We start from the raw sequence: 70,908 nt of genomic DNA, 5'->3' as shown, positions 1-70,908 counted from the left end.
TGCCACAAAGAAGAGGGTGTCAAACTATTCTCCAAAGCACCTGAGGGTAGAAGAAGAAGCAATGGGTGGAAACTAATCAAGGAGAGAAGCAACTTAGAACTGAGGAGAAATTTCCTGACAGTGAGAACAATTAATCAGTGGAGCAGAAGTTGCCTCCAGAAGATGTGAATGCCCCAACACTGGAAGGCTTTAAGAAGATGTTGGATAGCTATTTGTCTGAAACGGTATAGGGTTTCCTGCCTAGGCAGGGGGTTGGACTAGAAGACCTCCAAGGTCCCTTCCAACTCTGCTATTGTATTGTATTCTAAATATAAAGGTACACCAGGACAGTAGAGGTAGCCCTCGACTTAAGACCACAATGGAGGCCACCTGGGAGTTAAGTGGACCTGCTTTTCCCTATATGATGAAGGTCGTAGAATAGAATAGATCTTTATTACAGTCAAAGACCAGCAATAGGATATATATATATATATATATATATATATATATATATATATATATATATATATATATATATATATATATATATATATATATATATATATATATATATATATATATATATATATATATATATATATATATATATATATATATATATATATATATATATATCCTATTGCTGGTCTTTGACTGTATATATATATAAAAATACTGCCGTTAAAAGTGGATAATAACATCCCTGTTAAGAAAATACATGTTCTCAAACTGTTCGCAGTTTACGTGGGGGAGAAGCCGTTAAGTATGTGAGTAAATATAACGATCCCGAAATCGTGAAGAGATATCTCCAAATAATTGGTACAAGAGGACAGCTGTAATTCTGTCCCTTTTTTTTCCCCTTGCGGGAAGTGGCAGCAACACAGAATTTTGCCACTGCATGCGGGGCGTAGACGGGTTTGAGTCCCGGAGGAGGAAGCCTACATAAAAGCCCTCCCTGGCAATCTCTCTAGTAAGGGGGAGGATATAGGCTGACCTATGAACTCTGTATAGCTCACAGGGCAATCAAACGTTGGAGATGATCTGGCTGCGACATCGGTCACCCCGTTGATCGCCAGGGTTGACGACGGTCGTAAAAGGGGATCGCGTGCAGGGGTGGGCTTCAAAAATTTTAGCAAGGGTTTTTTTTTCTTGCTTAGTTGCTGAGTGGGCGTGGCCATGGTGGGCGTGGCCTAGTTGGGTTCCCGCACCACAGCTTTGGGGGTGTTTTTGCCCTCCCTAGGCTCCGGAGGTGTTTCTTGAGCCTCCGGGAGAGTAAAAACAGCCTCCCAGGATACCGGAGGCTGGAAACGGGCGCATTTCTAGCCTTCCGGAACTTCCGGGAGGCCTGTTTTTCCCCCTCCCGAGCTTCCCGTACCCACCTGACTCTTGGGGCGGGGTGGGCGTGTCCAGCCAGGGGTGGGATTTGCGGGTTCGCCAAACTGGGCAGATCCTTAGTTAGATGATCGCCCGAACCCGCAACAGCCCACATTCTGATCAGATGACCCCGGGCCCTTGCCTCCGTCATAAAATAGATGCCACATACTTGCCACACGTCTGAATTTTGATCCCGTGACCCCGGGGACACTGTGACGGTCATTAAGCCACGTCACTTTTCTCAGGGTGGTCGCGATGCTGACACCGTCGTAAAGATGAACCCGTTGCCAAGCCTCCGAATCTAGGTCAGGTGACTACAGGGTCGCTGCGATGTTGTAAGTGTGAAAAACGGCCATTACGTCCCTTTTTTTCCAGCACCGTTGTAAGTTTCAACAGTCCCTAAATGACCTGTTGTAAGTCGAGGACTACCTGTATATACATTGGACTCTAGCCTTCAGATTAGCAGTTACAGGTAGTCCTCGACTTACGCCCGCAATGGAGTCCCAAATTTCGGTTGCTGAGCAAGACAGTTGTGAGGTGAGTTTTGCTCCCTTTTACGACTCTGTTGCCTCTGTTGTTAAGTGAATCACTGCAGTTGTTCAGTTAGTAACGTGCTGTGAAGAGAATCCGGCTTCCGCCATTGACTTTGCTGGTCAGAAGGTCGCAAAAGGGGATCACACGACCCCGGAACAGTGCAACCGTCGTAAACATGAATCAGTTGCCAAGCGATTTTGTGCCCGTGACCATGGGGATGCTGCAGCGGTCATAAGTGTGAAAATGGTCACGAGTCACTTTTTTCAGTGCCGTTGTAACTTCCAACAGTCACTAAGCGAACTGTTGTAACTCAAGGACTACCCCGTACTTCCATTTTTTTTTCCTATAGGTTTTGCTATAGAATAAAAAATACAGTGATGAATGGAGAGGAATAATCTAAGACTGGGACAATTTTAAAACGTGTGGAGAAAGGTTGAAGTTTTGGAGTTGGCAGCAGATTCGGAGAGTGAGGAGGTTGGGGAGGAAGATGGGCCAGTCCTGGAGTCTGGGGAAGGCTCTGGTGAGGGCTCTGTGTCGGAGGCAGAGATGGGGCCAGGGCCGTATGCCAGTTATCAGCTGCCTTTGGAGTCGGACATCAGTGAGGCAGAAGAACAGCTGGAGCCTGTTCCCAGTGTGCACATGCGGAGAGCTGCCAGACGAAGGGAAGAGCTAAAGAACAGGGGTCGACTTGGGAGTAAGGCCACAGGTGGATGATGAATGGCCCCTCCCAGAGGAAATAAAAGAGGAGCGAAAGGGGAGTGGAGTTTGCAGGAAACAATTAGTTCGCTTCATTGACTCTCCGAGGCTCCTTGCCAAGTTCTGCAGATCTCGCCTGGCAACTCTCTCCAAACCAGATAAGGTCTGTGACCATAAATCCTCCCTTGAAAGACTTTGTTGATTGTGAGCGAGCAGAATTCACAGGAAATTAATAAAAGGGGTTTTTGTCAGGACAAGGAGTTTGCTTCCTGCTCTCGGGAAGCCTCGGTCAGAACAGGTTCCATTCTTAACAACGAAAGTATTCATATTAATAGGAATAAAATAAGATCAAATTGACAACAGTTTGCCGAGGGCAGGGCAACCTGTGAGCTTTCGTCCTTTGTCGGCTTTTATTTTAATGACTGGTGAGTATTTTTACTTTCATCTCTCTATAATGAGAGATGAGTCGTCTCAGTTTCTCTTTGTTATTATATGCTTGAAGCCAGTCTCAGAAATATTATGCTAATGTCATCAGATAACAAAAGCCTTATTATCCATACTGTAACAAACAACTGACCTCTGGTCTACGCGAGTCAAATTGTCACTTATATATTTCACTTTGGTATTGTATGCGCAGACAGTTGTAGTCTGCCAGAAGCCAGGGGATCTGGCAGTAGATTCGGACAGTGAGAAGGTTGGGGAGGAAGATGGGCCAGTCCTGGAGTCTGGGGAAAGCTCAGACGAGGCAGAGAGGGGACCAGGGTCCCCTTGATCCCTTGTCACAAAGATGTCTCCAACACACTCTCTACCTGGGACTTTCCCTTGTAGACTAACCCAACCGCAGTCACATCACAAGACGGTTCTGGCATCACCAACCTGGTGCCTCGTTTGCAGCCAATCGTTTTCAAAATCCAAATATAACGCTGTCACTTATCCATAAAGCCAAACACAGCACAGCAGGCCACTCCCATTGAGGTCATCTGCTCCAACCCATATTTCAAGCTTGTTTGACCACCCCAGAAAGAGAAGCTTTAGTCTACATTTTGGGAGTGGGACGAAGACATAAAAGCCCCCTTATGACTTAGCAGCCATGCCACCCATCAGAGGCCGGCCACATCAATATTCTGCCAGCGATTAAAATTATCCTGCGTGGGTGGGAATTTATGCTGTGCTTGATTGCCACTTTGGTTGGAAATTGTAAAAATGTAATTACGATCGGAGGTGAATGCAAGGCCATTGGTTTGAATTAGGGAGGTTTTGGTGAAGGGGCTCAGCTGTGGTTATTTTATCCTGTATGTTACTGCCTTGTGTCCTTCGAAAGGGACAATACACACATTTTTCTACACAACATAACATGGGCTACATCATCTCCTGGACTAAAACGGTACACACAATTTTGGGGGGAACAAGAACCAATTTGGTCTATTGATGACGGCATCAGATTAGGAGCAGGAGACGGGGAGTTCTAGTCTCGCTTTACCCATTAAAGCCATCTGGGTGACTTTGGGCCAATCAGCAGGAGACAGGGAGTTCTAGTCCCGCCTTAGCCATGAAAGCCAGCTGGGTGACTTTGGACCAATCAGCAGGAAATGGGGAGTTCTAGTCTTGCTTTACCCATTAAAGCTGGCCAGGAGACTATGAGTTCTAATCCCGCCTTAGCCATGAAAGCCAGCTGGGTGACTCTGGGCCAGTTCCTCTCTCTTAGCCCAACTCACTCACTGGATCGTTGTTGGTAAAAAAAAAAAGGAGGAGGATGGCGTATAAGATATGTTTGCTGCCTTGAGTTACTTGTAATAACAATAAACATATAAGGTAGTTATAGCATCATAACCATGCAGTACAATGGACTTGCACAACGTGTAACATGTTCACATCGGTGCAATAGGACTGGGTTAATATGAGTTGTATTCTGTTGTCGGGGGAGGGGTGCACTGAGGGAGCTCAACCAATCTCATTGTACGTATGTCGTGCAGTGACAAATAAATTATTATCATCATCATCATCATCATTATTTACTTTATTCATTAAACATGAAACTCGGTCAACTGAACATTCAAAAATGCATCACAAATAACATTGACTGGTGCTAATGGTTGATACGATTTGCTGCCAGCGTCCTAAGTATCAGCCAAGGACCTTCTTAAAATATAAGATGTTCCGAGTAGCGCAGTTTTTTGCAGTTCCTCTGATGTTATTGCAGGAAGCTGCAATTTGTGGATGTATCTTGTAAAATTCTTAGGCATGGTGCCAAGTGCCCCTACGACCATGGGTATCACTGTGACATGCTTCGTCCATAGCCGTGTCGTTTCGATGGTCAGGTCGCAATATTTCATGATTTTTTTCCTAGTTCTTTTTCTTCGGCTCTGGCATCTCCAGGAACAGCGATATCAATAAACTGTACACTTCGGCCCTCTACAACAGTGATCTCTGGCGTGTTGTGCTCCAAATGACGATCCGTTTGTATTCAAAAGTCCCACAAGATCTTCACCTTCTCATTTTCGATAACTTTTTTCCACTTTATGTTCCCATGACTTTCTGGATACAGATAAAGCATATTTTTTACATAATGACCAGTGGATTAATTTAGCAACTTGGTCATGTCTAGCTTTGTAATCAGTTTGTGCAATTTTGCTGCATTCACATATTAAATGTGAAACAGTTTCAACTTTGTTATTGCAAAGTCGACAGTTTGGGTTGTCGCTGGATTTTTGTATCTTCGCTTTCATGGCTTTAGTTTGTAGTGCTTGTTCTTGAGCAGCCAGTATTAAACCTTCCATTTCTTTCTTGATAGTTCCCATCTTAAGCCATGTCCTTGTCAAGTTGTCATCACATTTTCCTTCAATGTTTTTCAAGTGCTGTCCATGCAAAGATTTGGTTTTCCATCTATTTAATCTGTCATCCAGCTGGTTTTCCTTATATTCTGCCTTTGTTTCTGTTGTTTTTATGCTGTTCTCCGTTTTCACAGCCTGCAGCAATTTTTCTGTACTTTGGTTCACATAATCATTCAAACTTCGTTTTTCTTCTTCAACAGTTTGATGGATTTGCAACAGGCCCCTACCCCCTATTTTTCTTGGCAGGTACAACCTGTCGATGTCACTTCATGGATGTAAAGCGTGGTACATATTCAAAAGTTTGTGTGTTTTCCAGTCCATGTTTTCCAGTTCAGCCAGAGTCGAGTTGATGATTCCAGCTGAGTAGCATATCACTGGAACTGCCCATGTATTAATGGCTTTAATTATGTTTCCAACATTCAGCTTTGATTTTAATATTTTGCAGACCCTCCTGATGTATTCCTTTTGCGTTGACTCTTTGACTTTTCCATTCAAGATGTTATCTGCTTCCAATATGCCTAGGTACTTGTAACCATCATCCTTTGCTAATGCTTTCACTATATTTCCATTTCCCAGTTCTATTCCTTCTATTATTATTATTATACGATTGTATCCCAGCGGCCAGTTGTTTTGCCGGATTTGGCATTGATTACTAGTCGGGCCCCACCCAGGGGCCTAGGACGTCGTAACGTATTTTCGTAATATACGTGCAGATCCAAGCAGTGCAGCTTTTTGCATTATTATTATTATTATTATTATTATTATTATTATTATTAAATCTTTGATGAGATTCACAGCTTTTGGGGCTGGTTAGTAGCTCAACAGCTGGAGTCCTAACCAAGGCCCAAGAACTGTTGTTAATAATAATAATAATAATAATAATAATAATAATAATAATAACAACAACAACAACAACAACAACAACAACATCTTGTTTACCATTGACTGGTGCTAATGGTTGATACAATTTGCTGCCAGCGTCCTAGGTATTTTAATATTTAATTATATCATTATCATTATTATTAATTTCATTAAACATGAAACTGGTCTCCCCTCCACTTCCCACCCAACCCCAGTCAGCTTACCACCTGGCCCATGCCCCAGGGAATGCCACCCCCTGAGCTACCCTGGACTGTGGTTTGCCTGGAGACCCTGTGCAACCCCCCGCCCCTCCTACCTCCCCAATTTTGCTCATTGCAATTCACTGGGGAAGCTGCCCTAGCCACATCCCATTATCACTACATTATTATTACAGGGGGCGTTGAAGAGGAGGGAAATTTGGAGGGAGGGGGCCGAGGGGAGGGGCAATAATTCATATGAGATTTCCAAGGAAGCCTATGTGGGAGTTTTCCCCCTCCTCCTCCCCCATATAGCATCGCCTGGCAGCCTGGCAGGGCTTCCCTATGGGGAAAGGGGGCCAGGCAGCCCTCCCAGGGGGGAGAGAAAGAGGGGGGAGAATTGAAGGAGAATCCCGCCCCCCCTCAAGTCCCAGCCCCCCAATGGGGCAAGGGGAGCCCCCTTAGCTCACCTGCCCAAATTCCGCACTGGCCTCGGCATCGGCTTCAGCTTCCCCACTTCCGGCTGGCCTCTCCTTCCGGGTCACGCGGACGGCCTTCTACGGGTCGCGACGAGGCGTTCCGAGCGGAGAGCGAAGAGCCAAGGAGTCGGTGGGTCGGGATTGCCGCCGAAGGCGCATGCGCGCGAGTGCCGCCAGGGTTTCTCGGTGGGCGCCTTGTTTGTGAGGAGCCCGAAAGAGCTTTTTATACGCAGAGGAATTAAAAAACAGAGCTTCGTGCCCATATAAATAAAAAAGTTTCGTGCATACATAAATAAAAATTGTGTGTGGGGGGGTGTTTGTGTATACATACATATACACACATATATACACACATATATACACATATACCTACCTACCTACAGATATATATATATACATATACATATATACACACACACACATATATACACATACGTACGCATATACATACATATATACATACATGCATATACATATACACATATAAACACATACATACACATCAATACACATACATATATGCACATACGTACGCATATACATACATATATACATACATTATATATATATATATATATATATATATATATATATATATATATATATATATATATATATATATATATATATATATATATATATATATATATACACACACATACATGCATACATGCATACATATAGACAAATGCATGCATATACACATACATATATACACACACATCTACATACATATATGCATATACATATATACACATACATGCATATACACATACACATATAAACACATACATACACATCAATACACATACATATATGCACATACATACATACATACATACATACATACAATGCAGGGGTATCCAAACTGTCTGCTTTTAAGTTGTTTTATAAAAATGTCAAATCAATGCGTGAGCAGTGTGGCCCCTGGGCGCCATACATTCCAATACAAACAAAACTAATCCAAATAAACAATATTACACCTTCAATCAACTTGTAAATATTCCCCTAACCATACACATCTATATTTGGTTACAGTCTATCATTATTCAATTCTTCCACCTATTTCTCATTATTACTTCCATTTTATCAAATAGAAATGTAATACATTGATATTCCCTTTATTTCTATCTCTTACTCTAGCTTTTAATCATATCACCCTATATTAAAAAGCTTTTTCTTTCCATTGTAGGAAGTTAGCGCCCACCCCACTCCTAGAAGAATGAAATATCCTGGGAAATGTTGAAAAGGCAGAATATTATATTTTCCCTGGATCAGAAATGGAGAAACATGTTTTCAGGCAGGAAACAAACTCACTCTTCATAGCCCCCACCTTTGTCAATGGGCCATTAAAAGGCCTGAGCCAGTCTATTCTACATAACAAAGATCTCCCCCTTCAGCTCCAGGGTGATGGGATTAAGGCATGATAGTATTAGCCCTTTACCCATCGCACCACAGGGCACCTGGGAACACAACCAAGCTTGGGACTCACAAGGCACACAACCTACATCGTTAGCTAAGATCCTCCACCCCTGGGAGTTTGACAACCAATCAGAATACATTTCTTACACAGGAACCGGAAACAGAGAGGTGGGGCCGAACAGAGAGTATAAAAAGCTCAGGAACGCTCAGCAAGCCCCCCCTTTTTTCCCTTTTTCTTCTTCACCCAACATCTGGAAGCCTGGGATCCCCCTTTTCTGTTCAGGAGCTCAAGCCATGTAGTCCTGTCCACCATTAAACCGTCTTTCTAAGCAGCCTCCGTGTTTCCAGGGTCTTTTTCCCCACTTGGAACTGAACCCAGAAGGACGTTTCTTCCAACAAATGTCTAACTTCTAATTGTGTCACCTGCCTACAAAAAAAAAAGAAGGAAAAAAAAGAGGAATAGAGGAGATATAGGAGAAGACCTTTCAAATCAAGAATGGAAAACAGGAACTTATAAACATTTGTTTAATGACCGGCCAAAGTTAACAACGGCACTGAAAAATGTGACTTATGACCAGTTTTCACATTTACGACCATTAACAGCATTCCCTGTGGTCAGGGGAGAAAACCTGGTTGCAGCATTCCAGGCTCCTGGGACTTTTGTTTGCAACCTTCCTAAGGAGCTTCTGACAAGCAGAATCTGGGAGCCAGATTCGCTTAATGACTGCGTGATTCATTTAACCACTGCGCTGATTTGATTAACAATGGCAAAACTGTCATAAAATGGGCCGTGACTCATTTAACAACTGCCTTGCTTGGCAACGGAGACTTTGAGCTCAATTCTGGTCGTGAGCTAGAACAATTGATCCGGAAGTTGAGGCTGCCCCAAACACTGGATGTTTTTAAGAAGATATTGGATATCCATTTGTCTGAAATGGTATAGGGTCTCCTGCCTGGGCAGGGGGTTGGACTAGAAGACCTCCAAAGTCCCCTCCAACTCCATTATTCTATTCTATTCTGTGCCTATGCCTATTCTATTCTATTCCTATTCCAATTCTTTCTATTCTTATTACTATTCTATTATTTCTATTCTTATTACTATCCTATTCTTATTTCTAATTCTATTCTATTTCTAGTCTAGTCTATTCCAATTTAATATTCTATTCTATTCTATTTTATTCTACTCTACTCTCTATTCTATTCTATTCTATTCTATTCTATTCATTCTAATTGCATAGGGATCAGATAGAATTCACTATCCTGCCACCTAATAAATACCTCCTTTCCAGCTTTTATAAGATATATTCTATCTTATCTTCTTATCATGTAAAAAACAAGGACAAATATGTACAAAAAACAGGAAAAAGTCAAGGAACCAATTGATCCTTTAATGAGATAAACTGTCAAGAAGGTGACACGCAACAGGAAGAAAGCAGAACTGTCAACTCATGTTTTGTATCTGTCTTTACACAAAAGGAAATAAAACAATCCAATCTATCAAAAACAGTACCGTAAAAAACAGATTAGGAATACTAGTTAACACTGGCAAGAAAATGGTAAGAGAGCATTACTAGAGTCTACCCTAGACGAGTTCAAATCACCAGGCCCAGATGGATTACCTCCCAGGTCCCTTCCAACTCTGTTATTCTGTTCTAAGTCGAGTATTATCGGTATCCAGTCTAACTGCTCCAATTGCCAGTTGATCTGGAATGACAAGTGCAAAGAGAGAGATTTGCAGCTGTGGCCCCTGGGGAGGGGGTGGGTGGGTTACAAGACTTGGCCTGATCTGACCATTGGGCTAAACCAGGAGTAGATGCAAACACTACAACTGGTTGCATTTTGCATCTCTACTGTGCCATAAACTTTGTATGGATTCTCACAAGGCATGAAACCTTAACCACGGACTTCTTTGAGTGAGTGAATGAATGAGTGATTGATTGATTGATTGATTGTATGTCATCGGGTCAGTATTGACTTTTAACAATCACATTTCTCCAGGACATTCTGTCCCCAGTCTGGTCCATGGTGCCCCCATCTCACTGTGAGTCCCTCCATCTTCCTGCTTATCATCCTCTTCTTCTCTTTCGCAACATCCAAAGAGATGTCCAATGGAGCCCATGGAACGGAAGTTGCCTTCAGAAGTTGGAGCAGCTTCATCTCCTGTTTAGGCAGGGGGTTGGACTAGGTGACCTCCAAGGTCCCTTCCAACTCTGTTATTCTATATTCAATGGAACAGAAGTTGCCTTCAGAAGTCGTGGGAGCTTCATCTCTGGAAGGTTTTCAAGAAGAGACTGGACTGCCATCGGTCAGAAATGGTGGAGAGTCTCCTGCTTGGGCTGGAGATGACCTACAAGGTCCCTTCCAACTCTTGTTATTCTATTTTATTCTATTTTATTTTCTAAAGCACCAGAAACAATGCATGGAAACTAATCAAGGAGAGAAGCAACCTGGAATTAAGGAGGAACTTCCTAACAGGGAGAACAACCAACCCATAGAACAGAAGTTGCCTTCACAAGTTGTGGGAGCTTCATCCCTGGAGGCTTTTAAGAAGAGACTGGACTGCAAAATTCACTTCACAACGGTCTCAATCAGCAACAGAAATTTTCGGCTCGAGGGTGGTCGTATTTTTGGCTCGATTGTGGTTGTAAGTCGAGAACTAGCTGTAATGATTTCCAGCTCACACAACCTACTAAAATGATGCCTGGATTCCCACACTGGTACTGGTCATAAAGTCACTATAGGCAAAGGTAAAGGGTCCCCTCTCACATATGTGCTAGTCGTTCCTGACTCTAGGGGGCGGTGCTCATCTCTGCTTCAAAGCCGAAGAGCTAGCACTGTCTGAAGACGTCTCCGTGGTCATGTAGACGGCATGACTCAACGCTGAAGATGCACGGGACGCTGTTCCCTTCCCACCAAAGTTCGGTCCCTATTTTTCTACTTGCATTTTCTTCTGTGCTTTCGAACTGCCAGGTTGGCAGAAGCTGAGACAAGTAACGGGAGCTCACTCCATTACACTGCGCTAGGGATTCGAACCACCGAACTGCCGACCTTTCTGATCGACAAGCTCAGCGTCTTCGCCACTGAGCCACCACGTCCCTTTGACATGAGGTCACTAAAGTCACTATAGTCAACGGCAAATGATGATGAAGCAAACGGTCACATGTGGAGGACTACCCATATATAGGCAAAATGAGGAAATGGACATCAAGTTAACTCAAGGAAAGATGGACAGTGAACGAGTAAGAAGACTGTAATTCATTTACATTTTGTTTTGCTAGTTGGAAGGATCGGCAGCTGGTTATTATAGGGAAGCCACGAGCCAGACGCAGGAAGTAGGCGTAAATAAATCTCAGCATATTTCAGATTGCCCTTGGAGATTGCACTAGATAGCCAACTGGAAACGCCAAAATAATAATTTCCTCCCAAGTCAACAAGTTTGGGAGAATCCAGAACCAAGCCTGAGGAAGAATCAGACAGGACAAAGCAGTTCTATAGCGTGAATCGTCCAGATTTTCCAGTTATGTTGCTGGTAACGTGTTAGAATGTTACCGTAAATAATTCAGGACAATAAAAGAAAGCTGGTTTTAGCTCCCGTGGAAAAAAGGACTTCTTTGAGATCCTGTGATTTTTGTTTCCCTGTTATTCATTTCTCCATCAGCTTGTAGAATAGAATATAAAATAGAATAGAATAGAACAGAATAGAATAAGGAATAGAATAAAGAATAGAACAGAATAGGGAATAAAATAGAACAGAATTCAGAATAAAATAGAATTCAGAATAGAATAGAATAAGGAATAGAATATAATAGGAATTAGAAATAGAATAGAATAAGGAATAGAATAGAATAGGAATAAGAAATAGAATAGAGTAAGGAATAGAGTAAGGAATAAAATAGAACAGAACAACAGAATAGAATAGAATAGAATAGAATAGAATAGGAGTAAGGAATGGAATAGAATAGGAGTAAGGAATAGAACAGAACAGAACAGAACAGAATAGAATAGAATAGAATAGGAGTAAGGAATGGAATAGAATAGGAGTAAGGAATAGAATAGAACAGAACAGAACAGACTGGAATAGAATAGAATAGGATAGGATAGGATAGGATAGGATAGGATAGGATAGGATAGGATAGGATAGGATAGAATTCTGTATTGGCCAAGTGTGATTGGACACACAAGGAATTTGTCTTTGGTGTATATGCTCTCTCAGTGTACATAAAGAAAAATAAAATAGAATACATTCATCAAGAATCATAAGATACAACACTTAGTGATAGTCATAGGTTACTAATAAGCAATCAAATTATACTAGGAAATAAATAAAACAATATGAATTGTAAAGATATAAGCAACACGGGTATAGTCATAAGTGGGAAGAGAGAGTTACTCGGAAGGAAGAGAAGAAGAATAGCAATACAGTCTTAGTAGATAATTCGACAGTGTTGTGGGGATTAGTTGTTTAGCAGAGTGACGGCATTTGGGGGGAAAAACTGTCCTTGTGTGTAGTTGTTCTGGTGTGCGTGATCCCCTTTGGTGACCTTCTGACAAGCCAAGTCCAAGCCAGATTCGCTTAATGACCGTGTGACTAACTTAACAACTGCAAGGATTCAATTAACAACAGTGGCAAGAACAGTCGTAAGATCCGTGGCAAAATTCACTCAACAGCTGTCTTGTTTAGCAATGGGAATTTGGGGCTCAATCGTGGTTGTAAGTGGAGGACTGCCTGGAATTGCTTCATTAGAGTAACATCCTTCCTTTTCCTTCCAAAGATCCAGGCGATATCTGCAGCATTCTCGCCCCTTAGTTTTCCCCACAACAACCCTGCAAGGTAGGTTGACAGAAATGCAGAGGTTTGCCCCTAAGAGCTCCTAGGAGTGATAGTGGGCCATAAACAAGACTTCCTGCTCCCCTATCTTATCCTGGCTATCTTATTTGCTAGATTTATACAAGGGAGTATAAATGACTTAATGACCAGTCGCTTAGCAGCTCATCAAAATTACAATGGGTACCCAAAAGGTGCTTCTTCTTCTTCTTCTTCTTGTGCCATATCCCTCGTCGGACATTGGTGATCATGTTGGCAATCCAAAAGGTACATAGGGCCCGATTTCAAAGTTCTGAGGCCGCAACTTCTCAGTGGTCCCACTGAGCCTTTGGCAACGGACTCACAATTTTGGCAGTGACTTTATCGGGTGACCCCAATGGTCAGCCTTTTTGGCCAATTTAGGATAGGATGGGATGAGATGGGATGGGATAGGATAGAAAAAATATTGGAATATGGAATGGAATGGAATAGAATAGAATAGAATAGAATAGAATAGAATAAATAGAATAAATAGAATAGAATAGAATAGAATAGAATAGAATAAATATTGGAATATAGAATGGAATGGAATGGAATGGAATAGAATAGAATAAATATTGGAATATAGAATAGAATAGAATAGAATAAATATTGGAATGGAACGGAATAGAACAGAATAGAAATTAGAATAGAATTCAGGAATGGAATTAGAACAAAACAGAACAGAATAGAATAGAATAGATATTGGCATGTGGAATGGAATGGAATAGGAATAGGAATAGGAATAGGAATAGAATAAAATAACAGAGTTGGAAGGGACCTTGGAGGTCTTCTAGTCTAACCCCCTGCTTAGGCAGGAAACCCTATACCACTTCAGACAAATGGCTATCCAACATCTTCTTAAAGACTTCCATGTTGGGGCATTCACAACTTCTGTAGGCAAGGAGTTCCATGTATTAATTGTTCTAACTGTCAGGAAATTTCTCCTTAGTTCTAAGTTGCTAAGTTCTTTGAGGAATGTATGTTTTATGTACACTGAGAACTTCTGCACCAAAGACAAATTCCTTGTGTGTCCAATCACACTTGGCCAGTAAAGAATTCGGTTCTATAACAACAACCTTGTGAAGTAGGGAGTAAGAGACTACTTCAGCCTGAGAGCTGAGTTGGAATTTAATCCTAGCCTCTTAACCACTGCACTTTACCTGTTCTGCTTCTTTTTAGTACCGGCTGTTGTGTCTTCACAACACTTTGGCTCTAGTCAGGTTCCCGTCTGGGTACAGATTCCTTTGAGCCAAAATGGTTCCTGCTTTCTTCCCCCACCAATTTATTTCATTTTATTCATGACTAGCCGATAACTTGGCATTGCCTGAGTATTTATTTATAGGGGGGAAATGTCTGGACCAAACGTAATTTCTAATGTTGGATTTTCCCCCTTACCAGAGGGAGCCCCCTTATTTAGTACTGTGAAGCCATTACCATGGCAGTTCCACTGGGCTGTACAGTAGAAGCCATTTTACGGCAGTACAGTAGAAGCCATTTGAAGGCTCAACAGGCTGCATCTTAACAGAAGTGGTGGTACAAACCCACCACTGTGTGCGATTGAGATGTGCTAGAAAGCAGGAAATAAAGGATAGAATAGGGCAGGGGCGGGTGGACGAGGCCAACTGATTGTTAGTGCTACTGGTTCACCCGAATTGGTCCGAAGTGGCTGAATACCACCTCTGGTGCAAACCTCCTTCCTCCCAGCACTGATGATGTTACCGAGTTGGGCCATGAAACGTCTGCAAGAAAATAAGCAAGTTCAGAGAGCACCTAGGACCCCTCATGTCCACCCTGAGCTACAAATGCCCTCCTTTATTGGTACTTATAAATAAAATCAAAGGTATCAGCTGGAAGACAAAGGAACACATATTAGCCAATGCTTTTCTGGCGCAGATTGGCCACCAAGAAAACGCTTTTAAAATCAGCCTTACAAGATGTTGGCCTTTAGCCAGGGAGCAAGGCCTGCCAACTGGTGCCAACAGCTGGACTGAAAGTGTGAAATTATCTCTTGCTGGTCTTAAAGCTGCTGCTTTCTGTGTCGGGGAGGGGGGGAGATCCAGGTGGGAACGGGTTTACCTATGGTTGCGTTTGGCCGAGAATCAGGAATTTATCCGCAGTGACCTCATCCGTGGACCAGATGAGCCACGGCGGCTGAAATGCCATTTTCCACTCTCCCTTTTCTCTGCTCAGAACTGGAAGTGTGCAAATCTCAGGTGTTTCTGTTTGAAGATTAGATTAGATTAGATTAGATTGGATTAGATTAGATTAGATTAGATTAGATTAGATTAGATTAGATTAGATTAGATTAAGGGTTAGGTTAGGTTAGGTTAGATTAGGGTTAGGTAGGGTTGGGTTGGGTCGGGTCAGATTAGATTAGATTAGTGTTGGGTTAGATTGGATTAGATTAGTTTTAGATTAGGATTAGATTAGGTTTGCGTTGGGTTGGATTAGATTAGGATTAGGATTAGGATTAGAATTAGGGCTGGGTTGGATTAGATTATATTAGGGTTAGGGTTAGGGTTAGGGTTAGGGTTAGGGTTAGGGTTAGGGTTAGGATTGTATTAGGATTAGGATTAGATTAGGATTATATTAGGGTTAGGGTTAGATTAGATTAGGATTAGGATTAGAATTAGGGCTGGGTTGGATTAGATTATGTTAGGGTTAGGTTAGGTTAGATTTGGGTTGGGTTAGATTAGGTTTAGTTTACTTGATTGTCATTGCACCTTATACAACAAAATTAAATACCGATATTCAGATAACCCTTGGCTTACAAAGATTTACTCATGACCACTCCTCGCACTTACAGCGATTCCAGCATCCCCATGGTCATGTGATTGAAATTTGGGGGCAACCGGCATGGATATACAGCGGTTGCAACATCCTGGCGTCAACATGGGGTTCAAAGCAACCATCCCAGCCAGCTTCTGAAGAGCAAAAGCCAATTGGGGGGAGCCGGATTCACTTAACGACAAAATATCGGGTGCAACTCACTTAACAACTGCCTTGCTTAATGACAGAAATTCTGGTCCCCATTGTTGTCAGTTTTCAACCTCTGATTGAACACCGAAATCAGGTGAGGTTCCCCAAATTTTGCTTTTCAACCGTTGTCTTCCTTCTGCTGCTCTACAGGTAGTCCTCGACTTACAACCGTTCATTTACTGACCGTTCAAAGTTACAACGGCACTGAAAAAAGTGACTTTACACTGTGTTTCATGCTTACGACCGTTGCAACCTCTCCATGATCAGGTGAAAACAATTCAGATGCTTGGCAACTGACTCACGTTTACGACCGTTGCAGCATCCCGGGGTGACGTGATCCCCTTTTGCGACCTTCTGACAAGCCAAGTCAATGGGGAAACCAGAGTCACTTAACGACCGTGTTGCTAACTTAACAACTGCCATGATTCACTTAACAACTGTGGCAAGAAAGGTCGTAAAATGAGACAAAGTTAACTTAATAACTGTCTCACTATTAACATAAATTTTAAGCTCAATTGTGGTTGTAAGTTGAGGCTTGTCGGTGTATACAATGAGGTCTAGTTTCCTGAATTATCAGAGTTGCCTTTACTACTTAGTGGCACTCTGATTGTGTTTTTCACTATGTTTTTGCAGTTGTGACAATGTTGTGCTTTCATTAGGCTTCCCAACACTGTTTTCCACAATATGATCTCATTATTATTTTTTTTAGTGGTAAAATAAGTAAAAATAAAATAAAATCAACTCAACAACTGCCATCTGAAATATTTATCTGAGAAAAAGTCCTGTGGAAAATGTTATCTTTCTTTTGAGCAGTGATGCTTACTGCATATATACCATCATATACCACGATGTAGAAAAGATGTGGAGACCCTAGAAAGAGTGCAGAGAAGAGCAACAAAGATGATTAGGGGACTGGAGGCTAAAACATAGGAAGAACGGTTGCAGGAACTGGGTATGTCTAATTTAATAAAAACAAGGACTAGGGGAGACATGATAGCAGTCTTCCAATATCTCAGGGGTTGCCACAAAGAAGAGGGAGTCAAACTATTCTCCAAGGCACCTGAGGACAGAACAAGAAGCAATGGGTGGAAACTAATCAAGGAGAGAAGCAACTTAGAACTGAGGAGAAATTCCCTGACAGTGAGAACAATTAATCAGTGGAACAGAAGTTGCCTCTAGAAGTTGTGAATGCCCCAACACTGGAAGTCTTTAAGAAGATGTTGGATAGCCATTTGTCTGGAACGGTATAGGGTTTCGTGCCTAGGCAGGGGGTTGGACTAGAAGACCTCCAAGGTCCCTTCCAACTCTGCTATTGTATTGTATTGTATTGTGTTGTATTAATGAAAAGAAGGACTAGGGGAGACATGATAGCAGTCTTCCAGTATTTGAGGGGCTGCCCCAAAGAACAGAGGCTTCACCTATTCTCCAAAACGCCTGAAGGCAGGGCAAGAAACAATGAATGGAAACTAATCAAGGAGAGAAGCAACCTGGAAATAAGGAGGAATTTCCTGACAGTGAGAACAATTAACCAGTGGAACAACTTGCCTCCAGAACTTGGTGTACAGAAATGTTATTTATGTTTAAATGAATCAGTGGGAAAAATGATAAAGGATTATATAAAAGAGAATAGTATTGTTCAAGTTGGAAGATTAGAATTACACATAACTATTCGTATTATAAAAGGAAGAGAGGTGACTCAGTGGCTATGATGCTGAGCTTGTCGATCAGAATGGTCGGTGGTTCGAATCCCTAGCGCCGCGTAACGGAGTGAGCTCCCGTGACTTGTCCCAGCTTCTACCAACCTAGCAGATCGAAAGCACGTAAAAAATGCAAGTAGAAAAATAGGGACCACCTTTGGTGGGAAGGGAACAGTGTTCCGTGCGCCTTCGGTGTTTAGTCATGTGGGCCACATGGCCACGGAGACGTCTTCGGACAGTGCTGGCTCTTCGGCTTTGAAACGGAGATGAGCACCGCCCCCTAGAGTCGGGAACGACTAGCACATATGTGCGAAGGGAATCTTTTTACCTTTACCTATTTGTATTATTTTTGTTAACGTTGTTCAAAAAAGACTCAAGCCCGTCAAACTGTCCACAAATATATGTGTGGGGAGAAAAGAAAACCGCAAATTAAATATGTTTGTTTAAAAATCGTGTTCTATAGCAAGAGTGTTAAAACTTGTGGACTTTCAACTCCCAGAATTCCCCAGCCAGCATGGCTGGCTGGGGAATTCTGGGAGTTGAAGTCCACGCCTCTTAAAGTTGCCAAGATGGGCAGGAACCCCTGCTTTTAAAATATATACCGACCCATCTAATTTTGGATCCAGGGCAGTTTTGAGAAACCTCCCTTCCACTTCCTCCTAAAAGTCAGTACTTTTTTAAAAAAAAAATCAAGTTTGAACCTCACGGCGCCCCATTTCACCCCTCATTCCAGGCTGATGAGGAACTATTGATGCGAGCGTGTTTTGTGAGTAATCTTCACACCAGCTTCACATCCATTGACATTAATGTATCCTTCAGCCCACGCCGACTTCTTCATCGGAGTGTCACCTTTGTGGAGAGCTGTGCTGAAATCCAAATATATTACACTGGCAATCTTCCCACTATCTACTAGGGAAGTAACGTGATGAAGAAACGAGATAAGCTTCATCGGATGAGATTTACTATTGACAGGTACATAGAAACCACTAATAATCACTGCACTGTTTACGGAGCGCTTACACAGAGGTTGCTGGGTGATTGGCTGAACATACTCCCAGCTGCAATATCAGCCTGATGTCACCCCGACTGGTCTATAATTTCCAGGGTCCCTTTCCCCCCCCCTCTCCTCTTTTTGAAAGTAGGGATTCATTTGAGGCTGCTGCAGAATTTTTGAAAGATTTATCTAGGCCTTTATTAGCCTAGGCGGTGGTAATTGATGTATTTGATAGTCATTTAAAGTAGAGGGGGTCGGTCTTCAACTTACATCATTTTTTTGGATAGAGACAGATGAGATAAATAGACAGACAGACAGATAGATACCGTGGACAGAAAGAGAGAGAGAGAGAGAGAGAGAGAGAGAGAGAGCGGAAGGGAGGGAGAAAGATACTGGTAAATAATTGAATGGACGGATGGATAGATAGATAGACAGATGGATGGATGGATGGATGGGTGGGTGGGTGGGTGGGTGGGTGGACGGGCAGACAGACACCATAGACAAGAGACAGAGAGATACTGGTAGATAGGTAAAAACTGATAGGTACCGCTAGATAATTGGATGGATGGATGGATGGGTGGGTGGGTGGGTGGATGGATGGATAGATAGATAGAGAGATAGATAGATAGATAGATAGATAGATAGATGATAGATTGATAGGTAGATAGATAGATAGATAGATAGATAGATAGATAGATAGATAGATATGGATGGACAGACAGATGGACAGATAGATACCATAGACAGAAACAGAGAGAGAGACAGAGAGATAGTGGTAGACAGATAAATACTGATAGATACCGGTAGATAATTGGATGGATGGATGGATGGATGGATGGATGGATGGATGGATAGATAGATAGATAGATAGATAGATAAATAGATAGATAGATAGATATGGAGGGACAGACAGATTGACAGATAGATACCGTAGACCAGTGATGGCGAACCTATGGAACGCGTGCCACAAGTGGCACGCGGAGCCATTTGTCAGGGCACGCGAGGCGCTGCCCTGTCAGCTGGCCAGCACGCATGCGTGCGCTGGCCAGCTGAGTTCACCTTTTTAAAAGCTATTTTAAGTGACTTCCGGGTTGCTCGGAGGGTCGTTTGAAGCGTTCCGAAGGCGTCAGGGAAGCCTCCGGATGGTCCCTGAAGCCTCTGGAGGGCCTCCGGGGGCGGGGGAGGCTCTTTTCCCCCTCCCCAGGCTCCTATAAAGCCTCTGGAGCCTGGGGAGGGCGAAAAAAACATGTAAAAATGGGGGGGTCATGCGTTGTGTGGGCAAGTGCACTGGGGGGGTCACGCATTGCATTATGGGTGCAGCACGCCCACAAACGACCCCCCTGCGCTCCCCCCACTTGTGGCACGCGAGCCAAAAAAGGTTTGCCATCACTGCCGTAGACAGAAACAGAGAGAGAGAGAGACAGAGAGATAGTGGTAGATAGATAAGTACTGATAGATACCAGTAAATAATTGGATGGATGGATGGATGGATGGATGGATGGATGGATGGATGGATGGATGGATAGATAGATAGATAGATAGATAGATAGATAGATAGATAGATAGATAGATAGATAGATAGATAGATATGGATGGACAGACTGATGCACAGATAGATACCGTAGCCAGAAACAGAGAGAGAGTGACAGAGAGATAGTGGTAGATAGATAAATACTGATAGATACCAGTAGATAATTGGATGGATGGATGGACGGATGGATGGATAACAGAGAGAGAGAGATACTGGTAGATGGAAAGAGGCAGAGAGAGAGAGAGGTGATATCGATATAGTTAGAGAGAGAGGGAGAGAGACAGACACAGACAGACAGAATGGCTCAATCGGGAAGGAGCTGCCACCTGCACAAGCTCTGAATCCTGACCCCAGCCACCTCAGGGACAGAGGGGGATCCCCAGGCCCTGGGGGGCTGCCAGAGTAATTTATCAGTCCAAGTTCATGTGCACACTCTCCCCGAAAAGCCTATTCTTCTGCTCTCTCCATTGTTATTCCGTCTGGCTGCAAAGCGGGGGCCGTGTTTGTCTGTGTGTCCCGGAGCACGTCCCAAGCCCGAGCAGCTGAGAGATGGGAGGAGCTGTGCATCCCGGCTTGGGGCGAGCAAAGGCCAAGCTCCATCTCGGGGACGGGACGGGAAGCCCAGCTGCTTTGTTTCTCAGGCATGTCGCAAGCGCCAAGGACCCCCTCTTATCAGAAGGGACATTTGTACAGGGGCTGCGGCAGGCAACATCTGGAGCTCATAAATCTGGTGGGGTCGCAGCTCCTGGGCTTCCCCCACGGATCCTGGGCCGTTTGGCCAGGGTGCGAGGGGAGCAGGTGCAGGAGGGGGTCAGGAGGTGGGGCGGCTGCTACACCTTTCCCCACTGTAAAAAAAAGAAGAAAGAAAAAAGTTTTGTTTGCTTTTCCAGGATAAGTCTACGTGACAAACTGCACAAGCAGAAAAAAAAAACATTTTTGGTTAATCAACATATCAAAACAGGGTTAACAGAGCCAGAAGTACTGGCTAAGAAAAGTCTGATAGACCTGGCAAGGGTGCGAAAAATATCTTATTTGGGGGGGAAATTTAAGAAAGAATCTCCCCCACCCCCTGACTTTCGGAGAATTCCACTTTTAAAAAATATTTATGTACTGTTTTTAGTTTTAAAGTAAAGGTAAAGGTTCCCCTCGCACATCTGTGCTAGTCGTTCCCAACTCTAGGGGGCGATGCTCATCTCCATTTCAAAGCCAAAGAGCCAGCGCTGTCCGAAGACGTCTCCGTGGTCATGTGGCCGGCATGACTCAATGCCGAAGGCGCACGCAACGCTGTTCCCTTCCCACCAAAGGTGGTTCCTATTTTTTCTACTTGCATTTTTACGTGCTTTCGAATTTGCCAGAAGCTGCCAAGGCAGAAGGATGGAACCCTCACAACCTCTGGAGGCAAGCTGTTCCACTGGTTAATTGTCCTCACTGTTAGGAAGTTTCTCCTTAATTCCAGGTTGCTTCTCTCCTTGATTAGTTTCCATTCATTGTTTCTTGTCCTGCCCTCAGATGCTTGGGACAACAATTTGACCCCTTCTTCTTTGTGGAAGCCCCTCAAATACTGAAATACTGCTATCATTTCGCCCCTAATTCTTCTTTTCCTTAGACTAGCTAAACCCAAATCCTGCAGCCGTCCTTCGTATGTTTTAGTCTCCAGGCCTTTGATCATCTTAGCTGCTCTTCTCTGAACTTTTTCCAAAGTCTCAACATTTTTTTGGTAGTATGGTGACCAAAATTGGTTGCAGTATTCCAGCTGTGGTCTCACTAGGGTTTTACACAGTGGTACTAGTACTTCATGTGATTTTGATTCTATGCCTCTGTTTAGGAGACAATGTGGAGACTCTAGAAAGAGTGCAGAGAAGACAACAAAGAGGATTAGGGGACTGGAGACGAAAACATATGAAGAACGGTTGCAGGAAATGGGGATGTCTAGTTTAATAGAAAGAAGGACTAGGGGAGACATGATAGTGGTGTTCCAATATCTCAGGGGTTGCCAATCCCCTACAATTCTTTCTGTGCCACTTTTTCCAGTGACGGATTGCTTTTGAAGGATGATCACTGAGAAAACAGAAGATAAAAACATTTCATTTCCAGATCAGACTAAAGACTACTTCATATAACATCCTTTTTCCAACAGCTGGCAATCCAACTCCTTCAAATGCTGTAAAATGTTGGTACTCTCATCCTTACCATAGGATGTCTCACCTGCACAGATACATGATTTCCTCCAAATGTGGGGGTTTCACATAGTTATCCAGCAACATGTGCACAATATTGGTTTATATTCTGCCTTTAAACAACCCAACTTGCCCAAAATATATAACCCAACTTCCTCTTCCTATTTTCCCCACAACAACAACCCTGTGGGGGTTATATTCTATTTTATACTAGCTGAATACCCATGCTCCCCTTCTCTCCCTCAGGCTGGTCCCATTGATCCTCTCCTCTCCCCTTCTCTCCCTCAGGCTGGTCCCATTGATCCTCTCCTCTCCCCTTCTCTCCCTCAGGCTGGTCCCATTGATCCTCTCCTCTCCCCTTCTCTCCCTCAGGCTGGTCCCATTGATCCTCTCCTCTCCTCTTCTCTCCCGCAGGCTGGTCCCATTGATCCTCTCCTCTCCCCTTCTCTCCCGCAGGCTGGTCCCATTGATTCTCTCCTCTCCCCTTCTCTCCCTCAGGCTGGTCCCATTGATCCTCTCCTCTTCCCTTCTCTCCCTCAGGCTGGTCCCATTGATCCTCTCCTCTCCCCTTCTCTCCCTCAGGCTGGTCCCATTGATCCTCTCCTCTCCCCTTCTCTCCCGCAGGCTGGTCCCATTGATCCTCTCCTCTCCCCTTCTCTCTCGCAGGCTGGTCCCATTGATCCTCTCCTCTCCCCTTCTCTCCCTCAGGCTGGTCCCATTGATCCTCTCCTCTCCCCTTCTCTCCCGCAGGCTGGTCCCATTGATCCTCTCCTCTCCCCTTCTCTCCCGCAGGCTGGTCCCATTGATCCTCTCCTCTCCCCTTCTCTCCCGCAGGCTGGTCCCATTGATCCTCTCCTCTCCCCTTCTCTCCCGCAGGCTGGTCCCATTGATCCTCTCCTCTCCCCTTCTCTCCCGCAGGCTGGTCCCATTGATCCTCTCCTCTCCCCTTCTCTCCCTCAGGCTGGTCCCATTGATCCTCTCCTCTCCCCTTCTCTCCCTCAGGCTGGTCCCATTGATCCTCTCCTCTCCCCTTCTCTCCCTCAGGCTGGTCCCATTGATCCTCTCCTCTCCCCTTCTCTCCCTCAGGCTGGTCCCATTGATCCTCTCCTCTCCCCTTCTCTCCCTCAGGCTTGCCCCACAGAATCCTCTCCTCTCCCCTTCTCTCCCTCAGGCTGGTCCCATTGATCCTCTCCTCTCCCCTTCTCTCCCTCAGGCTGGTCCCATTGATCCTCTCCTCTCCCCTTCTCTCCCGCAGGCTGGTCCCATTGATCCTCTCCTCTCCCCTTCTCTCCCGCAGGCTGGTCCCATTGATCCTCTCCTCTCCCCTTCTCTCCCGCAGGCTGGTCCCATTGATTCTCTCCTCTCCCCTTCTCTCCCTCAGGCTGGTCCCATTGATCCTCTCCTCTTCCCTTCTCTCCCTCAGGCTGGTCCCATTGATCCTCTCCTCTCCCCTTCTCTCCCTCAGGCTGGTCCCATTGATCCTCTCCTCTCCCCTTCTCTCCCGCAGGCTGGTCCCATTGATCCTCTCCTCTCCCCTTCTCTCTCGCAGGCTGGTCCCATTGATCCTCTCCTCTCCCCTTCTCTCCCTCAGGCTGGTCCCATTGATCCTCTCCTCTCCCCTTCTCTCCCGCAGGCTGGTCCCATTGATCCTCTCCTCTCCCCTTCTCTCCCGCAGGCTGGTCCCATTGATCCTCTCCTCTCCCCTTCTCTCCCGCAGGCTGGTCCCATTGATCCTCTCCTCTCCCCTTCTCTCCCGCAGGCTGGTCCCATTGATCCTCTCCTCTCCCCTTCTCTCCCTCAGGCTGGTCCCATTGATCCTCTCCTCTCCCCTTCTCTCCCTCAGCCTGGTCCCATTGATCCTCTCCTCTCCCCTTCTCTCCCTCAGGCTGGTCCCATTGATCCTCTCCTCTCCCCTTCTCTCCCTCAGGCTGGTCCCATTGATCCTCTCCTCTCCCCTTCTCTCCCTCAGGCTTGCCCCACAGAATCCTCTCCTCTCCCCTTCTCTCCCTCAGGCTGCTCCCATTGATCCTCTCCTCTCCCCTTCTCTCCCTCAGGCTGGTCCCATTGATCCTCTCCTCTCCCCTTCTCTCCCTCAGGCTTGCCTCACAGAGGCCTCTCCTTAGCATGGGAGTGTTTTTCAGTTGGAGGGGGATAGTAGTTTGTATAAACTCCCTGTCTGCAGGCCGGATGAGTCACCTGCTGGCTATGCCCATGCCCAAGTGGCAGTTGGAACAGAGTTCTTTTCAGGTGGGGAGGGAGAGTAGCCCATCTAACTCTTTAGCATCGGAGCATGTTAACAATACTATAAGAAATACTAAGGATCTGATGGTCATTTCGAAAAACCCTTTAGCAAGCACCTAGAAGCCAAGAGGAACATACATGCCAAATTTCAAGTTTGTAGACTTTATGGTTCTGGAGATTTCATGATGATGCATGAGAGGTATTTTGCTTTTATATAGTATATAGATAATGTGAAGTAATAACAAAAGTGGAAATCAGAACTAGAATGATGGTAGTATTAAGCATGGTTGAATAATATGGTGATTGGCATAAAAACAACATATTGAAATATTGAATAATTAAATAATGGAAGATTATAACGTAACATAAATAATGTATAATTATTATTAGAACCATATAAGTCTGTTAAATATAACAAATATGATTACTAATATTTTATTTGTCGTAAAAGGAATGACGCACAGTGATTGGCATAAAAATAACGTATTGAAATATTGAATAACTAAATAATGAAATATTATAATTCAACCAAAATATGTATACTATTACCAGAACTATATAAGCTTGTCAACAGTAGTAAATATACGTAAACATTATTTTATTTGTACTGAAATGTAAGACACTCAGGTGATAGACAATTCACGCATTGATGTTTGTAAAAAAAAAATTAAAAAGTTTTTTTAAAAAAAACAACCCAGTGAGGTGGGTTCAAATGAGAAAGAGAGGGACTGTCTTAAATTCACCCATCTGGCTTTGGTGGGCAAGGCAGGACTGGAACTCATGGTCTGAACTCACAGCATCCGGCTTTTTAGCCTGATTGCCTTTAGTCATTAGACCAGGGATGTCCAAGACTTTGCGGACTTCAGCTCCCAGAATTCTCCAGCCAACCATTATGGGAATTGAAGTCCACAGAACTGGACCTGGCTAGTCTAGGGAAGAGAAGGACCAGGGGAGACAGGATAGCATCTTCCAATATTTGAGGGGCTGCCCCAGAGACGAGGGGGGGTCAAGCTATTTTCTAAGGCACGTGAACAAGGAATAGTGGATGGCAATTGAACAAGGAGAGATTCAACCTAGAAGGAAGGAGAAATTTTTCTGACGGTGAGAACCATCAACCTATAGAACAGAAGTTGCCTTCGGAAGTTGTAGGAGCTTCATCCCTGGAAGCTTTCAAGAAGAGACTGGACTGCCATCTGTCAGAAATGGGGTCTCCTGCTTGGGCAGGGGTTGGACTAGATGACCTACAAGGTCCCTTCCAACTCTATTAGTCTGAATCTGATTAGGAAGATGGAGGCTAAAACCTACGATGAATGGTTGCAGGAACTGGGCATGGCTAGTTTAGTGAAGAGAAGGACCAGGGGAGACAGGAGAGCATCTTCCAATATTTGAGGGGCTGCCACAGAGAGGAGGGGATCAAGCTATTCTCCAAAGGCACCTGAAGGCCAGACAAGGAATAATGGATGGAAACCGACCAAGGAGAGATTCAAGCTGGAAATAAGGAGGAATTCTCTGACAGGGAGAACAATCAACCCATGGAACAGAAGTTGTGGAAGCTTCATCCCTGGAAGCTTTCAAGAAGAGACTGGACTGCCATCTGTCAGAAATGGGGTCTCCTGCTTGGGCAGGGGTTGGACTAGATGACCCACAAGGTCCCCTCCAACTCTGTTAATCTGTTAAGTCTTCCCAAGTCTGGAGACCCTTGCGCTAGAGCAAACATGCTAGTCTCCTCCCCCATGCCCCAAAGTTCCTTCGTTGACCCGATTATAGAGAGAATTCCCCCAGTTGCCAGAGATGTCTGTGCATGCTGTCTTCAGGATTTTTCTCAAGAATTTTGGAGACATTTGGGGTTCAGTTTCCTTTGTACCCCCATGTTCACAAGGGACTTGTCATTCTTTTTCCTGGCTCAGTTAGGGGGCAGTAGTGAGCCAACTTTTGCTAATGTGAATAAACAGTTATTGCTGTAGGCTAAACTCCAATTAAAAGAAAAATCTAAGTTTTGTAACCTCCGGGAAAGGAAATTACATGGAAGTCACCAAGGGTGAAACATGACTTTACAAGAAATCTGGTGTTCTCTTTCTATCGGAGGTCAGATTCGTTGCTTTGTATAACGCTACTGCCCAGAATTCAATGACTTTAAGATGTGTATGGACTCCGACTCCCAGAATTCCTCAGCCAGCTTGCTGGAGAATTCTGGGAGTTGAAGTCTGCACATCTCTACTGGATTAATCAGGACCAGTGCTAAGAGTAACAAATAGCAATAGCACTTAGACATATATACCATTTCACAGTTCCTTACAACCCTCTCTAAGCGGTTTACAGAGTCAGCCTCTTGCCCCCAACAATCTGGGTCCTCATTTTACTGACTCTGGAAGGACGGAAGGCTGAATGCACTTTGAGTCGGTCAGGATCGGACCCAGTGGTGGGATTCAAAAATTTTTTACTATCAGTTCTGTGGGCATGACTTGGTGGACGTGGTAGGGGAAGGTTACTGCAAAATCCCCATTCCCTCCCGATCAGCTGGGACTCAGGAGTCAGAGAATAGATGGGGGGCAGGGCCAGCCAGAGGTGGTATTTGCCGGTTCTCTGAACTACTTAAAATTTCTGCTATTGGTTCTCCAGAACTGGTCAGAACCTGCTGAATACCACCTCTGATCGAACTGCTGGCAGTCAGCAGAAGTAGCCTGCAATGCTGCATTCTAACCACTATGCCACCATGGCTCTTATATACTGAAGGAATGCCAATATGTTGTTCATTGCTGTGACATTTATAAATGGATAAGGGTTTTTTTTGGGGGGGGGAAGAGGTTTTTGGTGGCCGAAGTGTTTGAGTTTCCTCTTCAGGATCTGGCCTTCTAAAGAGCAATCAGGGTGGATCTCCTTCAGGACTGACCGGTTGGATGGCCTTGCAGTCCAAGGGACTCAATGCAGGAGTCTTCTCCAGCCCCAGAGTTCAAAGGCCTCCATTCTTTGACATTCAGCTTTCCTTATGGTCCAACTTTCACAGCCATCCATTGCAACTGGGAAAACCGTAGCCAATGCCCGCATAGGTTGGACGTTAATTGCACCCTATGCGCACAGTGCCACGCAAAGACGCTTCATTTGTTCCCTTCCTTTGCCTCTGCAACCCTGTTCAGTTTAAGGGAATGGTGTAAGCTGCCCTGGGGCACTTGCTCTGCATATACCTCTGACCTCAACTAGTTTTCATAACTCTCCCCTCACCACGTGTGGGCAATTCTAGATAAGCAGCAGCGGTGACAGCATCAGATGCTCTGGAAGTGACGCCCAGCCGCTGCAGAAGGAAAGTGGCGGGGGGGGGGGGGGACACAGGAAGAACCAAAAAAGGCCAAGCCGACTCCCGACCACTGGTTGCAAACTTTACTTGGCCTAAAAGTAGGAAGGAAAGGTGAAAAATTGAGGGTCTTCTAAGACAGCGGTTCTCAACCTTCCCAATGCCGCGGCCCTTTAATACAGTTCCTCATGTTGTGGTGACCCCCAACCATAAAATTGGTGTCTCGGTTCCTAAGACCATAAAAACTATGTGTTTTCCGATGGTCTTAGGCAACCCCTGTGAAAGGGCCGTTCGATCTCCAAAGGGGTCCCGACCCACAGGTTGAGAACCACTGTTCTAAGATGTGGTCAGCAAACCTGGCCATTTTAAGACTTGTGGACTTCAATTCCCAGAATTCCTCAGCCAGCCAACATGGCTGGCTGAGGAATTCTGGGAGCTGAAGTCCACAAGTTGTAAAAATGGCTGCTTTTGGAGGAACCCCACCCCCTTGTTAAGAGAGTGTGAATTTCATAATCTTGGAGCCTGTTTTTTCCCCTTTGATGAGAATTTAGATCAGAACAGGAATCTCTTTAGAACAGAGGTCTTCAAACTTGGCCACTTTAAGACTTGTGGACTTCAACTATGCTGGCTGGAGAATTCTGGGAGTTGAAGTCCACAAGTCTTAAAGTGGTCAAGTTTGGGGACCCCTGCTTTAGAAGATAAATTTCCTCTTGAGTAGAACTTCCATCCTGGTGATTTCAGGACATATCCAGATAGCGTTCAGCAGCATTTGTGGATATGGGCCCTGTGGCCTTCTTCTACCACGAGATCTCCTGGTGGTGTCCCAACCAAGGAATCCCACAGTTTAATCAAGCTTTCCTTTTCTACAGCCCCACGGCTGCTTTGGCCAGGGAATTATTTTTATTTATTTATCTGTACCCTGCCTTTTATGAGTTTCACAAATAACTCAAGGCAGCGGAAATGTCCGACACACTTTCTGGCTGGTATATTTGGCACAACAACCCTGTGAGGTGGGCTGCGCTGAGCTAGGAGAGAGGGACTGGCCCAAGGTCACTCTGTTGGCTTTCATGGCTAAGGTGGGACTAGATCTCTCCTGGTGATTGGCCCAAGTCACTCAGTCAGTTTTTGTGCCTAAGGTGGGACTAGAACTCACTGTCTCCTAGTGATTGGCAAATCACCCAGTCAGCTGTTGTTCCTAAGGCGGGACTAGAAATCACTGTCTCCTAGTGATTGGCAAATCACCCAGTCAGCTGTTGTTCCTAAGGCGGGACTAGAAATCACTGTCTCCTAGTGATTGGCAAATCACCCAGTCAGCTGTTGTTCCTAAGGCGGGACTAGAACTCACTGTCTCCTGGCGATTGGCTCAAATTCACCCAGTTTACTTTTGGATTAGAACTCACCATCTCTATTGCCAAAATACCCAGTCAGCTTTTGTGCCTAAGGTGGAACTAGAACTCACCGTCTCCTGGAGATTGGCTCAAAGTCACTCAGCTAAGGCATGATTACAATTCCCCATCTCCTAGTGATTGGCAAGTCACTTAGTCGGCTGTTGTGCCTATGGTGGGACTAGAACTCACCATCTCCTGATGATTGGCTCAAAGTCACCCAATCAGTTTTCATGTCTAAAGCGGGACTAGAACTCACAGTCTCCAGGTGTTCGGCAAGTCACCCAGTTGGCTTTTGTGCCTAAGACGGGACTAGAACTCACCGTCTCCTGGTGATTGGCTCAAAATCACGCAGCTAACTTTCATGCCTAAGGCGGGACTAGAATTTACCGTCTCCTGGTTTCTAGTCTGATGCCTTCACCACTAGATTAAAGTGGCTCAAATTGTACACAGAGAGCCACAGGTTGAGATGAGCTAAAAGCTGTGGGACAAAAGTCTGCTTAATGCAGGGATGTACACACTCATGCGCTCGCTAACCCCCAACCCTGGTGTAATAAACCACAGCTGCATTCAGAGAGACCATAAATTCCTATGTTGGAAACCATCCACTGTTTGGGGTAAACAGTGGGGGTAAGGCACCCCTAACACCCCGCAGGGTGTGTGTTGTGTTAAGATACAGCCTGTTGTGCCTTAAAATGGCTTCTACTGTACAGCACAGTGGAGTTGCCATGGTAATGGCTTCACAGTACTCCACGAGGGGGCTCCCTCTGGTAAGGGGGAAAATCCAACATGAGAAATGATGACATTTCCCCCCGATAAATAAATACTGGGCTAGTACATTTAATAAATAACACCCATGTTGGCTGCATTCGTGAGGTAAAGTTTAACCAAGGTTGGTTGCGTTAAACTCAACATCTGTATTTACACAACAGGCAAAACTAAAGCTGGGTTAAGGCTGACTTCCATTGTCAGAGTATTTGTTCAACGTACAGGTAATTCTCGACTTACAACAGTTCATTTAGTGACCGTTCAAAGTCAGTGAACGGCACTGAAAGATGGGACTTAGAATCATTTTTTCACACTTACGACCGTTGCAGCGTCTTCATGGTCACGTGATTTAAATTCGGATGTTTGGCCAATGATTCATATTTATGACGGTTGCAGTGTCCTGGGGGGAGGGGGTCACGCAACCCCCTTTTGCGACCTTCTCACGAGCAGAGTCCAAGGGGGAAGCCGCAGGAGATTCACTTAACGACCGTGCGACTCGTTTAAGAAGTGCAGCGATTCGCTTCATCACCACCGTGGCAAGGAAGGCCGTAAAATGGGCCCAAGCTCGCTTAACAAGCTTCTCGCTTAGCAACGTCAACTTTGGGCTCCATCGTGGTCACAAATTGAGGACTCCCTGTGCTACGCAACCCCGAAAGTGGGAGAAGTCAAGAACCAGTTAAATTATCTTGCTGGTCATGAGAAGAGCTCCTCCACAAACCTGTGAGAGTGGCAGCAGCCAAATTAGAGAGGACCTGACTCTTGGGAACGTCTGTTTATATACAGAAAATCCCAGGAAACAGCTTACGGTCCTTTCCTTAGCCCCCCACCCTCCCCCCACCCTCCACAAGACAGAAATGGTTGAGGGGCACAAATGAACTAGATAAAGTAGAAGAATGTGGGTTAGACAGCATCACCACCAGATGGATTCGTAACTGGCTGACCAACCGCACTCAATGTGTAGTCCTCAATGGAACTGCATCTACATGGAGGGAGGTATGCAGTGGAGTCCCCCAAGGCTCTGTTTTAGGCCCAGTACTCTTCAACATCTTCATCAATGATTTGGATGAGGGAATAAATGGGGAACTCATCAAATTTGCAGATGACACCAAGCTGGCAGGAATAGCCAACACTCCAGAAGACAGGCTAAAGATACAGAAGGATCTTGACAAACTTGAACATTGGGCAGTATCTAATAAAATGAAATTCAATGGTGAAAAGAGTAAGGTTCTACATTTAGGCAACAAAAACGAAATGCACAGGTAGAGTATAGGTGGTATCTTGCTCAACAGTAGTAACTGTGAGAGGGATCTTGGAGTCCTAGTGGACAACCATTTAAATAGGAGCCAGCCGTGGGCAGCAGCTGCCAAAAAAGCCAACACAGTTCTAGGCTGCATCAACAGAGGGATAGAATCAAGATCACGTGAAGTGTTAATACCACTTTATAAGGCCTTGGTAAGGCCACACTTGGAGTCCTGCATTCAGTTTTGGTCGCCACGATGTAGAAAAGATGTGGAGACTCTAGAAAGAGTGCAGAGAAGAGCAAGAAAGATGATTAGGGGACTGGAGGCTAAAACATATGAAGAACGGCTGCAGGAACTGGGTATGTCTACTTTAATAGAAAGAAGGACTAGGGGAGACAGGATAGCAGTCTTCCAATATCTCAGGGGCTGCCCCAAAGAAGAGGGAGTCAACAATCCTACAATTGTCTGATTAGGATGCCCCCTCCCTTAATTTCTGATCCTTGGAGTTAAGGGAGTGGGGGGGGGGGGATTTCCCAACCAGCTTTTGGGCGAGAAGAACCTCCCTTTTCTCAATGGGAATTTAATCGGATTTCTAAGTATCTCTCTCTCACCACCCCCCACAATCGCTTGGAATTTGACACATTAAGAAAAAGAAAAGAGGGAGGAGAGAGAAAGAGAGAAAGAGAGAGAAAGAAAGAAAGAAAGAAAGGAAGGAAGGAAGGAAGAAAGAAAGAATGAAAGGAAGGAAGGAAGGAAGGAAGAAAGAAAGAAAGAAAGAAAGAAAGAAAGAAAGAAAGAAAGAAAGAAAGAAAGAAAGAAAAAAAGAAAGGTAATAACTGCGGCTAGAATTGTATTTGTGCAAAATTGGGAAGCTGAAGAAATCCCTAAACCCCGAAATGAGAAGAAGGAAGAAGGAAAAAGAAAGAAAGAAAGAAAAGTAATAACTGCATCTAGAATTGGAAAGCTGGAGAAATCCCTAAAGATGAAAATGTGATTAAGAAAATAATAGATTGTTAATGAGTAGATTAACACTAGCAATTAAAGGAAAGGAAGAATCTGGTTATCATATATGGGGGTTATTTTATCATTGGTTAGAAAATGAATATGGATAAAATGTATAAAATGAAATAATTTAGGAAGAGAAATGTTATAACAGGAGATAATGTTCAGTTGTAATGTTAAAGTAAGAACAGATGTATATAAAGAATTCGGTGGTAAACTATAACTATTATAACACAAAAGAAATTGTACTCAGAAGACACACTGATGAATGATGAAATGCTTGTTTTAAAGAGAGAAAAAAACTTTTACACAAAAAAAGAAGGAAGGAAGGAAGGAAGGAAGGAAGGAAGGAAGGAAGAAAGAAAGAAAGAAAGAAAGAAAGAAAGAAAGAAAGAAAGAAAGAAAGAAAGAAAGAAAGAAAGAAAGAAAGAAAGAAAATGTCCTGGGTTCAGTTCCAAGTGGGGAAAAAGACCCTGGAAACATGGAGATTGCTTGGAAAGATGGTTTAATGGTGGAAAGAAAGAAAGAAAGAAAGAAAGAAAGAAAGAAAGAAAGAAAGAAAGAAAGAAAGAAAGAGGAATGCGGGAGAAAGAAAGAAGGAAGGAAAGAAACAAGGAAGGAAGAAGGAAAGGGAAAGGAGGGAGGGAGAAGAAAGAAAGAAAGAAAGAAAGAAAGAAAGAAAGAAAGAAAGAAAAGGGAAGAACGGAGAAAGGAAGAAGGAAGGAAGGAGGAAGGAGGGAAGGGAAAGGAGGAAGGGAGGGAGAAGAAAGAAAGAAAGAAAGAAAGAAAGAAAGAAAGAAAGAAAGAAAAGGGAAGAAGGGAGAAAGAAAGAAAGAAAGAAGGAAGGAAGAAAGGAAGGAGGGAAGGGAAAGAAGGGAGGGATAAGAAAGAAAAAAAGAAAGAAAAGGGAAGAAGGGAGAAAGAAAGAAGGAAGGAAGGAGGGAGGGAAGGGAAAGGAGGGAGGGAGAGAGAAGAAAGAAAGAAAGAAAGAAAGAAAGAAAAGGGAAGGAGGGACCAGCAGAAGAAGAGGACTGCAGCAGACCTGCTTCCTCCCTCCCTTCCCAGGTGTGTGTGTGGCGGGGGTCTCTTAATCCCAACTTTCCCCCAGCCTCCCTCAACTCGAGCCGTTTGGAAGCCCGATGCACTCCCAAGCCAATGGTTCCCGGCCGCACGAGGGGCGGGAGGAGGCTGTGCGAGCGCCTGATCGGAGGGAGAAGCGGCAGCGGCTGAGCTTCTGCCCCAGAGCGCCCCCTCGGGGCCCTTCCCGCCCCCTCCCCCCCCCAGGCCAGAAGAAGGGAGGGAAGGAGGGAAGGATCGATCGCTGGACGGCGACGGCTCCCCCCCCCCGCCGCTCCTTCTCCCTCCCCTCCTCCTCCTCCCTCTCCCCGCCGGCCGGGGCGGAGGATGCCGTCGGTGCGTCACCTGCAGGTCGCTTATATAAGGCGCTGCGAGCGGACCCGGGCAGGCAAACGAGCGCCGCTCACCCAGACGTTCCTGCAGCAAAGCGCCCGCTTCTCCCCTCGGCTCAGCGGTCCCCGCCGTCGAGGATCCTCTCCTTCTCTCTTTCTCTCTCTCGGCCGCCTTTGCGCAGCCCCGGCATGTTCGCCTCCCGTCTGGCAGCCGTTGGGCTGCTCTTGCTGGCCCTCCTGGCCCTGGCCCTCGACGGCAAGCCGGCGCCTCCTCCGCAGCCGCTGCGCCAGGTGAGCCGCGGGTTCTTGGTGGGGAGGGGAGAGGCGTCGTCGGAGAGCTCGCCCGGCTTTTCCGCGGCTGTTGCGGCTCCGTCTAGGCGCTCGGCGGGTTGGGTTGTTGAGGAATCCTAGGAGGGGACTACAGCGCCCATCGTCCCCCGCCTAAGACGGACGTTGGCAGGCTGGGAGGGGGGAAAGCGGTGGAGGGGGTCGGTCGGTCGGTGGTGGGGAAAACAGACGGCGGAGGGGGGCAGGACGCTTCCTCTTCCCCCTCCCTGCACCCCCCCATCTGATCCGCTTTCCGGCAAACTCCCGGCGCCCTCGCCTCTTTTTCCTCTCTACGACGCCCCCCCACCCAACTCTCGATCTGGGGGGGGGGAAAGGGGCACCCCGTCGGGGCGGCTCCGCTGCATGACCCTCCCGTGGTTGCTTTGCAGGCTCCGGCGGGCGGCACGACGGCGTTCAAGCGGGAGCTGACGGAGCAGCAGCAGCCGGAGGGGTCGTCGGGTCCGGCGGCTGGAGGAGGCGGAGGGCGCAGCGGCTCCAAGGCGGGCAATGCAGCCCCGACGCCACCGAAGAGCAAAGCGGCGGCGGCGGCGGCTGCCTCGGCGGCGTCGCGGCTGCTGCGGGATTTGCGCACCGACGGCAAGCAGTCGCGGGCCGCCTGGGGACGGATGGTGCACCCCGAGCACCACGCAGGAGGCGGCGGAGGAGGAGGAGGCGGCGGTGGCGGAGGCTCGCGTCGTCCGAAGGGGCCGGCCAAGAAAGGCCTGGGCAAGGGCTGCTTCGGCCTGAAGCTCGACCGCATCGGCTCCATGAGCGGCCTGGGCTGCTGAGCCGTCGAGGGCGGCCCGAAGGCGACACCTGGCGGCGGTGAGTGGGAAGCGCGCCTGGCCTCAGTGGCTTCGGCGGTGGCAATGGGTCGAGAGAGAGAAAAAATCAAAACCTTGTGTTTCCCCTTAGAAGTCAGAGCTGTTCCCTTGCTACGTCCGTTCGTGCTCAGGATAGAGAAATGGGGGGAGGTTGGTGTTTGGGAGGGGGCTGAAAAGACTGGGGGAGGGGGGCTGTTCTCAAACGGCGTTCAGATGGGATTTCCCTGCCTCCCCAATCTGTTTCCTGGGATTCACACAATTTATGGACAGGTCGTCCTCGATGTACGACCACAAGAGTGCCCCAAATCGCTGTGGCTAAGCAAGGCAGTCATTAAGTGAGTTTTGGGCCCCGTTGTTCGACCTTTCTGGCCACCGTTGTTAAGTGGACTGCCGCACTTGTTGGGAATTAGTAATGCAGCTCTTCGGTGAAACTGGCTTCCCCCGTTGTATGCCAGAAGGTCGCAAAAGGGGGAATCACATGACACCCACCCACCCACCCCGGGATGCCGCAACTGTCATAAATACGAGTCACTTGGCAAACGTCCACATTTTGATCATGTGGGGATGCTGCAACAGTGGTAAGTGAAAAGCGGCCGTATAAGTCACTTCTTTCCGGCAATGTCTAACTTAAAGCGGTCACTAAGTGAATTGTTGTAAGTCGAGGGCTACCTGTGTTTATTATATATTTATTAAATTTATTAGCTGCCCATTTCTTATTTCAACAATGGGACTGTAAAATGAAGAAACTGCTAAGGTTGGCCCGACTATAAAGCAGGGAAGAAACGCAAGCTAAGGATGTTGGAAAGAAGCTGTTAATTGACCTGGGTTAAGTGTGTTGCGTGAATGGAGCCTTTTATTGTGTTCTTCCATCCACAATTGTCTGTTATCCTGCCTTTCTTGTAGACCAGGGGTGTCCAAACTTGGGAACTTTAAGACTTGTGGACTTTAACTCCAGAATTCCCCAGCCTGCTGGCTGGGGAATTCTGGGAGTTGAAGTCCACAAGTCTTAAAGTTCCCAAGTTTGGACACCCCTGGTGTAGACAATAGGATCGCAACAGGGACACCTTGGTATCAATCAAATCATCTGTAGCTTTTTGAGCTAAGTGTTGTTTTCCCGTAAACACGGGTGCAAATTGTGAAAACCCGCCGGGAATGCTGGAAGTTGAAGTCTTGAACAACTGGAAAGGATTCAAGGTGTGGAACGTTGTGTTTTTCTGCATGGCAATTTTAAGCCGGGTGGACTTCAACTCCCAGAATTCCCTAGCCAGCACAGCTGGATTTTTGCGATTCTCTGACCGTTGAAGTCAATAGGGAATCCAGATTCACTTCACAACTCAAGAACTGCACTGTTATTCACTTAACAAGAATGGTCAGAAAATGGGGCAAAATTCACTTGACAAACGTCTCACTTAGCAAGGGAAATTTTGGGCTCCGTTGTGGTCGTTAAGTTGAGAACCACCTGTAGAGAGACTGGTCCTGTTTCCTGCAGACGTGTGCCGATGGCTGGCAACCGATGTTTCTCTCTCTTGGTTGTGTAACAGAATTGTGAGCAAATGTGCAATTGGCCGCACATTGTCTTCCTTCCAAATTCTTCAGTCGCTGAACGATGCGGCAAAATCTAGTCACCCTACCAATTTTTATTAATTCGTCGAATTTACGTACCGGCCATCGCTGTCCGCTTGCAAACCTCGTAAAAAAACGGAGGGGCGCAAAGCATGAAAATATTAAAATCAGCAGAGATTATGAAATAAATTCTTTTTTTTAAAAAATCCAATTTTAAGGCAGAACACAGATTTCTCTTAAAAGTTGTTTCAATGCCAGGAACGCCAGTGTGCGAGTTATTTTTCAGCCCGTTCAAATTTGGGTAGGCAGCCAAATTTTGCACCAAAATTCCGATATCTCCAAAGATGCTTCTTATAACGTAGGCTGAATCAATTTCTCTAGGGCTTCCTGCACAAGGGGCAGAATTTGGGGTGTGTCCCCACCCCCAGACACTTTCGGAACAATGTCTCGGATCCCAAACTGCACCAAAGGGTGATGCAATTTTTTTTTTCACCCCTAAAAAACAATCCTCGGATTTGGCAGCCACCTGTTTCTGGCTAAATGAGGCGCCAGGGCATAATTATAGCTGGCTTTGTTAGGTTTCTAACCAGCCGGCTGGAAAAAGTTTTTATTTGTCCATTTAAAATAAAATACGTATAAATATATACAGACGGCTTTGCGAGAGCTTCTTGCACATCTGTTGCATAGCAGGGATGGTTCCAGCCCCAACTCGGCATGAGAAAACTTAAACAAAGAGGATGGATCCCGGCATGAAATGCGTCTTATTGGTCGCATTTATTTCATGAATTGTTTTATTTTAAGCGTTTGCCGGTTTTCCTGTGTAGGTGCTCCCCATCATCCTCAGATAATGCCGCTGTGCACGATGGGAACTGTGATTTAGAATTTCACGCAGATCTGGAACCTCTGCAATAGGTTCACCTCCAGTGAGGTTCCTTTGAATGCAGCTGGTCCTCGCTTTATGACCACTGAGCCTAAACATTTTTGCTAAGCGAGACATTTTTAAAGTGAGTTTTGTCCCATCTTGCCCCCTTTCGCGGTGGCTCAGGGGCTAAGACACTGAGCTTGTCGATCAGAAAGGTCAGCGGTTCGGCGGTTTGAATCCCTAGCGTCGCATAACGGAGAGAGCTCCCGTGACTTGTCCCAGCTTCTGCCAACCTAGCAGTTCAGAAGCACGTAAAAAATGCAAGTAGAAAAACAGGAACCACCTTTGTTGGGAAGGGAACAGCGTTTCATGCGCCTTTGGCGTTGAGTCATGCCGGCCACATGACCACGGAGACGTCTTCGGACAGCGCTGGCTCTTCGGCTTTGAAACAGGGATGAACATTTCCCCCTAGAGTCGGGAACAACTAGCACATATGTGCGAGGGGAAGTTTTATCTTATCACCTTTCTTGCCATGGTTGGTAAGGGAATTGTTGCCGTGGTTCAGTTAGCGACACGTTTGCAACTTCGGTCACTAAATGAACTGCTGTAACTTGAGAACCTCTGAAGGAATCGTCTCGAGCTCTTTTTTTTCCCTCCATGACTCAACGACAAATTTAATTTCTTTTAAGCTTCCAAATTGCCACGTTTTATTTATTTTGGTTTTTTTATGTTTGATGTCTCGTACAGCCATGCCAAAACCCTGCGCAAGGCCTGGACAGCAGGTGCTTTTTTAATCCTCCCCCCCCCCCCCCACGGAAATTCTTCTGGGTTTTTTTGTAGGTCTTAATTAAAAAGCTTTATTAAAAGGCTGCCGAATATTAATACTAGGTTGGCAGCTTTGTTTCGCCTTCGCTTAGCCGCAATTCTCGTTTGGGGAAAAAAAAATCCCTGGCAAAGCAGAATGCTTAAAAAAAAGGAGGTGGGATGAAATATGGAGCGAACAGCTGGAAGTAAAGTCAGTATACATCTGCATTTTTCAACCCTGGCAGCCAGGTGGACTTCAACTCCCAGAATTCCCCAGCCAACTGGCTGGGGAATTCTGGGAGTTGAGGTCCACCTGTCTTTAAGCGGCCGAGGTTGGGAAAAAAATTCTTAGGCTATTAGCATCCTACAGGTAGTCTTCGACTTATGGCAATTGAGCCCGACATTTCCATTGTTAAGTGAGACACACCCCCAGTGAGTTTCGTCCCGTTTGACGGCCTTTCTCGCCGCAGTGGTTAAGCGAATCCCTGACGGTGTTCAATTAGTAACACCGTTGTAAGTGAACTTAGGTCACAAGTCACAAGTGAATGTGTGTGTGTGGAGGGGAAATAAGTCGCTTTTTCCCCAGGGCCGTCGTAAGGTCGAACGGTCACTAAATTGTAAGTTGTAAGTCGAGGACTGTGGTTTTTTTCAACTTGGCAGGGTAACTTTGGAGAAAGAGCCCAAAGGGAATTGAGGATGTGAGCATCCTAAATTTAGGGCCATGTCACTAACCAGACGGATGCCGGGAACGAATTCTTTTTTCACTAGCAAGTGCACAAAAAACTATTTTGTCTACAGAAGGCCCTTGTGTGAATTGGACGTTGTTGTTTGTTGTTTTCCTGTTGTTTTCGGAACATTTTTAAAAGAGTCAGGATGGCATTTGCAATTCCTCTTTGAAGTGGACTTTTTTTTTTTAAAAAAAGGAACCTCTTTGGAAAAATTAGCCATGCTTTGTGCACTGAGATGGGGACATGCAGCCAAGAAATTAAGAGACGCTTGCTCCTGGGGAGGAAAGCGATGGCAAATCTAGACAGCCAACTAAAAAGCAGAGACATCACCCTGCCAATCAAAAGTGTGTATAGTCAAGGCTACGGTTTTCCCAGTTAATGGATGGCTGTGAAGGTTGGACCATAAGGAAGGCTGAGCGCCAAAGAATGGAGGCCTTTGAACTCTGGTGCTGGAGAAGACTCCTGCATTGAGTCCCTTGGACTGCAAGGCCATCCAACCGGTCAGTCCTGGAGGAGATCCACCCTGGCTGCTCTTTAGAAGGCCAGATCCTGAAGAGGAAACTCAAATCCTTTGGCCACCTAAGGAGAAGGAAGAAGGACTCCTTGGAGAAGACCCTCATGCTGGGAACGATGGAGGGCAAAAGAAGAAGAAGGGGACGGCAGAGAAGGAGGTGGCTGGATGGAGTCACCGAAGCTATCTATCTATCTATCATCTATCTATCTATCTATCTATCTATCTATCTATCTATCTATCTATCTATCTATCTATCTATCTATGATATTCTAAAACCCAAATACTTTGCCACCTAATGAGAAGGAAGAAAGACTCCCTGGAGAAGACCCTCATGCTGGGAACGATGGAGGGCAAAAGAAGAAGAAGGGGACGGCAGAGAAGGAGGCGGCTGGATGGAGTCACTGAAGCAATCGGCATGAGCTTCAATGGACTCCGGAGGATGGTAGAGGACAGGAAGGCCTGGAGGAACGTGGCCCATGGGGTCACAATGGGTCGGACACCACTTCGCAATTAACAACAATGCGCTGAGAGTCGCCACTGCGGTAGTTGTTCAGCGAAGCAAAGGGAAATTGTTAACCTGTGATGCTCATGATGGAATCTGCCTTCTGAAAGGTTAATCCATTAGCATCCTAGGGTCTCTCGGACCCTCGCTTTGTACCCTGGTGGTGGCCCCTGCTTTCCCACTCCATTAAACACGAATTAACCCCAACTTCAGAAGTTGTGGTTGGAGAGGTTTTTTTTTTGGCTAGATCTCTGTCTTCTTCCATGATTAGATTAACAAAGTTGGAAGGGACCTTGGAGGTCATCTAGTACAACCCCTGCCAAAGCAAGAGACCCTACACCATTTCTGACAGAGGGCAGTCCAGTCTCTTCTTGAAAGCTTCTAGGGATGAAGCTCCCACAACCTCCGAAGGCAACTTCTGTTCCATGGGTTGATTCTTCTCCCTGTCAGAAAAAAATCTCCTTATTTCCAGGTTGAATCTCTCCTTGGTCAGTTTCCATCCATTATTCCTTGTCCGGCCTTCAGTTGTAATCTAATATTAGGGGTGACATGGTGGCAGGGTTGCAATAGCTGAGGAGTTACCCCAAAGAAGAGGGGGGGTCAGCCTGTTCTCCAAAGCCCCAAAAGGCAGGACAAGAAGCAATGGGTGGAAACTAATCAAGGAGAGAAGCAACTTAGAAGTAAAGGAGAAATTTCCTGACTGTGAGGACAATTAACCAATGGAACTGCTTGCCATCAGAAGTTGTGGGGGGCTCCATCACCGGAGGTTTTTAAGAAGAGATTGGAGAGCCCATTGTCTGGAATGGTATAAGATCTCCTGCTTCAACGGGGGGTTGGACTAGAAGACCTCCAAGGTCCCTTCCACTCTGTTGTCCTGTTCATGATTTGTGGGCATAGGGATGTAGTCAATGGAAGGTGCTTTTAATGACTTGCAATCTGATGACAATAAGACCAGATGGAGAAGCTTCAGCTGTGGAGGGGGTTGGACTAGAAGACCTCCAAGGTCCCTTCCAGTTTCGATTCCAATTGATTGAATTTCCCCCCACAGAATGCAAGTAGCTTCTAAATCCCTAATAAGTCTTATTAAAAAGGTTTAAATTAAGATGAACATTACACAAGTGGACCTGGGCGTACAATAATTTGTTTAGCGACCGTGTTTCACACTTAGCGACCGTTACAGCACCCCCAAATTTCAGGCGCTTGGCAACTGATTCATACTTATGACGGTCAGTGTCCCGGGGAGGTGTCACATGATCCCCTCTTGCGCCCTTTTGACAGCAAAGTCCATCGGGAAGCCAGCTTCACTTAACAACCGTTAGACTAACTTATCGACTGCAGTGGTTCATTTAACAACGGTGGCGAGAAAGGTCGTCAAGCGTCTCGCTCAGCGGCAGAAATGTTGGGCTCCCTTGCGGTCATAAATCAAGGACTAGCTGTGTCGAGAGGCCGTTATCTTGATGGGCTGTGCACAATGGATGGTTTTGTTCCTGGCCAACAATAAAGCTATTAGAGCCTGCTAGAGATAGTCCTCCACTTACAACAGTTCGTTTTAGCGACCGTCCGAAATTACAACCGCACTGAGAAATGTGACTTAGGCCCATGTTTCATAGCTGCGACCGTTTTCAGCATCCCCATGATCACGTGACCAAAATTCAGGCGCTTGGCAGCCGACTCGTATTTGTGACGGCCGCAGAGTCCCAGGTTCGCGCGATCCCCTTTTGCGACCTTCCGACAAGCCAAATCCATGGCGAAACCAGATTCGCTTAACAATGGCAGTGATTCACTTAACAACCGTGGCAACTAAGGTCGTAAAACGGGGCTAAAACTCGCTTAACAAATGTTTTGCTTAGCAAGAGTTACATTTCAGGCTCCATCAGGGTCGTAACTCGAGGACTTTCTGTACTTTCTAGGCCTCAAATGCTGCTATACAGGTAGTCCTCGACTTACGACCACAATTTTACGAGCCCAAAATTTCTGTTGTCGAGATGTTTCTTAAGTGAACATTGCCTCAGTTTACGACCTTTCTTACCATTTGCCATCCAGAGTCGTGATCCAGCTGGCTTCCGGGAAGCAAAGCCACTCCGGGAGGGGGGGGAGGAGCCGGATTTGCTTAACGACTGCATGTTTCCCTTAACAACTTCCAGATTCGCTTAGCAAGCTTGGCAAAAAAAGGTCGCAAAATGTGCACTGGACAACCGCCTTGCTTAGGGAAGGAGAGTTGGGCCCCAGGTGTGGTCATAAGTTGAGGACTACTGCTTGAGCAGGGGGTTGGACTAGTTCAGTTGGGTCTCAAACCTTAGTTAACTTTATGAGGTGTGGACTTCAATTCCCAGAATTCCTCAGAATTTATGAGGTGTGGACTTCAATTCCCAGAATTCCCCAGCCAGCTGATGGCGAACCTATGGCACGCGTGCCACAGGGCATGCGGAGCCATTTGTCAGGGCACGCGAGGCGCTGCTCTGTCAGCTGGCCAGCACGCATGCGCGCGCTGGCCAGCTGAGTTCATCATTTTTAAAAGCCATTTTTCGCCCTCCCCTCCCTGAAGCCTCTGGACGGTCAAGGTGCTGATTACCATCTTTAAAGCGCTCCATGGCACGGGACCTAGTTACTTGCGGGATCGCATCCTCCCACATACATCCCTGCGGCCAATTCGCTCACACAGGGAGGGACTTCTCCTGGTGCCGTCCACTAGGCAATGCCAACGGGCGACACCAAGGAGTAGGGCCTTCTCTGTGATGGGCCCAACCCTCTGGAATGACCTCCCCCCCGACATTAGAACCACTACTGACCTCCGCTCCTTCCGGCAAAAATTGAAGACTCACCTGTTCCGATTAGCAGGCCTGGCATAATTACAACTGTCCCTCCTGGCAAATGTATTATTATCTGGTTATTTTAGGGTTTTTTAATCTGTTGTGTCTGTTTTAGGGATTTTAAAAAATTATATTTATCAGCTTTGTACAGTTCTTTTAATTGCATTTTAACCTCCTCCAAACTGTACATATTTAATTTTTTATTGTATTTTTGTGATATTCTCTATGGACTGTACACCGCCCCGAGTCCCTTCTGGGAGAGGGGGCGGTCTAGAAGCACAAATAAATTGAAATTGAAAATTGAATTGAAGCCTTCAGAGCGCTCAAAACGACCCTCCGAGCAAACCGGAAGTCTTCCGGTTTGCTCCGAGGGTCGTTTTAAGCGCTCCGAAGGCGTCAGGGAAGCCTCCCGGAGGGCCTCCGGGGTGGGGTGGGGGAGGCTCTTCGCCCTCTCCAGGCTCCTATAAAGCCTCTGGAGCCTGGGGAGGGCAAAAAAAGCATGTAAAAATGGGGGGGTTGTGCCTTTTGTGCACGCATGCGCACTGGGGGGGTCGCACATTGCATTATGGGTGCGGCACGCCCACACGACCCCCCCTGCGCTCCCCCCAGTTGTGGCACGCTGCCCTATCCCATTTCAGAATCAAAATAGAGCTGGGAAGGATCTTGGAGGTCATCTAGTCCAGCCCCCTGCTCAAGCAGGATACCCTATCCCATTTCAGAATCAAAATAGAGCTGGGAGGGACCTTGGGGGTCATCTAGTCCAGCCCCCTGCTCAAGCACGAGACCTTATCCCCATTCCAGACAAGTGGCTTCATCCAGCTTCGCCTCCAGTGATGGAGCGCCCATAACTTCTGGTGGCAAGCTGTTCCGCCGGTTAATCACCCTGACGGTTAGGACGTTTCTCCTTCATTCCAGGTTGCTTCTCCCTTTCCCGGAATCCCCTTCTGACTCTCTCGATGCTTTTTATTTCCAGATCTTTGAAGGGACAGCCCACCCCACCCCATCCGCGGACATTTCTGGACATCCCCTGCAGTCACCCAGGGCCCGACTGGCGGGACCCCAAGGGCCACACAGCCTGTCTCCTGTCGGTACGAAGAGCCTGAAGCCGAAACAACCATCTTGAGTGGGGGGGCTGGGTAGGGTTGGATTGAGTTTTGCACGCCCCCCCCCCAAATCTTCCTCTCTTACCTAATACATAAGACGCCATATATATACATATATATATATCAACAGGCACCAACACAATAACACAACCACACCCGTGGTGGGTTGCAGGTGGTACACCCCGATATAGGCGTACCGGGAGCCTGCCCGGAGCAATGGATACCCACCTGCCCACCTGCGTTCCTTACCGGTCTTTTAAGGCTTCTGTGCATGGCGCATACAGCATCTGCGCAACGCTCTGCAACGGGATCCAGAACCCACCACTCAACCACACACACCACACACACAACTCCCCCTCCCCTCCCCCCGCGACAAAGGACCCTTTCTGGAGACGGAGGAAAAAAAAAAATCCCAGCTGCGTAAGCCATCCAAATTGCTGTTTTGTACATTCGTGTCACGCATAAATGTATTTAAGTTGTAAAAGCTATTTATATATTGTTTATAAAGAGATATTTATAAGAAAAAAAAATTTATTTATGTAAACGAAATGAAAAGGGGCCGAGTATTGTATTATCTTCTTTTTGTTCTCCCCGCCCCTCCTTCCCTCTCATCCTGAATAGCTGGAAGAAAAGGGAGGGGAAAAAAAAACGAAAACAAAAATTCCATGTACGATTGATAAACTTGTCTTTTTTTTTTTTCTTTTAAATCGGACGCAAATCTTTCCTTTAAAATTGTGGGTTTGGAACGAGGCTTTAGATAAAACCGCGGATAAAAGCATGTAAAAAGAAGATGCACGCTAGTTACCAGAGGTTTCAAAGGAAAACCTGATGTTTTAACCGAAATTACAATTACACTTTTCAAAAATGTCCCAATTAAACTCAACTAGACTGGAAGTCTTTTGGCCTTTTTTTTTTTTTTTTGTTTCGCCACGCTACTGCTTCACGGTGGCTCCGTGGCTCAGCCGCTGAGCTTGTCGATCGGAAAGGTCGGCAGTTCGAATCCCGAGCGCTGCATAACGGAGTGAGCTCCCGTGACTTCTCCCAGCTTCTGCCAACCTAGCAGTTCGAAAGCATGTGAAAAAATGTGAGTAGAGAAAGAGGAACCACCTTTGGTGGGAAAGTAACGACGTTGGGTGCGCCTTTGGCGTTTAGTCATGCCGGCCACATGACCACGGAGACGTCTTCGGACAGCGCTCGCTCTTCGGCTTTGAAACGGAGATGATCACCGCCCCCTAGAGTCGGGAACGACTAGCACAGATGTGCGAGGGGAACTTTTACCTTTAACGCAACTGCTAAATTTGAAGTCCGTCTTGTCTTTGCAGCATCTAGCAATTTCTCTTGAGGGCCGATGAATATTATCCTCTTTTTCTTTAATGGTTGAATCTAAATCTCAGACTAAATCGAGGGAGTCCTCGGCTTACGGCCACAATTGCAACCAGAAATTCTGTTGCTGAGACGTTTGTTAAAATTTTACCCTGTTTTGTCCCAAATGTATTTTTTCAGGGGGGCAGCCGGACTTTCCTTTTTCCCTTGAAGACATTTCGTTTCTCACCCAAGGAGCTTCTTCGCTTCTGAAGATCAGAGCTGAAGAAGCTTCTTGGATGAGAAGCGAAACGTCTTCGAAAGAAAAAAACAAGAAAAGTCCAGTTGCCTCCTGAAAAAAAAAAAAGCACCTTTGGGAAAACCAGGGCCTGAATGACTGAAAATCTCCATAGGGGTGTCCAAACTTGAGAACTTTAAGACTTGTGGACTTCAAATCCCAGAATTCCCCAGCCAGCCATGCTGGCTGGGGAATTCTGGGAATTGAAGTCCACAAGTCTTAAAGTTCCCAAGTTTGGACACCCCTGCCATAGACATTTACCCCGTTTTGCAACTTTTCTTGCCGCTGTTGCTAAGTGAATCATTGCAGTTCTTTTTTTTTTTTAAGTTAGCAACGTGGCTGTTAAGCGAACCTGGCCTCCCCACTGACTCCCCTTGTCAGAAGGTCGCAAAAGGCGATCACGTGACCCCGGGACACTGTGTCCGTCGTAAATATGAATCAGTTGCCCTAGTGCCTGAATTTTGATCACGCGACCAGAGAGATGCCCCAAAAGGTGTGGGAAACGGTCATAAGTCACTTTATTCAAGGCCGTTGTAACTTTGAACGGTCACTGAAGGAACTGTTGTAAGCTGAGGACTACCTGTATCTTAACAGTGGAGTATCCCAATTTGGCAACTTGAAGAAGTGTGGAGTTTGCTCCCGGTTTATACACAGTAGATTTCCCTGCCGGCGTGGTTGATGGGGGCGTGGTTTCCTCCTTGGTAGTTCCTGGATTAGAGTATTGTTTTCCCCTGATTGTTTGTCTGGCGATAATCCCCGCTTATCTGGGTGTTGGTTGCTGGAGAGGATGTCTTCTGATCCTTTTTGTTGGCTCCTTTCAATGGTGTGCAATTGTGGTTTATCTCTATATGTCTACCACACCCCAACCTACACTGGCAGGGCCAGCTACTGTTCACAGTAGGGAGCAAACACGTATGATGCTATCTACTTGGGTGATGAAACATCTGTTAAGAAAACAACCAAGCTCAGAGGACATCATGGATCCCATAGTCCTCCTCCTCCTCCTCCTCTCTACACGCCACTCCCTTCTGGCACTGATGGTGTTGCCTAACTGGGTCATGAAACATCTGCAAGAAAATAATCAAGCTCAGAGACCACCAAGGACCTCACAGTTGTCATTGCCTTCCTCCCTCCCCCTTCACAAACCCTACTCCCACCTGGCACTGATGATGTTACCTAATTGGGTCATGAGATGTCTGCAAGAAAACAAACCAGCTGAGAGAACACTAAGGACCCCACAGTCCTCCTTTTCCTCTCCACAAACCCCATTCTCTTCTAGCACTGATAATGTTCCCTAGTTGGGTCATGAAGCGTCTGCAAGAAAATAACCAACCTCCGAGAGCACCAAGGGCCCCACAATTCCCCCAATCACCTCTCCACACACCCCTTCTCTTCTAGCACTGATAATGTTATCAAGTCTGGTCATGAAATGTCTGCAAGAAAGCAACCAAGCTCATAGAGCACCCAGGACCCCACAACTGCCGTCCTCCTCTCTGCAAACCTCACTCCTTACTAGCACTGATGATGTTACCTAGTTGGGTCATAAAACGTCTGCAAGAAAACAGCGAAGTTAAACCCTGCACCACAGTTTTCTTGTTATCCGTCCCTCCAGTTGATAGACCACCTGTCTCATTCAGCTGGCTGCTTGCAATTAAAACAGAATTAAACACAACCAAAGACACCAAAAACGACATAAAAACAGAGATGCACAAAGAAGCCATGACACAGGCTCACCCATTGCTATCAGATCCTCAGGTTTGATGGCAAAAGCAGGTTTTGGGGGTGAAGAGCCAGGAAGTTGGGGAAAGTCTAATTTTTGGGGGGAGGAGATGATGTTCCAAAGGGCAGGTGCCATGGCAGAAAAAGCTCTCGTGTCCTGACATTTCACACCGATGGGATGCGGGGTGTGCCTCCCTTGCCGGATTTAACACAATGTGGAGACATAACCAGGAAAGAGACGAATCCGTACATTTTATTATGGAAACGAACTCAGAAAACAGGTTTTCATTCCCAAATATTTGTATTTGGGGTTGCTGAGAGTGGGCAGCCAGATAAATGTTCTACAGGAATTAATTCAGGAGGCAGGGGAGGTTTGGTATAAACCGGGGGGGGGGGGGGCAACCTTGGCAACTTTTAAGACTTGTGGACTTCAACGCCCAGAATTCCCCAGTCAGTTCTGACCGAGAGCATGAAACAGACTCCTTGTCCTGACAAAAAAACCTTTTATTAATTTACTGTGAATTCTGCTTATTCACATCCAGCAAAGTCTTTCAAGGGAGGATTTACGGTCACAGACCTTCTCTGGCTTGGAGAGCTGCCAGGCCGAGATCTGCAGAATTTAGCAAGGAGCCTCAGAGAGTCAGGAACCAATGAAGCGAACTAATGGTCTCCTGCAAACTCCACTCCCCTTTCGCCCCTCTTTTCTCCACTCCTCTTTTCGCTCCTCGCTCCCAATTGGACCCGTTCTTTAGCTGTTCCCTTCATCTGGCAGCTCTCTGCATGGGAACAGGCCCCAGCTGCTCATCTGCCCCACTGCTGTCTGACTCCAAAGGCAGCTGATAACTGAGATACGGCCCTGACCCCCTCTCTGCCTCCGACACAGAGCCCTCATCAGAGCCTTCCCCAGACTCCAGGACTGGCCTATCTTCCTCCCCAACCTCCTCACTGTCCGAATCTGCTGCCAGCTCCGCTGACTGCTGGCGGGCCACAACACCAAGCCAGCATGAAGTCCACAAATTATAAACTTGCCAAAGTTGGCAGAATCTCTTTCTTTCTTCTCTCTGGCAGAGGATGCCCAGGGCTTACTCTGGCACCCGCCGGGTGCAAACAAAGCCTTCCTTGGCCCTGGGATCTCTCACCCCCTTCACCCGTCACCTCGAAAGTGGAGCGAAGGAGCAGGTGCTTCAAATATTGCAGAAGGGACTCTGCAGCCATCATGATACAACAGTCGCTGACAGCCAGGCTGCCCAAGATGGGAAGGAGCAAACCAACGTTTTGGTGGAGAATTAATAAGGACACAATCGGTCCCCAACGTCGGACAGCAAATATTGCAATGGAACATAAACTTGGGAGGGCAATGTCTCTTTTCTTAGCTTTAAGGAACATAGCCTGCAGTTTAAAGCAGGAGTCTCCAACCTTGGCAATTTTAAGCCTGGCGGACTTCAACTCCCAGAATTCCCTTTGGGGAATTCTGGGAGTTGAAGTCCTCCAGGCTTTAAGTTGTCACAGTTGGAGACTCCTGGTCTAAAGCTGTTTTTGTGATCCTGGAGGCCACACTTAAACTATTTCAGAATAACAGAGTTGGAAGGGACCTTGGAGGTCTTCTAGTCCAACCCCCTGCTCAGGCAGGAAACCCTACATCAGACAAATGCTTGTCCAAACGCTTCTTAAAAGCCTCCAGCATTGGGAGCATTCACACCATAGCTTCTTGTGGCAAGTTGTTCCACCGATTTACCGTAACTGTTCTGTCAGGAAATCTTCTCTCCTTGATGAGATTCCATCCATTGCTTCTTGTCTTGTCTTCTGATGCTTTGGAGAATAGCTTGACCCCATCTTCTTTGGAGCAGCCCCTCAAGCATTGGAAGATGCTACCATGTCTCCCCTAGTCCTTTCTCCTAAACTAAAGGTAAAGGTTCCCCTCGCGCATATGTGCTGGTCGTTCCCGACTCTAGGGGGCGATGCTCCTCTCCATTTCAAAGCTGAAAGCGCTGTCCGAAGACGTCTCTGTGGTCATGTGGCTGGCATGACTCAACGCCGAAGGCGCACGGAACGCTGTTCCCTTCCCACCAAAGGTGGTCCCTATTCTCCTACTTGCATTTTGTACCTGCTTTCAAACTGCTAGGGTGGCAGAAGCTGGGACAAGTCACGGGAGCTCCCTCCATTATGCAGCACTAAGGATTCGAACTGCCAAACTGCTGACCTTCTGATTGACAAGCTCAGTGTCTTAGCCACTTTTAAGGTTTTACTACTTTTTCCCTGCAATTCAAGTGAGGCTTTTTTTCTTTAAAGCTAAAAGCTTTCCCCCCACCCCAATATCTTTTCTCATGCTGAAGATGTTCCATTCCCTTTTCATTCTAGTGTTTTTTTTCAAAACTGGCAAACTTGTAAAGACCTGGAGATTTCAACTCCCAGAATTCCCCAGCCAGGGTTGAAGTCCACACCTTTTAAAAGTGGCCAAGGTTGAGAAACTCTAAACTACAGCATTTTAAACTTTCATTTTAGTTTTATCCTTCTTTATTTTCGGTCCTGCTACTTCACCATATTCTTCAATTTTCCTAATTAAGTTTTCAGTCCATTTTCTTGTGGGTCTTCCAGGATAAAAACCAAGTCGTCTGGCAAATGCCTGTAATTTATATGGTTCCTTTTTTTATGTCCATACCTTTAATTTCTGGTTTGACGCATTTCCTTGTCTGTGTCCCCTTATGTTTGGGGGGGGGGGAAGGAAGCACCCACCACTTTTGCTACTCCAAAGCAGCTCTTGTGCCCACCACTGTTCTTTGGATTGAAGGCGATTGTGCAGGTTGGCGCTGTGCGTTCCAGCTGGTTAACTTCCCATTTTTTATTATTGTACAGGTACTCCTCAACTTATGACCACAGCCGAGCCCAAAATGTATGCTGCTCAGTGAGACATTTTTTAAGTAAGCTTTGCCCAGTTAGACGACCTTTCTTGCCAACGTGGTTAAGTGAACCACTGCAGCTGTTCAGTTAGTCACACGGTTGTTGAGTGAATCTGCCTTCCCCGTGGATTTTGCTTGTTGGGAGGTCGTAAAAGGGGATTGTGTCAAAACACACACACACACTGCAGAAATCGAGAATTGAGCCCAGCAATTAAAGTTGTAAATCATGACGGTCGTAATGCTGTGATTTGCCTGATTTTATGACCTCTTTTGCAGTGGTCATAAAGCAAAGGCAATACCTATGCCAGGGGTGTCCAAACTTGGCAACTTTAAGACTTGTGGACTTCAACTCCCAGAATTCCCCAGCCAGCAGCTGGCTGGGGAATTCTGGGAGTTGAAGTCCACAAGTCTTAAAGTTGCCAAGTTTGGACACCCCTGACCTATGCAGACCCATCAGTGGCTTTTGCCAGGAAAACAAAAGTAAACACCAGTTTTGGAAAAAATGAACAGTCACATTACCGCAGGATGTTGCAAACAGCTGGAAACGCAGGCCGGCCGCTGTGTGCTGAAAATGCTACATGACCCGTCGTAAATTGAGGACTACCCATCAGAAAGATGGCCAGATTGGGGAACCCTAGCTTCATCATGTGGGGAGATCTTGGCCTCCCTGGGGAAGACTCAGGAAGAGCAATCTCAACTGAGCTGGCCTGCCCACGATTTTGCCACCCCACCCCACCCCAAGGCGCAACTCCAGATGTGACAAAACTGACCCGTAAGCCTCACCCTGGGAAGTCCAGGGGTGGCTTTCGTTTTTTTTCTTTCTTTTTTTCTTTTTTAATAGAAAACAATCCTTCTGATCAAGTCACCTTGCATGAGTCTGTAACAGATTATCAAATTAAAAAAAAAAAAAAACTTGAAATGTCCAAACCATCTTAAGAAATGTTAAAGAAAAAAAAAAGAGGAGGGTCAGACACAACGGGGAAAGAATTCAAGTTCAGAACCTTTCCTCCGAAGGGTTAATGGCCCAAATTAAGGGTTCAGGATCAGCAAAGGATGGGGAAGGGTGGGTGGGTGGGTGATAGAGGACCTCTTGGTTGGATCCCCACCCCACCCCCTGGTGCCCCACGGGCCACCTTCAAGGAGTTGCAGCAGGAGCCAACGGGTAGCACAGAACATGTGGGCGGAAGGAACAGACTGAGGGGGGGCAACTAGGCTATGTTCCTCGGGCAGCCTTGCCTTGGGGGGGGGTGTCTCCAAGATATAGAGGTGGGGCCAGAAAGGAGGTTGAAATAGCAGCTGTTTGCCCCCACCCCCGTCTCCACTTCAGCATCAAGGAAGGGACCCAAGCTGTCACAGGTAGGAGCACCTGGGCTTCAAAGCAGAGCTAGGGAAGGTGGTGAGTAAACATGTCCCGGCCTGCCAGTGTGAGGTAGAGCAGGGGTACACAATGCCTGGGGGGGAGGAGGGGCTGTGGACCAGTACCGGAACGTGGCCTGTTCGTTAGCGGGCTGCAGAAATGGCCGACAAGCTCCGTTGGGACAAGCGGCAGGTGTGTGTGCGTCCCGTTTCGCTCACGGGGAGCTGCGCATTCGCTCACCCGCTGACCATCCCCTCTTCCCCCCCACCTGCCCCTCGCCAGCCGGTCTGCAAAGCTGGAAAGTTTGGGGGGCCCTGAGGTAGAGAGTTGACTTCGGAGACAAGGCCCAAGAGACGGAGGAGGAGGAGCGAAGGGAGGGGGGTGTTGCGCTCCCTTTCGCCAGAAAATCCACCCTCCCCGCCACCCACACCCCGGCCTTTGCCATCCGGGGAAGTGCGCTGCTGCCGCTGCCAAGGGACACCAATCCCTGATGGGAAGGACCCCAAAGTTAGCCACCTCCTTATTCAGTGCCTGATCCCCCCCTCCCCAAATACAGGGACCCCCAAGCCCTTATGCAAAGCTCTGCAGGAGAACGCTGGCAGTGTCCACTGGCGCAGAAGCTGGAGGAAGGAGGGGCTGGTGGGGGAAAGGTGGCAGGTAGACCAGGAAGGCCCGGGACCCCTCCCTCCAGAGTCACTGAGGGCCCCCCGGGCAGCCTCCCCTCCCCTGCAGCAGCTCTGGCCACTAGTGGCGACTGGAGACCAGCCCTTTGACCTTGGAGAGCTTCTTGGTGGGCTGCCTCTGCTCCGGGTGAGGACACTCCCGCTCGGCCAGCTGCTGGTCCATCTCCTGGGCAGAAGAAGAGGAAGAGGCGGTGGTCTTCAAGGTCTTCTTGATGTTCAGCACCTGGAAGGAAAGCAAAGGCAGGGAAGTCTTAATACCACTTTATGATGCCTTGGTAAGGCCACACTTGGAATACTGCATTCAGTTTTGGTCGTCACGATGTAGAAAAGATGTGGAGACTCTAGAAAGAGTGCAGAGAAGAGCAACAAAGATGATTAAGGGACTGGAGGCTAAAACATATGAAGAACGGTTGCAGAAACCGGGTATGTCTAGTTTAAGAGAAAGAAGGACTAGGGGAGACATGATAGCAGTGCTCCAATATCTCAGGGGTTGCCACAAAGAAGAGGGAGTCAAGCTATTCTCCAAAGCACCTGAGGGTAGAACAAGAAGCAATGGGTGGAAACTAATCAAGGAGAGAAGCAACTTAGAACTGAGGAGGAATTTCCTGACAGTTAGAACAATTAACCAGTGGAACAGAATTTGCCTCCGGAAGTTGTGAATGCCCCAACACTGGAAGTCTTTAAGAAGATGTTGGATAGCCATTTGTCTGAAGTGGTGTAGGGTTTCCTGCCTAGGCAGGGGGTTGGACTAGAAGACCTCCAAGGTCCCTTCCAACTCTGCTATTCTAATCTAAGAGGGGGAGGCCATCCACGTTTCTCTGAAGTGTGGCACACCGCCAGGCCACTCCATCGTCTTCGACACGAGGGGCAGAGAGCAGGGGAGCGCCCTTCTCCTCACTTTCAGACGGAGGAGGAGGAGGAGGCAAGAAACTTCAGCTCAGCCTGATTCTCTGTAAGTAGTCCTCGACTTATGGCCGGCCTCTTAACAACGGTTTGACGTTGCAGGTAATCCTCTCAACTTCCAGCCGCAGTTGAACCTCACATTTTTCTTGCTGAGCGAGACAGCTACCAAGTGAGATTCGCCCCATTTTACGTCCTTCCTTGCCACAGTTATGAAGCGAACCACTGCAGCTGGTTAAGGTCATTAACCCGGTTGTAAAGTGAATCTGGCTTCCCTCATTGGGTTTGCTCATCAGAAGGTCGCAGAAGCGGATCAGGTGACACCTTCCCCCCCGCCCCAGACACTGCAACCGTCACAAGTACATGCCAGTTGCCAAGCGTTTGAATTCTGATGGCCTGACCGCAGGGATGATGCCAACGGTGATACGTGTTAAAAATTCGGTAAAAGGCCGTGAGTCTTTTCAGTGCCGTTGTAACTTCGGTCACTAAACAAACTGTTGTAAGTCGAGGACTACCTATACCAGGGGTGTCCAAACTTGGGAACTTTAAGACTTGTGGACTTCAACTCCCAGAATTCCCCAGCCAGCAGAGCTGGCTGGGGAATTCTGGGAGTTAAAGTCCACAAGTCTTAAAGTTCCCAAGTTTGGACACCCCTGACCTACACGGATACCAAGCATGGAACTAAGCCAGCCCAAAAACACAGCAGAGACAAGCAACAGCACAAGAGTCAGGGCAGAAACAGGAGGACGTGAGTCCATCCACCGATCAGCTTTTGAGGCTTGGCAGGTTCAGGAAAGTAAAAAATAAATAGAAATAAACCACACCAATTGTCTCGAGTCTTAATATATGGGCACAGCGCCACCTACTGGGACATGGGACTCAAACCCTTATTTACGGGGGGAAAGGCGAAAGGCACACTGTCTTTCACTGACCCCTTCCCAAGTAGAACTAAATACTAGAAATAAAATGCAACAGAGAAAATTATTTGTATGAAAATAGAAAGTTGGGATTGCTGAAACGCCTTCCCGAGAACCAATCAGAGATAGTAAATAAGCAAGGGCAACAACGGAAAGGAGGGAGGATGAGGAGGGAAAGAAAGCAGAGGAAGTGAGGGAGGGGAATTAAGAGTAGGAGAGAGGGTGAGGAGGAGGAGCGGGAAAGAGAGGGGAAGAAGAAAGGAGGAAGGAGAGGAGGAAAGAAGAAGGCAGAGAAGGGAGGTTGAGACAATGGAAGGAGCAAGGTTGTTGCAAAATAAGATGGAGGCACAAAGTGGCAAGAAAGTGACCCAAACTGTATTTTATTTATATCTACATCTACATCTACATCATCTATCTATCTATCTATCATCTATCTATCTATCATCTATCTATCAATCTATCTATCTATCTATCTATCTATAGTTATCTGCAGGATCGCATCCTACCACACACGTCCCTGCGACCTATCCGCTCACACAGGGAGGGGCTCCTCCTGGTGCCGTCTGCTAGGCAATGCCAGCGGGCGACACCTAGGAGTAGATCCTTCTCTGTGATGGGCCCAACCCTCTGGAATGACCTCCCCCCAGACATTCGAACTACCACCGACCTCCGTTCCTTCCGGCAAAAGTTAAAGACTCACCTATTTCAATCAGCTGGCCTGGCACTTTCTTAGTTTTACCTCCCGGGATTCATTTATTTTAATTGGGTTTGGGGTTTTAATAGGCTTTTAACGTATTATATTTATTATTCTATTACAGTCTCACAACCTCCTTCACCTACGTATTTAATTATTTAACTGTTTATGTATGTATTTTACAACGTATTTTAGTGACTGTACACCGCCCCGAGTCCTCTCCGGGAGAGGGGGCGGTCTATAAGTGTGAATAATAAATAAATAAATAAAATAAATCTATCTATCATCTATCTATCTATCTATCTATCTATCTATCTATCTATCTATCTATCTATCTATCTATCTATCTATCTATCTATCATCTATCTATCTATCTATCTATCTATCTATCTATCTATATCTATCTATCTATCTATCATCTATCTATCTATCTATCTATCTATCTATCTATCTATCATCTATCTATCTATCTATCTATCTATCATCTATCTATCTATCTATCTATCTATCTATCTATCTATCATCTATCTATCTATCTATCTATCTATCTATCTATCTATCATCTATCTATCTATCTATCTATCTATCTATCTATCTATCATCTATCTATCATCTATCTATCTATCTATCATCTATCTATCTATCTATCTATCTATTTATCATCTATCTAACATTTTCATAGATTTTCATGGGTACAGGTATGCAGGTCTTGGTGTATTCGGGTCTTTTCCCGTGTGAGATTGAGAGTATCTTGGCGACCTTTCGACGAGGTCCCACTCGCTACCTTCAGGCTGGTGCCTTCGGCTTCGTGCTTGTGTGAGGAAAGTGTGATCGGAGCTGCTGTCTTTCTATAAATATTGGTGTGTGTGTGTGTGTGTGTAGTGCTGGCTTTGTTGCTGTAGGCGGATTGGTTGGCTGTGTTGTAACATCTTGATTAGTTGATGGAGTTGATGTTTGCAGATTAGTCGGCTGTTTCGTAACATCCTGTGTGGCTGAGGTACTGGCTGTGTGCCTATTGTTCTTTTGTGTTGTAACAACCTGGGGTAATGGGCTGTGTGATGACATCCTGAGCTCTATTGTAGGGATATCCTGAGTCCTGTGCTGCAACATCCTGGGAGGTTGGCTGCGTTGTAACATCCTGAGTTCTGTGGTGTCCTGAGCAGATGGCTGAGGTGTAACATCCCGGGCTTTGGTTCAGCTCCGAGTTTGGTGTGTGTCAGTTTGCTTTGTGTGGGGGTCGGAGGGGGGTGCAGCAGTTGGTGATGCCGCCTTGGTTTGGCTTCTGGATAGTGGTTGCATTTGGTCTATGGGATGGGTTTGACTAATCTGCAAACATCAATTCCATCAACTAATCAAGATGTCACAACACAGCCAACCAATCCGCCTACAGCAACAAAGCCAGCACTACACACACACACACACACACCCCAATATTTATAGAAAGACAGCAGCTCCGATCACACTTTCCTCGCACAAGCACGAAGCCGAAGGCACCAGCCTGAAGGTAGCGAGTGGGACCTCGTTGAAAGGTCGCCAAGATACTCTCAATCTCACACGGGAATAACCATAGAAACAAATGATGAATAGATGCATGTTAATAGCAATTATAAGAATGTATATTGGTGAATGAATTAAAAAGGGAAAAATAAAATCTTTTTTTTTTTAAAGAAAGTTGCCAAGCAAAGCTGCCTGGGGAATTCTGGGAGCTGAAGTCAGGCGGAAAGTTGCCATGGTTGGAGAGCCCTGCTCTCAATAAATAGCTCCAGGAAGGTCAGGGCAACAGCTGGGCTAGGAGTGGGGGAAATGAAAGGCAGGCTTAAGAAAGAGGGGGCAGGATGAAATTGGGCAGTGGGTCAGCATGATTTCAGCCGATTCGGTCTTCTGTGGCCAAGAAGCCCACAGAAGCGATGTGCTGAATTTTCAAAGTACACGTAGTCCTCAATTTACGTCCACAATGGGACCCAAAATGACTGTTGCTACATGAGAGAGTTGTTAAGTGAATTCTGCCCTATTGAATGACCTTTCTTCCCACTGGGGTGAAGTGAATCCCCGCAGTTAAGTCAGCAACCCTGTTGTTAAGTGAATCATCTGGCGTCCCCATGGACTTTGCTTGTCAGAAGGTGGCAAGAGGGGATCTCAAAACGCTGGCTTATTCTTGGGCTTCCAAGATAGGATGTGAAGGAAGCGAGGTGAGGGGGCGAGGGGCAGTTGAAAATAAGTATGACAATCTCAAAAATGGGAGTTATGGTTTGCTTTCCTGATGAGAACCATCCGCCTAGCAACAGCACTTATATACTGCTTCACAGCCCTCTCTAAGCGGTTTACAGAGTCAGCCTCTTCACTGACACCTCATTTTATCGAGCTCAGAAGGACGGAAGGCTGAGTCAGTTGTGAACTTGGTGAGAGTCGAACTTCCTAGCTGTGGGCAGAGTTAGCCTGCAACACTGCATTCTAAACACTGTTTCACCACGGAAGGGAGGGAGGGAGGGAGGGGAGAGGGAGGGAGGGAGGGGAGAGGGAGGGAGGGGAGAGGGAGGGAGGAAGGGCAGTCGTACTTAGACTTATATACCGCATCCTAGTGCTATTTAGCCCTCTCCAAGGGGTTTACAGAGTCAGCCTCTTCACCCCAACAATCCGGGCCCTCATTTTATTGAGCTCAGAAAGACAGAAGGTGGAGTCAATTGTGAGCCTGGTGAGAGTCGAACTTCCTAGCTGTCGGCAGAGTTAGCCTGCAACACAGCTTTCTAAACACTGTTCCACCACGGAAGGAAGGAAGGAAGGGAAGGAGGAAGGGCAATAGTACTTAGACTTATATACCACTTCCTAGTGCTTTTTCAGTCCTCTCTAAGGACTGTCAGCCTCTTGTCCCCCAACAATCTGGGTCCTCATTTTATTGACCTCAAAAGGATGGAAGGCTGAGTCCAACCTTGAACTCCAGGATTGAACTCCAGACTGTGGGCAGAGCTTGCCTGCAATACTGCATTCTGACCACTGTGCCGCCAGGGCCGGTATAAGACACTTACCTCCGTCTCCACCTGTTGTTGAGTCCGGTTGTGGTTCTCCTTGTACTGGTTGGCTCTAAGTACCTGTTGCTCGATTCCTAACAGGACGGCTTCACACCCGTCACACCTGCCAACACAAAACTTCCACCATCACGAAGGGGGGGGGGGGGGGGGGGAGAAGGGAGGAGAGGAAAAGCGGCCATGCTGCCTAAATTAGGGAGAGGGAGGATACCACCAACCCCCACAACCTGTCAGGCCAGAGGGAGGGAGGGAGGGGCACAGCTCACCACTCATTGAGGGTTTTAATGATGTTGCTGATGTCCTTCCTTTGAATGTCCCGCCCGATGCAGAAATCCACTTCCAGCACTTGGTTCCGTTGATCCAGTTTGCCTTGGATGATGTCCGTATAAACGGCTTCGATGATCAGGTCTTCCAGCTCCCGGAGGTTCCGCATCTCCAGGTCTTTCAGCAGCACTGAATATGGGATGCACTGGGGAGGGGGCAGGGGGGAGGAATAGCCGGAAGTGAGGCATAGCAAAAGCCCTTAGGCTTATACGGTCACGGCGGTTCATTTAGTGACCGTTCAAAGTTGCAACTGCACTGGAAAAAGGTGGCTTGTAAATCTCGCGCTCACCTATTATAATTTTAAGCCCCAACGCCTTTGCTATGATCCAGGCAAACACTCCCTCCCAAAAGGCATGGCTGGGTTCCTAATGCTTCTCTGCCATGGGCATCTTTTCCAAAAACTGCATTTAAATGCAGAACACAACATCCACAGATAATGCTTGTGTTTTAAAAGGAATCCAGGTTTTTATGGTAATATTTAAATATGGCTTTTGTGTTTTTACGGTTTTATGTATAATGACCAATCGCCTTAGGAAGGAGAAAGAAGGAGACAGAAAGAGAGAGAGAGAAAGGGAGGAAGGCAGGAAGGAGGGATAGAATAGATTTAGAATAACAGAGTTGGAAGGGACCTTGAAGGTCTTCTAGTCCAACCCCCTGCCTAGGCAGGAAACTCTATACCGTTCCAGACAAATGGTTATCCAACATCATCTTAACTCCAGTGTTGGAGCATTCACAACTTCTGGAGGCAATTTCTGTTCCACTGGTTAATTGTTCTCACTGTCAGGAAGTTTCTCCTCAGTTCTAAGTTGCTTCTCTCCTTGATTAGTTTCCACCCATTGCTTCTTGTTCTACCTCAGGGGCCTTGGAGAATAGCTTGACTCCCTCTTCTTTGTGGCAACCCCTGAGATATTGGAAGACTGCTATCATGTCTCCCCTGGTCCTTCTTTCTATTAAACTAGCCAAGCCCAGTTCCTGCAACTGTTCTTCATATGTTTTAGCCTCCAGTCCCCTAATCCTCTTTGTTGCTCTTCTCTGCACTCTTTCTAGAGTCTCCACATCTTTTTTACATCGTGGTGATGACCAAAACTGAATGCAGTATTCCAAGTGTGGCCTTACCAAGGCCTTATAAAGGATACCAAGGATAGATAAAGAAAAATGTGAGATAGAGATAGATAGATAGATAGATAGATAGAGAGAGAGAGAGAGAGAGAGAGAGAGAGAGAGAGAGAGAGAGAGAGAGAGAGAGAGAAAGAGAGAGAAAGAAAGAGAAACAAAGAGAAACAAAGAAAGTCTGTCTAACAGGCCCATGCCCAAATGCTAAATAGAAGGGCAATACTTCAGGCACCCAAGTTCCAATTTGGCCAGTGTGTTGATTTCCTTACTGAAGTCCTGAGCGGACACCTACTCTCTAGTTTTCAGTGGAACAGAGCAGAGCCATCATGGTGACTGACCTCTCCATGCATGTCTGCCACTGGCTCCGCCTGCAGAAAATAACTGGGTTTTTTGTTTTGTTTTTAAATTGAGAGCTTTTCTACTTTACCTTCATTCTGGAAGCTAAGCTGACAATAGTCAAATGCTTCAACTTGTTCTTCTGGGGCCCCGTCAAAGCTGGCAGGTTGCTCTGGTTCGCTGTCCGAGAAATCAAATTTCGACAACTCTCTCAGGTTATGGATGAAGCTGAATGTATGTTGGGGGTCAAAAAGTCCCTGCATTTCCCCTTAACACCCTGGCAAATATCAGTCAACCCGAGGCCGTTTTCGAAGAGAGGGGGCCAAGTTTGGGGGGATCATAATTATCAACAGGAAGAGAAGGGAGGGCAAAATGAAGGGACCTGAGGGGGCCTTAAGATGCAAGTACAGGCTGTCCTCATTTAACGATGGTGAAATGTGGAATTTCCACCACTAAGCGATGCATCCTACAAACCACAATATTATTAAAGTGATGGAAATCCTGGGAGTCTTGGCTGCCATTGTGAAGCAAATCACTGTGTGTTGCTAAGTGAGGACAAGGCAACCATCTGAATCAGAATTGAGATGGAAGAGACCTTGGAGGTCTTCTAGTCCAGCCTCCTGCTCAAGCAGGAGATCCTATCCCATTTCAGAATCAGAAAAGAGCTGTAAGTCACTTCCGGTTTGCCCGTAGGGCCATTTTCGTCCTCCGGAGCCTTCAGCGAAGCCTCCGGAAGGCCCCTGAAGGCTCCGGAGGGCTAAAACCGGCCTTACGAGCAAACCGGAAGTCCATAGGGCTGGTTTTTTTGCACCCTGGAGGCTTCAGGGAAGCTCCTGAACCCTCCGGAGGGCCTCCGAGGGGGGGGGGCTGTTTTTGCCCTCCCCAAGCTCCTATAAAGCCTCAGGGGCCTGTGGAGAGCAAAAAATGGCCTCAAAAAAAGGCTGAAGTCAGCTGGCCAGCACATGCATGCGGGCTGGCCAGCTGACAGGGCAACGCCTTGCCCTGACAAATGCCATCCCGGACCTATACCATTTCAGACAAATGAAAGTCCCATCTCTTCTTAAAAGTGTCCAGTGATGAAACACCCACAACTTCTGGTGGCAAGTTGTTCCACTGGTTAATTGTCCTCACTGTTAGTAAGTTTCTACGTAATTCCAGGTTGCTTCTCTCCTTGATTAATTTCCACCCATTGCTTCTTGTTTTGCCTTCTGGTGTTTTGGAAAATAAGTTGACCCCTTCCTCTTTGTGGCAACCTCTCAAATACTGGAAGACTGCTATCGTGTCCCCGCTTTTCCTTCTTTTCTCTGGACTAGCCAAACCCAAATCCTGCATATTTTTAGCCCCCAGGCCTTCAATCCTCTTCTTTGCTCTTCTTTGCACTTTTCCCAAAGTCTCAATATCTTTTTTGTAATGTGCAGACTAAAACTGAATGCTGTATTCCAGATGTGGTCTTACCAAAGCTTTATAAGCCGGTGCTAATCCTTCACGTGATTTTGATTCTGTGACCACCTATTGTTCATTTTGCTTGTAGGAAACTGGCACAGAAAATGGTGAGGAGGTGATGGTGGGATTCTGCAGTGTCATAATTGCAAGCTGCGCCCCACACTTATGAGTCCTAAGTACCACCACTTGTTCATCTCAGTTAAGGTTTGAACAGTTGCTGGAGTAGCGGTCATTAAACGAGACCCACCCATATAAATAAAAATGTAGAAAACGTCACTTGCTTCTATGCTGTTCTAAACATCAGCAGTTACAACACTGGATCTTAAATGTTGCAAATGAAAAGTTGTAAATTAGAGAATAAAATATTCGAAGAGCAATTCTTACGCAGGAATCCCACAAGGTGGGAGTCAATGTATTCTCCAAAGCACCTGAGGGCAGAACAAGAAGCAATGGGTGGAAACTAATCCAGGAGAGAAGCAACTTAGAACTGAGGAGAATTTCCTGACAGTTAGAACAATTAATCAGTGGAACAGCTTGCCTCCAGAAGTTGTGAATGCCCCAACACTGGAAGTTTTTAAGAAGATGTTGGATAGCCATCTGTCTGAAACGGTATAGGGTTTCCTGCCTAGGCAGGGGGTTGGGCTAGAAGACCTCCAAGGTCCCTTCCAACTCTGCTATTGTATTGTATTGTATTACTCTGTCCCTTTCCTTCATTGCACACAACCAGTAAAGCCACTCTGGACAACAGATTAAGCCTAGCAGGGTGAAATTGACACGTATTGTGTGATCTTCCTTTAATCAACCATAACCGGATTATTTTGAGAAATAAATTTTCTGGCAAAGCTTAGAAACGCAGCATTTATCGTTGTGTGTCACCCGCAGTTGGCTTTAATGAGAAGAGCAGTTATATACAGGTAGTCATCAACTTACAACTACAATTGAGCCCAAAATCTACGTTGCTAAAGTGAGAATTTGTTAAGTGAGTTTTCTCCCATTTTACAACATGGCTTGCCAACAGTTGTTAAGCAAATCACTGCGGTCGATAAGTTAGTCACTTGGTTGTTAAGCGAATCTGGCTTCTCCATTGACTTGGCTTGTCAGAAGATGTCAATAAATCAGAATAGAGCTTGGGGGGACGGACCTTGGAGGTCACCTAGTCCACCACCCCCCGCTCAAGCAGGAAACCCTACACAATTTCTGACAAATGACATTCCAATCTCTTCTTGAAAGTCTCAAGTGAGACCCCAGGACGCTGCAACGGTCAACCAGTTGCGAAGCATCTGAATTTTGATCACATGATCCTGGGAATGCTGCAACCGTCGTTAAGTGTGAAAAATGGTCCTAGGTCACTTGTTTCAGTGCCGTTGTAACTTTGAACGGTCACTAAAGGAACTGTTGTAAGTCGAGGACTGCCCGTATAAATTTTATCATTAGAGAGACAGACAGATATTGCTACTAAGCAATTTTGTTGTATTTATTTTGTACAATGACAATAAAGGATGTCTATATGTATGTGTTGTGTGTGTGTGTGTATGTGTGTGTGTGTATGAGTATAATACGCACCAGAGTACAAGACACACCAAGATTTTGAAGAGGCAAATAAAAAAAAAAGTTTTTGCACTCTGCAGACCTCCCAAAAATGTTTTTTTGTCAAATAAAAGGGCATGCTTAGCCTTTAGGAGGCTTGTAGAGTGCTCCTGCCCACCCACCCCAAACGAGCAAAAAACAGCCTGTTTTTCATCCAAAAAAGAGCATACATAGCCTTTAGGAGGCTTATAGAGTGCTCCTGGGGGCTGGTGGAGCAAAAGCGAGCAAATAAAAGCCCATTTTTCACTCATTTCTGCCTTCCTCAGCCCCCAGGAGCACTCTAGGAGCCTCCTAAAGGCTAAGAACGGCAATTTTTGGGAAAGGGGGAGGGGTTTCGGGAGACCAAAAATGCTGTATTCAGGGTATAAGACACACCCAGATTTTCATCCTCTTTTTTGAGGGTAAAAGTTTCGTCTTATACTCCGAAAAATATGGTCTATATTACCTACACCAGGTCAAAGTTTTCCAGAGTTCCAGCAGACTCTTACCAACATAATCCGGGTAGGTTCCATAGGCAAATAAATTCAGCAGCTGAAAATAAGCAGCATTGGGTCCTTCAGCAATCTGGAGATATAAGAAAAGCAAAAAAAGTTATGCATGTGTCTATGGAGATTCTCCGTCATCCAAGGTCACGGTTGTCCCAAAGGTGCTTTTTCAAGAGGCACCTGGACTTTCTGGTTTTTCTTTGAAGACGTTTCTCTTCTCATCCAAGAAGCGTCTTCAGCTCTGACCGGATGGTGGGGAAGGGAAGGATTTGTACTCCTTGCAGAGAAAGCTGGTCATTTCCCTCCTTTTAGAGGGTCCTTGAGGCCACTTGGAGGTTTGTCTGTGTCCTCAGGGTTACCCGATTGGTGTTCCTGGTTCCCGTAGTCTGCAATTTTGTTTCCTCTGAAAATCCATTCCTACTCCCACACCATTCACAGGGTGTTCATCCCAAATTGCATAGCTAAAAGATAAGCCTCCAAGTGGCCTCAACGGCTCTCTAAAAAGGAGGCAAATGACCAGCTGCCTGCAAGGAATATAAATCCTTCCCTTCCCCACCATCCAGTCAGAGCTGAAGAAGCTTCTTGGATGAGAAGTAAAATGTCTTCAAAGAGAAAACAAAAAAGTCTAGTTGCCTCTTGAAAAAGCACTTTTGGGAACTCCAAGTGGCCTCAACAGCTCTCTAAAAGGATGCAAATGTCCAGCTGCCTGCAAGGAATATAAATCCTTCCATTCCCCACCATCCAGTCAGAGCTGAAGAAGCTTCTTGAATGAGAAGCAAAACATCTTCAAAGAAAAACCAGAAAGTCCAGATGGCTCTTTAAAAAAAAAAGCACATTTGGGTTATTCATGTGTTATTAACCCATGGACAAAGAGAACAGACTCAGCCAGGGCTCGGTATCAGAGGACAAGATAGCACAGAGAGCTGAATCAAGATGAGGCACAAAGACTACTACAGCTAGTGCTCGAGATACAACCATTCATTTAGTGAAGGTTCAAAGTTACAACGGCACTGAAAAAAGTCGACTTAGGACTGTTTCTCACACTTAGGACACCTTTCCAGAATCCCTATGATCACGTGATCAAAATTTGGATGCTTGGCAACAGGTTCCTATTTATGACGGTCGAAGTGTCCCTGGGTCATGTGATACCCTTTTGCGACCATCTGACAAAGCAAAGTCAATGGGGAAGCCAGATTCACCTAACAACGACGTTACTAACTTAACAACTGCAGTGATTCGCTTAACAATGGGGGCAAGAAAGGTCATAAAATGGGGCCGAATTGCCTTAACAAATGTTTCACTTGGCAACAGAAATTTGGGCTTAATGTTGGTCGTAAGTCGAGGACTACCTGCATTTCAGTACTGGAGATTACCATTTTCACTGCTAGATTTCAAATATAGGAAGCAGCACCAATGGTTTGGATGCCACAGCTTACAAACTGTGGGGAATCAAGAATGGAATTTTACTTGATGCAGCCCCTCATCCCCAATGACAAAGATTCTCCCCAAACTTAACCAAGGCTGAGGTCAACCATCCCCTTGGCATATGCAGCAAAGGAGACATTATTTTACCAAGAGTATAACTTTACTGATAGATCCGTACACGGTACGGAAAAAGCGAAGCCATTTCTGGGGCTTTCCCACACAAATTGCATAGTTAAAAATCCCCCTTTTCCCCCTCTGGGCCACCCACATATGCACTGTCCACCAATCCAGCACAGTCTCTCTGTTTTGGGACACAGTCTGCCCAACTCAGAAGGGTCTCATCGTACGACCTTGAGGTATTGAGATTCTCCCAGGCTACACAAGGTGCACACAAATTCCATCCCTGAATGTTGGTTGCTAGAGTGGTAAAAGCTATTGAGGAGAAAACCACACCCCTACCAACACAGGTAGTGCCTTGGACTGCGAGGTGATCTAACCAGTCAGTCCTAGAGAAGATCAACCCTGACTGCTCTTTAGAAGGCCAGATCCTGAAGAGGAAACTCAAGTCCTTTGGCCACCTAATGAGAAGGAAGGACTCACTGAGAAGAGCCTCATGCTAGGAAAGATGGAAGGCAAAAGAAGAAGGGGACGACAGAGAATGGGGTGGCTGGATGGAGTCCCTGAAGCAATCAGCGTGAGCTTAAATGGACTCCAGAGGATGGTAGAGGACAGGAAGGCCTGGAGGAACATTGTCCATGGGGTCGCGATGAGACGGACATGACTTCGCAACTAACAACAACAACCAACATAGGACAAGCTACTGTATAAAAACAGAGAGGAAACCCTACACTTGCTAGCACTGATGATGTTACATAGTTGGGTAATGAAATGTCTGCAAGAAAACCACCAGCTCCAAGAGCATCAAGAACCCCATAGTTCAACCCTGAGCTACAAATTTCTCTTCTCCCAGGATCGTATTGCAACATTTTCCCCCCAGGGTAGAAACAAGCGAAGAAAGCAACATATCCAACACTCACCTCTCGCACATTAGTTAATTCCAGTAGTTCGCCAAAGACGTAGATCCCAGGAGCCTCCAGCACCTGGTTGATGAGGGCAATCAGAGCTGAACCACTGGTGCCTCTGGCTAATAAAATGAACTGCTCCAGGAGGTTACAGGGTGGTTTCTGCTCCCCTGCCATTCTCGATGTTTAACACTGCAAAAACAGAAGTGGCACAGCTGCTGTTCAATGTTTGGTTCAAAAGGGATATTGTGACAGGAGCCAGTATGATGAATGAAAACATTTCAGCTTTATTTCATATCTTAAGAAGTACAGTCCTAAAGGAGCAATTAATGTCAAGAGATCCTCAACACTAAAAGGGGGAACGACCCCAAAGTACCGGTATTCATTTATGAAGGCTGGGAAAAAGAAGGGTGACAATATTTACACATTTCCCGTTTATTGTAAAAACACAACTACTGTAGTACATTATATATTAGGGCTCGGTGGAATTTATACAATATTAACTAGACAGTAATAACACTCTTATACTCTATTGAGCCACTGTGGCGCAGCGGGTAGAATGCAGACCAGCAGGCTACTTCTGCCGACTGCCGGCTGCCTTCAATTTGGTAGTTCAAATCTCATCAGGCTCCAGGTTGACTCAGACCTTCAACCCTCCGAGGTCGGCAAAATAAGGACCGGGATCGTTGGGGGCAACATACCGACCCTACAGACTGTCCAGAGAGGGCTGCATAGCACTGTAAAGCAGTATATAAGTCTAAGTGCAATTGCCATCATTCTAGGTATCAACCAAGGACCTTCTTAAAATATACGATGTTCCGAGTAGTGCAGTTTTTTGCAGTTCCGCTGGTGTTATTGCAGGAAGCTGCAATTTGTTGATGTATCTTGTAAAATTCGTGGACATGGTACCAAGTGCCCCGATGACAATGGGTATCACTGTTACAATTATTATTATTATTGTGGTTGTTGTTATTATTGTTATTTTATTCATAAACATTTTGGATACAGTGCATTGTCAGGGTATCTCATTTATAGGAGGGAAAAATATGGAAAAATATGTATGCATATACGAGAAAAGAGTCTTAAATAGTTTTTACATACAGGTAGTTCTCAATGTATGACCACAACTGAGCTCAAAATTTCTGTTGCTAAGCAAGACAGTTGTTAAGTGAGTTTGGCCCCATTCTACAATTTTTTCTGCCACAAAACGTTAAGTTAGTAGCACGGTTGTAAAGTAAATCTGGCTCCCCCATCGACTTTGCTCATAAGGAGGTCTCAAAGGGACACTGCAACCGTCGTAAATATGAGCCCACTGCCAAGTATCCGAAGTTTGGATTATACAGTTGGGATTCATAAATAAGCAACTTACATACATACCAGTCAGGGGCTTACAAAGAAAGCGAGGAAGGTCTCCACTAGATATTGAAGATTCAGAGCCTTCTGTCCAAATGTCCCAGAGGCAGTAACCGGTGTTACTTCAGGTTCCAGTGCGCTCAGAAATACAGGCCAGGAGAAAGAAATGGACAGAGCACACAACTGGTTACCACATGACCTGCTGTGTTTAAGGGACTCGGCGGCTGAACATGTTCCCTGCAAGAGAGAGGAGAGAAGTCAACAAAAGTGCTTTAGATCCGGCCTGCCCGTGACCTGGATGTATTCTCAACCTTCTATGGGTCTAAACGGTATTTTCAAACCTTACAGTATGTTTGGATAACTCACTTGCACCTTTGCCAACAGTAATCTTGTCAATCTTCAGTTGTTTAGGTCTCCCACTACCACGCCCATCATCCCCAGCAGCCCAATCCGCCTTTTTCCTTAAGGCTATTCCTCTGGTCTGGATTCCACCTCGTTTTAGGGCCTTCACCCACACCCCACGCCCAACCGCTTGGACTCCAAATCCCATCATCCCCATCCGGCTATCGTAGGGCTGTCACCTCCTCCCCCAACCACTTGGCCTCCAAAGCCCATCATTCCCATCCGGCTGGAGTAGGGCCGTCCGACCCGTCCGACCCCTAACCGCTTGGATTCCAAATCCCATCATTCCCATCCTCCGGAGATTGAAGAGTTTCTCTCAGCGGAGCGGCGGCAACGAAGGAAAATGCCTCCCCGCCCGCTTGCCAGCTCGCCCGCTTCCTCTGGAGGCAAGAACGAAGCTTTTTCCGAGCTCCGAAGTCGCGTCCTTCTCCGTCCCGGGCTCGGGTTCCTTACCGGACAAGGTGCCGTTGTCTCCCGGCTGGTTCTCCGCTTGGCCGCGCCGCGCCTCAGGCCGCCATGACAGCCGCCGTGCCCAAACGGGCGCCGCTCGCAAGTGCGTCCGACGGTCCGTCCGTCCTCCCCGGCCCGGCCGGAAACTGCTCCTCAGAAACAAAGGTTCCGCCCGAAAGGTTCCCTTAGTGGCTGAAGGAGACGCTGAGCGGGAAGTGAGGGAACCGCCTTTTGAGAATCAGGGACTGGCCTCCCATGATGCACTTCGCTTGGACCCTCGCCTTAACCCAGTGTTTCCCAACCCCCTTGAAGAGGTGTGGAATGTTGGCTGGAGGAATTCTGGGAGTTGAAGTCCAGACCTCTTCAACGTTGGAAAACACTGGGTTAACCCTTTAAAAATTTTTATCTATCTATCTATCTATCTATCTATCTATCTATCTATCTATCTATCTATCTATCTATCATCTATCTATCTATCTATCTATCTATCTATCTATCTATCATCTATCTATCTACCTATCTATCATCTATCTATCTGGCAAATACATGGACTTATAGTGGTTAGAATAGAATAGAATAGAATAGAATAGAATAGAATAGAATAGAATAACAGAGTTGGAAGGGACCTTGGAGAACTTATAGTCCAACCCCCTTCTGGAGGCAATTTCTGTTCCACTGACTAATTGTTCTCACTGTCAGGAAATTCCTCCTTAGTTCTAAGTTGCTTCTCTCCTTGATTAGTTTCCACCCATTGCTTCTTGTTCTACCCTCAGGTGCCTTGGAGAATAGTTTGACTCCCTCTTCTTTGTGGCAAACCCTGAGATATTGGAAAACTGCTATCATGTCTCCCCTGGTCTTTCTTTTCATCAAACTAGACATACCTTCAAATTCAATGGTGAACAAAGTAAAAGTTCTAACATTTAGGCAAGGAAAACCAAATGCACAGGTATACAGTGTAGGGAGTACTTGGCTCAATAGTAGCAACTGTGAGAGGAGTCTTGGAATCCTAGCGGATAACCATACTTGGAATACTTCATTCAGTTTTGGTCGCATTGATCTGAAAAAGATGTGGAGACTCTAGAAAGAGTGCAGAGAAGAGCAACAAAGAGGATTAGGGGACTGGAAGTGAAAACATATGAAGAACAGTTGCAGGAACTGGGTATGTCTAGTTTAATAGAAAGAAGGACTAGGGGAGACATGATAGCATTGTTCCAATATCTCAGGGGTTGCCACAAAGACGAGGGAGTCAAGCTATTCTCCAAGGCACCTGAGGGCAGAACAAGAAGCAATGGGTGGAAACTAATCAAGGAGAGAAGTAACTTTCAACTAAGGATAAATTTCCTGACAGAACAATTAATCTGTGGAACAACTTGCCTCCAGAAGTTGTGAATGTTCCAACACTGGAAGATTTTAAGATGATGTTGGATAACCATTTGTCTGAAGTAGTGTAGAGTTTCCTGCCTAAGCAGGGGATTGGACTAGAAGACCTCCAAGGTCCCTTCCGTTATTCTATGATGAAATGTTAATGTCCAGTCCACACAGCCATTCAAGGACAGGGTGGTGGTCTATGTTGAAAAAAATCAGACATTGGGCCGGTGTAAGCTCTTGATGGGCATTCAGACACAATGTGGTGGATATTTGGTCAAGGAGCACCACAGTCACACTGGGTGGGGTAGAGACCCCATTTAAAGAAGGAGTCCTGGCAGACACCATGTTGAATACGGATCTTGTTCAGAGTTGACCAATGCTGGCGAGGAAGGTCAAAACCTGGCACCTTTCGTGTAGTGTGGGAACTTAGCACCCACCCCTCTCCTCGAAAAAAATGAAACATTTTAGGAAATATTAAAAGGACAGAATATTTCACCTAAAAGGGAGGTTAGAAACTCACACACACCCCACCTTTGTCAATGGGCCATTAAGGCCTGGGCCCGTCTATTCTATATAACAAAGATCTACCTCCTTCAGGCAGAACCATAGGAATTACCCAAAGCCCTTTCATTAATTACATCATCACCCAGCAAGGCTCAACCAAGCTTGGGACTCAGGACAGCCTACAGCAGGGGTGTCCAAACTTGGGAACTTTAAGACTTGTGGACTTCAACTTCCAGAATTCCCCAGCCAGCCATGCTGGCTGGGGAATTCTGGGAGTTGAAGTCCACAAGTCTTAAAGTTCCCAAGTTTGGACACCCCTGGCCTACAGAGTTATCCCTGTATGGCGCCATGGGAGCCTGACAACCAATCAGAATACAAGCTGAAATTCAAAGCCCCATAGAGGGTATAAATCTCCTCCCCCGCCTCTCTCTCTCTCACCTATGTCCACCATTAAAACCATCTTTCCAAACAGCCTCCATATTTCCACCATCTTTCTTCCCACTTGGAACTGACCCCAGATGCGCATTGACCCCAACAATACTTATATATAATCATATACTTCAGTGTTTCTCAACCTTGGCAAGCTGAAGATGGGCAGACTCCAACTCCCAGAATTCCCCAGCCAGCATTCTGAATTTATTATTCTTCCTTACTCATTAGTGGCCAAGGTTGAGAAACACCACTCTACCGACCTGTCTATGAAGTCATTAGAAGCCAAGTTTGGCTTAAAGGAGACTTTATTTCTATAAGAATAGTGTAGAAAGTTAGCACCCACCCCTCTCCTAGAAGAATGAAATATTTTGCGAAATATTAAAAAGGTAGAAAATTATATTTCCCTGGATGAGAAATGGAGAAACATGGGGTATTTTTAGGGGCAGGAAGCAGACTCACTCTTAATAGTCCCCACCTTCCTTAATAGCCCTCAGCAGATGTCAGCACTTAAGAGATAGATAGCTCTATTCATAAGCAAATTCCCCTGAGCAAAGGTAGGGTTAACCCTCAGACACAATAGGAATTGCCCAACAAGCCCCTTCATTGCATTAACCTCCAAACGTCAACCAAACTTGAATCAGACAAACTGACACCTCATGGCACCATGGGAGTCTGACAACAGCCAATAGAATACATGTTCTTGCACAGGAACAGGAAGCTCAAGTGCAAAGCCCAAGAGAAAGTATAAAAACCCCTCACTCTCAACTCCATGTGGTCAGCTGCAACAGAACCTCAAACCCATGTGGTTCTGCTTTATCAATAAACCATCATTCCAATCAGCCTCCATGTTTCCAGTGCCTTTCCCCAGGCTTGGAATTGGACCAGATCGATATTTCTTCCAACAA

At 46.2% G+C, this 70,908-nt stretch overlaps 3 protein-coding genes across 4 annotated transcripts in view; 1 reads left to right on the top strand and 2 right to left on the bottom strand.

The window, feature by feature from the left end:
* The window catches only part of DIS3L2 (DIS3 like 3'-5' exoribonuclease 2), a 223,157-nt gene extending 216,067 nt beyond the window's left edge, over positions 1 to 7,090 (bottom strand). The window contains exons 1-2 of one of the 2 annotated variants that reach the window (XM_081956033.1): positions 6,943 to 7,048; positions 1 to 40 (exon numbers count right to left, since the gene is read on the bottom strand). The exon at positions 1 to 40 is cut by the window's left edge and continues 781 nt beyond it. The gene's annotated coding sequence lies outside the window, so the exon portion shown is untranslated. Of the gene's footprint in view, positions 41 to 6,942 lie in introns of both variants that reach the window. The other variant, XM_081956034.1, reaches the window with a different exon arrangement.
* A 26,946-nt stretch (positions 7,091 to 34,036) lies between these two features.
* NPPC (natriuretic peptide C) lies at positions 34,037 to 44,605 on the top strand. Its single transcript, XM_081956143.1, has 3 exons — positions 34,037 to 34,223; positions 34,649 to 35,084; positions 43,840 to 44,605. The coding sequence occupies exons 1-2, from the start codon at positions 34,122 to 34,124 to the stop codon at positions 35,045 to 35,047; spliced, it is 501 nt and encodes a 166-aa protein (XP_081812269.1). The 5' UTR covers positions 34,037 to 34,121; the 3' UTR covers positions 35,048 to 35,084; positions 43,840 to 44,605.
* Positions 44,606 to 52,150: 7,545 nt separating this feature from the next.
* Positions 52,151 to 67,911, bottom strand: COPS7B (COP9 signalosome subunit 7B). Its single transcript, XM_081956140.1, has 8 exons — positions 67,703 to 67,911; positions 66,872 to 67,084; positions 65,510 to 65,686; positions 63,051 to 63,126; positions 59,624 to 59,712; positions 58,026 to 58,228; positions 57,760 to 57,865; positions 52,151 to 52,448 (listed from the first exon to the last, which is right to left on the bottom strand). The coding sequence occupies exons 3-8, from the start codon at positions 65,669 to 65,671 to the stop codon at positions 52,287 to 52,289; spliced, it is 798 nt and encodes a 265-aa protein (XP_081812266.1). The 5' UTR covers positions 65,672 to 65,686; positions 66,872 to 67,084; positions 67,703 to 67,911; the 3' UTR covers positions 52,151 to 52,286.
* Between the last annotated feature and the right edge of the window lie 2,997 nt (positions 67,912 to 70,908).

The sequence above is a fragment of the Natrix helvetica genome (assembly GCF_964273705.1).
Source record: "Natrix helvetica genome assembly, chromosome: 5".
NCBI classification, from domain to species: Eukaryota; Metazoa; Chordata; class Lepidosauria; order Squamata; family Natricidae; genus Natrix; species Natrix helvetica.
The sequence above is the reverse complement of the archived record's forward strand: the minus strand, read 5'-3'. Positions and strand labels throughout refer to the sequence as shown.

Excerpts from the sequence above, each read along its gene's own strand:
- NPPC (XM_081956143.1), top strand. The coding sequence starts at position 34,122 with ATGTTCGCCTCCCGTCTGGCAGCCGTTGGGCTGCTCTTGCTGGCCCTC. Across the intron at positions 34,224-34,648 it reads CTCCGCAGCCGCTGCGCCAG|GCTCCGGCGGGCGGCACGAC; the intron begins GTGAGCCGCGGG and ends GTTGCTTTGCAG.
- COPS7B (XM_081956140.1), bottom strand. The coding sequence starts at position 65,671 with ATGGCAGGGGAGCAGAAACCACCCTGTAACCTCCTGGAGCAGTTCATT. Across the intron at positions 59,713-63,050 it reads AACCTACCCGGATTATGTTG|CGAACCAGAGCAACCTGCCA; the intron begins GTAAGAGTCTGC and ends TTTCTCGGACAG. Across the intron at positions 52,449-57,759 it reads AACAACAGGTGGAGACGGAG|GTGCTGAACATCAAGAAGAC; the intron begins GTAAGTGTCTTA and ends CTTTCCTTCCAG.